The sequence below is a fragment of the Vigna unguiculata genome, chromosome 11, assembly GCF_004118075.2.
Source record: "Vigna unguiculata cultivar IT97K-499-35 chromosome 11, ASM411807v1, whole genome shotgun sequence".
In the NCBI taxonomy this organism is placed as follows: domain Eukaryota; kingdom Viridiplantae; phylum Streptophyta; class Magnoliopsida; order Fabales; family Fabaceae; genus Vigna; species Vigna unguiculata.
The window spans coordinates 1,906,732-1,978,820 of NC_040289.1; the positions used below are offsets into that span (position 1 = coordinate 1,906,732).

General features: G+C 32.6%; 6 protein-coding genes and 1 non-coding gene across 9 annotated transcripts; 6 read left to right on the plus strand and 1 right to left on the minus strand.

Moving 5' to 3' along the window:
- Positions 1–6,168: 6,168 nt before the first annotated feature.
- LOC114169398 lies at positions 6,169–13,165 on the minus strand. Its single transcript, XM_028054540.1, has 6 exons — positions 13,162–13,165; positions 12,847–12,914; positions 10,114–11,571; positions 9,752–9,867; positions 7,282–8,866; positions 6,169–6,777 (listed from the first exon to the last, which is right to left on the minus strand). The coding sequence occupies exons 1-6, from the start codon at positions 13,163–13,165 to the stop codon at positions 6,169–6,171; spliced, it is 3,840 nt and encodes a 1,279-aa protein (XP_027910341.1).
- Positions 10,940–11,046, plus strand: LOC114170902. Its single transcript, XR_003601256.1, has one exon. It is a non-coding gene; the product is annotated as a small nucleolar RNA R71 (small nucleolar RNA).
- A 4,300-nt stretch (positions 13,166–17,465) lies between the features above and the next one.
- LOC114169893 (putative disease resistance RPP13-like protein 1) lies at positions 17,466–21,545 on the plus strand. The gene has a single exon (XM_028055275.1). The coding sequence runs from the start codon at positions 17,682–17,684 to the stop codon at positions 21,240–21,242; it is 3,561 nt and encodes a 1,186-aa protein (XP_027911076.1). The 5' UTR covers positions 17,466–17,681; the 3' UTR covers positions 21,243–21,545.
- Positions 21,546–27,211: 5,666 nt separating this feature from the next.
- Positions 27,212–31,191, plus strand: LOC114168686 (protein LNK3-like). 2 transcript variants are annotated; one of them, XM_028053590.1, is made up of 8 exons: positions 27,213–27,541; positions 28,005–28,399; positions 28,599–28,629; positions 28,807–28,892; positions 28,983–29,059; positions 29,771–29,887; positions 30,140–30,279; positions 30,648–31,191. In XM_028053590.1, exons 2-8 carry the CDS (start codon positions 28,015–28,017, stop codon positions 30,880–30,882), a joined length of 1,071 nt encoding a protein of 356 aa, XP_027909391.1. In that variant the 5' UTR covers positions 27,213–27,541; positions 28,005–28,014; the 3' UTR covers positions 30,883–31,191. The 2 variants fall into 2 exon arrangements, with proteins under 2 accessions (XP_027909392.1, XP_027909391.1); XM_028053591.1 differs by lacking the exon at positions 28,599–28,629 and having other exon boundaries at positions 27,212–27,541; positions 28,005–28,391; positions 30,648–30,925.
- A 10,428-nt stretch (positions 31,192–41,619) lies between these two features.
- LOC114168147 (protein MIZU-KUSSEI 1) lies at positions 41,620–42,560 on the plus strand. Its single transcript, XM_028052880.1, has one exon. It carries the CDS (start codon positions 41,684–41,686, stop codon positions 42,470–42,472), a length of 789 nt encoding a protein of 262 aa, XP_027908681.1. The 5' UTR covers positions 41,620–41,683; the 3' UTR covers positions 42,473–42,560.
- A 7,861-nt stretch (positions 42,561–50,421) lies between these two features.
- Positions 50,422–58,543, plus strand: LOC114168621 (methyltransferase-like protein 17, mitochondrial). 2 transcript variants are annotated; one of them, XM_028053508.1, is made up of 14 exons: positions 50,422–50,554; positions 50,972–51,185; positions 51,411–51,597; positions 51,705–51,970; positions 52,705–52,778; positions 52,884–52,978; positions 55,152–55,249; positions 56,002–56,085; positions 56,303–56,383; positions 56,515–56,598; positions 56,731–56,826; positions 56,965–57,044; positions 57,588–57,676; positions 57,845–58,543. In XM_028053508.1, the coding sequence occupies exons 3-14, from the start codon at positions 51,462–51,464 to the stop codon at positions 58,231–58,233; spliced, it is 1,572 nt and encodes a 523-aa protein (XP_027909309.1). In that variant the 5' UTR covers positions 50,422–50,554; positions 50,972–51,185; positions 51,411–51,461; the 3' UTR covers positions 58,234–58,543. The 2 variants fall into 2 exon arrangements, with proteins under 2 accessions (XP_027909309.1, XP_027909308.1); XM_028053507.1 differs by lacking the exon at positions 50,972–51,185.
- Positions 58,544–68,533: 9,990 nt separating this feature from the next.
- Positions 68,534–69,559, plus strand: LOC114168623 (cytosolic sulfotransferase 15-like). The gene has a single exon (XM_028053509.1). The coding sequence runs from the start codon at positions 68,540–68,542 to the stop codon at positions 69,521–69,523; it is 984 nt and encodes a 327-aa protein (XP_027909310.1). The 5' UTR covers positions 68,534–68,539; the 3' UTR covers positions 69,524–69,559.
- Positions 69,560–72,089: the final 2,530 nt, after the last annotated feature.

The following is a 72,089-nucleotide window of genomic DNA, read 5'->3' on the forward strand; positions in this document are numbered from 1 at the left end:
ACAAATATTACTATATTATTTTACCTAACTTAAAAATATATATATTTCTTTATTTAAAACCACTTATTCTTAATTTAAACGAAAAACAAAAAAAAGTTCCAGTTCAGAAATCGATTTCCCGGTATTCATGCAACAATCATAAATTCCCAGTGATGGCAGTCTTAGTGTGTTGTTGTAGTGGTAGTGTCATATGTCATTATCAGTGCCTTGTCATTGACTTAGTCTCAATTTGGTCCTTATATTTATTATTTTAGTCTTAATTTAGTCCCTGTATTTGTTATGACTTAATCTCAATTTAGTCCAAATTTTTGTTAAGAATGAATTGATTTCGTCTCTCTCGAAATTGATAGAAAATTTATTTTTTTTATAAATGTTATACTGACAATGACATATGACACTACCACTACAACAAATATAGAGACCAAATTGAGAATGAGTCAATAATGTGGCACTGACAGTGACACATGGCACTACCACTACCACATCACACTAACAATGCCATGTCGTACAATATTGTTTTTACATGTGGCAAAAAAAATCTAAAAAAATTATAAAGAAAATAGAAAAAAACCACGAACTGGCATGTGACATATATTTAGCGTTGTTAGCATAGTACTAACGGAAAAGACCTAATTGTTAGACATTTTCAAAAATAGGCACCCAATTAAGACGAGTCAAAATATGAGGATCAAATTAAGATTTTTGAACAAAAATGAGGACCAACCGACGGTTTAAACCTATTTCTTGTCACATCATGAAGCACAACAAGCATTTATATACTCCATGGGGTACATGGTACACGTATCAAAAAAGATGTACCAAAAAAGAGAGAAAAGTACTAAGATATGTTTAAGGGTGTCAAAATGGGTCAGTCCGATCAATTAAGCCCATCTCGTGTCTGATCCACCAAAATTGGTTCGGGCTTGGCCAAACCAACATCAAAAAGTGGGTTGGAAGATTAATGATTTGAAGTAAGAGTGTCGAACCCACGAGGAACGGATTCAGTTAAAATAACTAATTATCTCGATCAGCATATATACACAGAGATTTTAATTTGATTTGACATTAACTTTTGCACAAAATTAATACAGTAAAAGCGGAAAAGTTTAGAAAGATATAGTAAAAGAAACTGGGATTGAATTTCATCTATCTCCCTTGTCTGTAATCTGGATGAATATAATATATAACATCTGAAAAGACCAATATTGATGCACACTCAAAAATCATTTATACCGATCCCTCGCGTATAAAATTCATAAGATTAATTTCCTGAATATTGATTCCTCACATATTCAACAAACTATCCAGCATTACGATCGAGTGTTAAAAGCAATTGATATATTGAGATCTATTCCTAGCATCACAGTATATCAAGTATCATTGTTCAAATCAGATTTTAAGAAATACTTTCCAGTCAGATCTAAAAATCAAAATCAAAACATCTATTGATCAGATAGAAGTAAGCATTAAGAGTAGAACAATAATACCAATACTGAATAAAACAGAAATGCTATATATAAATATCACCAGATTACATCCAAGTTCGAGTAGATTACATTCAATCCCACGGAGAAGATTAGCCACTCATGGTAGCCAACATAATCCTATGAGCTAAGAAGAATAAGAAGAAAATGAGAACTGTGGTGCTCCTCTGGTATCAACTCTGCAGCACGGACCTTTTCTCTCCCAAAATTCCAAGCTGATTTCAGTTCTGAACCTCCAAAACATATATACCCACGAAGTCTCGCTCAAGCTACCAAAGTCTCGCTTGAGCGAGACAGCATTCTTCATCCCAAAGAAAGCCTCTCGCTTGGGCGAGATGTGCTGAAGCTAACATCTCGCTTAAGCGAGCAGAGTACTTCAAGCTGAAGAAAGGATCTCGCTTAGGCGAGAATGGCGGTCTCTGAACTCGCTTGGGCGAGAATGGCGGCAAAGGAGGGTCTCCACTGCACGAACTCTCGCTTAAGCGAGAGTCTGCTCGCTTGAGCGAGATTGGCGGTTGTGGTTTTGGCTTAAGCGAGATTTTGAGCGACCTTGACATCATATTTTTCCAATTTTCTTCCTTTCTCCTTCACTCTTCTTGAATTCTCTTTGATCTTTCCTGAAAAACACACAAAATAGGATCAAATGATTTCTTTAAATCAACACTTGGAAGCATGTGATTGAAACTTAGATTTAGGAAGAATCCATATGAAATGAGCACAAATTTAAAGCATAAGTGCCAGAGTTTGTTATGAATTTTTACTGAATTTTGGCACTTATCAACTCCCCCCAACCTAGCATCTTGCTTGTCCTCAAGCAAAGTAACAAAATCAACAGCCATTCAAAACTAAAACTGAAATTGGTTATGGAGAAATCATTTTCACAGTTCCTGTCCAGACAACTTTTGCATTCTAAACCACAGATTCAAAATCAGAAGCAAATGGTGAGTCCAATTATCAAACAGCAGTAGGATAAGAGTGCAGATAATTTTTCAGGAAACCTAATTGTAAGAACAAATGATTCTAACCAAGGAAATTCTCTCTTAAATCTCACAGGCATGTGTTTTTCTCATTTTTCCACTGAAATTGAACAAATCAACATTGTCAGTCATTTACAATTCAACAACAAACACACAATCAGCATGGATCTTAAGGTCTTTTCAAGGTTGTAATGAGGCTAGGCTTTCAAGAATAATGGTTTTTTTTCAAGATCACAAAAAGCACAACTTAGAAAAGAGAGCATAACTATAATTCAAACCCAATTCTACTCTCCATTCCTCATAATTCAGACCTCAATACACCAAGTTTCTCTTTCATTCATAATTCACTCTTATCTCTTTTTTTTTTTTTTTTTTTTTTTTTTGAATAAAACATATACATTCCTACACAATACTAGAGAGTGAATTATGATACTCAGCCCTTTTCTTCCTTAAGTACAATTCTACCAACCAATTACCCTTACAGTTGAAAAATACACCTATGCTCTCTATCCCTAAGTGTGCAAAGGGAAAGGATAATAATTCAAGTTAAGGTTAAGGTGCATAATTCAAACAATTAGGCTCAAATGAGCTATCAACAAAGGATGATTATTTACAGGTTGGCTATTTGGCACTGAGTTATAATTTCAACAAAATTGCCTTAATCATTTCCATGCTTTAAATGTGATGTTATTAAATGAAAACTCAAGCAATATCAATTTGTCAACAAACAGTGGAAACACTCAAACTGTTTAAGGATTCACACACTCACTGGGTTTTCTGGTTTATTTCCTTGGTATCTCACTTGTTGTTACAACTGATTATCTTGACTAACTATGCAGCACTAATATCCTAATTCTGTTTAATTATGAATTCAACCAAAATTTCCCTTTTTCAACTCTGTGTTCAGTTCTCTCAGTTGTTCAAGACTCAGGATACTTACTGAAATCAGATTTCTTTTTAACCAATTTTCTCAAGAAAGATTTTCAAATTGATTTCCAAAAAGTTTTAGCTGTCTCTAAGTATTATAACAAAATACTAAGCCAAAAAGTAAAATTAAACAGTTAAATAACTAGAAATTATAACAAACAACTAAAGCAAAATAGTAGTAATTACATAAATACTGCAGAATACTAAAATAAAAAGACAATGAAACCGTATTTATAGAGTTCGAAGGGTGGAATGATGATGTGGATCAATCTCCTCCAAAATCAATCTCATCCTCAATGTTTGCTCCATCTGCGTCAGCAGCTCCTGATGGTCCCTCACCTGCAACAGGTCCACCTCCCCCTGGGAAAATAGGACTGTCCCCAGGCCACTGTAGATAAGTGAAAAAATCTGGTGGAGTCATGCCTGGGTATGGTCCGCGGACGTTGTGATAGAGGTACTCCTGAAGGTGGAGTTGTCCTCTATGAATGGAAGCATTTTGCTGGTGAGTGTGCTCCATCTGCAACCTCAGATATCTCATCTGCTCAAGCAACTCATTATTCATGTTGAGTTGAGGTTGCTGTGTGGGCCCTGTCTGCTGTTCTTCCATTGCTGGTTGTTCTTCAGCTGGTTGATCTTCAGCTTGTTGGTCCATCTGGGGCTCTTCTTGCTGCTCCAAGTCCTCTGGATGAGTACAATAATGTTCAATGAATTTCTTGGTAATTGATGGTCTTATCTTCTCAGTTAGTTCTACCTCCACCCCTTGTTCCTGGCAAAGAGCTGTGATTAAGGCCGGAAAACCCAAAGCACCTTTGGCCTTGTCATTCCTACTGTTGACTTCGTATCTCACAAATTTGTGGATCTCTTCAGATATAATTGTTGCGATGTCAACAGTGAGATCCTCCCTCATTATGCAATAAAGGAGATGACATCTAGGCACGTTCAAGTCTGACACGTGGCCAATGGGCACTATGTTGGCAAGTAAAAATGTGGTCCAGACTTGGGCCAAGGTCTTCATATCCCCTCTTAGAATTCTGAGAGGATTTCCAGTGGGTCCGACCTGATAGGATCGATTTGCAGCGCATATAAGGAGGGCCACTTCATTTTCGTCATAAGGTTCATGACTCCTCCTTCTTGTTGTGAAGTCACAGCGTTGCCCTGGTTGTAAAGGTAGTGGGTTACCAAGAAACTCACTGATGGCTGCTCTATCATAGTTTATCCACCTCCCCCTAACTTTAGATCTTTTTTCACCAGGATTGTCCTCAGAGTAAGCATTTGCATAAAATTCCCTGACAATTTCTGGGTCAAATTTGGGAAGCGGGTCAGCCAACTTCATCCAGTTTCTCCTGATAAGGCCATTCAAGAAAGGATCATATTCATCTGGAAGTAGAACCACCTTTCTTTCCTTGATAAAGACCCAGTTCTTTATCTTTTCATACCGTTCTTCTCGTTCGGAGTCCCTAAAACGGTTGATTATTGGCCTTTCAGGAGAAGAGCTACTTTCACGTCTTCTCCTCTTTCCTTTGCTAGGTTCAATGACAGGATGTTTAGTTGTTGTCTTCGTTCTAGCCATTGACCTGCAAGTATAAGAATTAACCCACCAAAACATGACCAATTCAGTTTTTACAACATAAATGACCAACCAAAACGAAATTAAGTCACACATTTTATCAAACAGCTTGAATGCACTCTTAAAATATGAAATTTTTGAACCAATTCGTGCATAAACAACCCACATTATTCTGCTCCAGCATCAATTCATAATAAAACTCACAATATAGCACAAAATGCAGCAAACAGAACATGGGCACTCTCCTAGGGTTTAGAGCATGCAAAACCGTGACCATGCTTAGTAAAAATGTAGAGAATGAGAAATAGAACTTACCTTGAAGTGAAATTAGCAGAAGGAGACGAAAATTTTGAGTTTAAAATGCAAAGAATTGAGTGGGTGAATGGCGCGCTCAAGCTGAGGAGGGGAAAATTCTGGGCGAGCAAGGGTTTGGGGAAAGAAAAGTGAGTGAATTCTGCCCCTGAACCTCACTTAAACACGAATTCTCGCTTAAGCGAGCTATTCTCGCTTAAGCGAGATGAGCGTGAGAGGAAAAAAAAAATAAAAAATAAAAAGTCTCGCCCAGGCGAGGCTTTGTCGCTCAAATCACCCCTGGTGCAGGGCAATCTCGCCCAAGCGAGCGGATACTCGCTTAAGCGAGTATATCAGAAAAACTGGGTGGCTCAGGTTCTGCATATCTCGCCCAAGCGAGACATGTTTAGCTTGGGCGAGATTTTGTGCAGTTTTGGAAAATTCTGATTTTGCCACTTCTCAAATTTTTGCTCAACTTTCACACACTCAATTCATGATCCTTTCAATCCAATTAAATCATAAACACACACCAAACCATACTTCAATCAATTCTTTATCATTCCAAAAGGTTTCACATCAACAAACTCAAAATCAAGCTTTTAAACTTAAATTTCACAATTTGGCCAAAATAAGGCAATTTTTAGCATTTGATGATCTCAATTCTGGCACCAAAATTCATTCCCATGCTTAACATACCAGTTTTGTTTGAAAACAACCAAAATTGCATGGTTTGCCTTATTGAGATGATTGGATGCTAAAATTCACCTTTTTACACACAAACATAGAACTTTAAATACAAACACATACTTACATACACAAACATATTTAATCACACAAGATAAAGTGCAAAAACATAAATAAAACACTGGGTTGCCTCCCAGGAAGCGCTTGTTTAACGTCACGAGCTTGACGCCTGTTTCATTTAAGGTTCATCAAGTTGAATGATTGTGGCGAGCTTATCAATCTCACCACCAAGATAGGGCTTCAACCTTTGCCCGTTTACAACCCAGCTCCTTTTGGATTCAGGATCCTCTAGTTCAATGGCTCCATAAGGTCTCACATTTTTGACAAGAAATGGTCCTGACCACTTTGATTTTAGCTTTCCAGGGAATAGTCTCAACCTGGAATTGAATAATAACACTGATTGACCAGGATAAAATTCTCTTTTGAGAATTTTCTTGTCATGATAAGCTTTCATCTTTTCCTTGTAGAGCTTAGAGGACTCATAAGCGCTGAGTCTCATTTCTTCCAATTCTTGCAGCTGTAGTTTTCTCTTTTCTCCTGCTGTCTTTGAATCAAAATTCAAGAATTTCAAGGCCCAGAATGCCTTGTGTTCCAATTCAACCGGTAAGTGACATGACTTACCATATACCAGCTGAAATGGGGATAAACCTGTGGGAGATTTATAAGCAGTTCTGTATGCCCAGAGTGCATCATCCAACTTCATTGACCAATCTTTTCTTGAAGATGCCACAGTCTTCTCAAGAATACGCTTGATTTCCCTGTTTGACACCTCCGCTTGTCCATTGGTCTGTGGATGATAAGGTGATGCAATTTTATGCCGCACTCCATAATGTTCCAAACATTTCTGAAGTTGAGCATTGCAAAAGTGTGAACCACCATCACTAATCAACACTCTTGGAGTACCAAACCTGCAAAAGATGTTCCGCTTGAGAAATTTGATTACAGTTTTGGCATCAGCCTTAGGAGCTGCTACTGCTTCAACCCACTTCGTCACATAATCAACTGCCACCAAAATGTATTCATTTGAGAAAGAAGATGGCAGTGGTCCCACAAAATCGATTCCCCAACAATCAAAAGCCTCAACCTCTAAAATGATATTCAGTGGCATTTCATGTCTTTTTGAAATTCCCCCTATTCTCTGACAGCTATTGCAGTGTTGCACATATCTGTGTGCGTCTTTGAATAAGGTGGGCCAATAAAATCCAGACTGGAGGACTTTTGCAGCTGTCCTCTCTCCATTAAAATGCCCTCCATATGGGGAACTATGACAGTGCCACAGAATGCTCTTTGCCTCATCATTGGATACACATCTTCTCAACAAATGATCAGCCCCAATTTTGAACAAATGAGGATCATCCCACACATATTGGTGTGCATCTCTCAGGAATTTCCTCTTCTGGTGCCAATTAAGATCTTCAGGTATAACCCCTGCAGCTTTGAAATTTGCCATGTCAGCAAACCATGGCCTTTCTTGCACCATCATTAATTTTTCATCAGGAAACTCCTCCTGCACCTCTGATTGAGTGTTGGTCACCTCAGTATTCACCAATCTAGACAAATGATCAGCTACAAAGTTTTCACTTCCCTTTTTGTCCTTGATCACCAAATCAAATTCCTGCAACAATAAGATCCATCTAATTAATCTTGGTTTTGAATCAGATTTGGTTAACAAATATTTAATTGCAGCATGATCAGTATATACAGTGACAGATGAACCAATCAAATATGCTCTAAATTTTTCCAATGCATAAACTATAGCTAGCAATTCCTTTTCAGTTGTTGCATAATTAATTTGAGCTTCATTAAGGACTTTGCTAGCATAGTGTATAGCATGAAAAACTTTGGATTTTCTCTGTCCTAAAACTGCTCCTATGGCATAGTCACTTGCATCGCACATTAATTCAAAGCCTAAATTCCAATCAGGAGCAATTATCACAGGAGCTGTAACCAATTTCTGTTTTAGCAATTCAAATGCATGCAAACATTCAACATCAAAATTAAAAGGTGTATCCTTGTTAAGCAGATTGCTGAGTGGTTTGGCAATTCTGGAGAAATCTTTGATAAATCGTCTGTAGAACCCAGCATGGCCTAGAAAACTCCTGATACCCTTCACATTTTTGGGTGGTGGAAGCTTTTCAATGATCTCCACTTTAGCTTTATCAACTTCAATACCTTTAGCAGAGATTTTGTGGCCCAGCACCACACCTTCAGTTACCATAAAATGGCATTTTTCCCAATTCAACACAAGATTAGTATCAACACACCGCTTCAGTACAGTGTTTAAATTTTCCAGGCATTGATCAAATGAAGCCCCAAATACAGAGAAGTCATCCATAAAGACTTCTATGCATTTTTCCACCAAGTCCGAGAAAATTGCAAGCATGCATCGTTGAAAGGTTGCTGGTGCGTTACACAATCCAAACGGCATTTTCCTGTAAGCAAACACACCAAAAGGACAAGTAAAAGCAGTTTTTTCTTGGTCTTCTGGATCCACTGCAATTTGATTATAACCAGAATATCCATCCAGAAAACAATAGAAAGCTTGCCCTGCTAACCTTTCTAGCATTTGATCCATGAAAGGTAAAGGAAAATGATCTTTCCTAGTGGCCTGATTTAATTTTCTATAATCTATACACATTCTCCAACCTGTGACTGTTCTAGTAGGAATTAATTCATTTTTATCATTACAAATAACAGTCATACCTCCTTTTTTTGGAACTACCTGGACCGGGCTGACCCAGGCACTGTCGGAGATTGGATAGATCATACCTGCATCAAGTAACTTCATTACTTCTTTCTTGACCACCTCTTTCATGGTTGGATTCAATCGCCGCTGAGGTTGTGCTACAGGCTTGTAGTCTTGTTCCATATGAATTCTGTGCATACAGTAGGATGGACTAATTCCTTTAAGATCAGATAAAGTCCAACCTATTGCACCCTCGTTGGCTTTAAGAACTGAAATCAGCTTTTCTTCTTCAGAAGCCGTTAAAGCACTACTGATCACTACTGGTTTGTTACCTCCATCTGCAAGAAAAACATATTTTAAATGAGGAGGTAATACCTTTAACTCCAGCTTCTGACTTTCAGTTCTATCTTCTTGCTGCAATTTCTCAGGTTGTGTATCATTTGATTCAATTTCTTTTGCTGAATTCAGATGTGCGAGATATTCATCAACTTCCTTTTCTTCATCTTCCTCCAGATCGTCACAAGCACCAATCAAAGCTTTTTCTAATGGGCTTGCCTTTGCTAATTGCTTCCTGGATGTTAGAAAAAGTTCATCTATCACATCCATCCTGAAGCATTGTTGCTTGTCCTTCGGGTGCTGCATTGCTTCAAATACATTAAAGTTGACTTCATCATCTTGCACTCTGACCTTTAATTTGCCATCATCAACGTCAATAATGACCTTGGCCGTCTTCATGAAAGGTCTTCCCAGTATTAGAGGAACTTCAGTGTCTTCCTCAATATCCATTACTACAAAATCAACTGGGAACATGAATTTGTCAACCTTAACCAAGACATCCTCTGCCACACCATAGGGATACTTCATGGATCTGTCAGCTAGCTGTAATGTCATTCGTGTAGGCCTCACTTCCAGATCTCCTATTCTCTTTAGCATAGATAAAGGCATCAGATTTATACTGGCACCCAGATCAAGCAATGCCTTTCCCACTGGTAATGTCCCGATTGTAACTGGAATAGTGAAGCTCCCAGGGTCTTTAGATTTCTGAGGTAATGATTTCTGAATTATAGCACTGCACCCTGCTTCCAGCTCCACTGTCTCTTCAGAAAATTTTCTCTTTTTTGTTAGGAGCTCTTTCATGAATTTTGCATATGTTGGCATCTGCTCCATAGCTTCCACAAAAGGAATGTTAATCTGCAGTCGCTTGAAAATGTCCATGAATCTTGCGAACTGCCTTTCCTTGTCTTTTTTGGAGGGATTTTGAGGGTATGGTAGGCTCTTCAACTGAGGCACCTGTTTCTCGCCCTTCTCCCTCTTTTTCTCCTCACTTTTATTTTTTTCTTCTATTTCTGCTCTCTTATTTACAAACTCACTTTTATTTTGTTCTTCCTCTCCCCCACACTCATTTTTTTCATTCTCTCTCTCTTTTTCCTCCAACACCTCCTCCTCTACACCCAGGTTGTCTCCAATCCCTCTTCCCACAACTTTACCACTTCGGGTGGTAATAGATTTACAATGCTCCTTGGGATTAGTCTGTGTGTTGGCTGAAAATTGATTTGTCTGCTGATCTGATAATTGTTTCGCCAACTGTCCAACCTGTGTTTCGAGATTTCTGATTGAAGCTTCTGTATTCTTCTGATTAGTCAAAGAAGCTTGCATAAACTTTTCCAAAGTATCCTCCAGTTTAGATGTTCTGTCATGCACCGAAGGATAGTGTTGTTGTTGTTGTTGATAAGGAGGTTGTCTGTTTGAAGGACCAGCGTCTTGCTTCCATCCAAAATTCTGATTTGGATTGTTTCTCCACCCCTGTGAAAAGTTGTTATTATTGGAAAAATTACCTGGTCTTCCTTGGTTGCTCACATATTGAACTTCTCCTTGTGAGTTATTCTGATAAGAACAATGACCATTTGGATGATCTCCTCCACAAAAATCGCATCTCATGGGTTGTTGACTGGGAGAAGATTGCACAACTTGCAACTGCTCCGGCAATTTAGACATCTGCTTCGTCAGTGCTTCAATTTGTTGAGTCAGAATCTTATTCTGAGCTAAGATTGCATCTGTAGTACTAAGATCAAGCACTCCCTTCCTCTGAACAGTTTGCCTATTATGCTGAGCTTGATGATCTGTGGATGCCAATGCCTCAATTATTCTTGTTGCTTGCTCCGCATCTACACTCATCATTGTTCCACCTGCTGCTGCATCTAATATCATCTTGGTGTCAGGCCTCAGACCATTACAGAATATGTTCAACTGAGCAATATCCTCAAATCCGTGATTTGGGCATTTCCTCAATAAGGAATTGAACCGCTCCCAAGCTTCACAGAATGGCTCATCTGGTCCTTGCCTAAACGTTGAAATGTCAGCTTTGACTTTGATGTAACGAGATGGTGGAAAGAATCTGTTCAAGAATTTCTCCTCAACATCCTTCCAGCTATTCAAACTCTGATTTGGATGTGACTTAAGCCATTCCCTTGCTTTACCTGCCAAAGAAAAAGGAAACAAACGCATGTATACATGCTCAAGATCTCCTTCTTGAAAGCCCATGGTTCCTATCAATTCATAGAATGTAGAAAGGTGAGTGTATGGATCTTCATTATCCATTCCAGTGAATTGATGAGAACTGATCAAGCTGAGGAAAGCTGGCTTCATCTCCAGAGTTTTAGTGGTGGATGGTATTGCTATGCTAGAAAAATATCTCGGCCCTTGTTGCATAGCATAGTCTCCAAGTGTCTTCCTGGGTGGAGCTGGTCTTTGATTCTCCATGTTTTCTGATTGAGATGTGATGGAAGTACTGGAAGATTCTTCCCTTGTCTTTCCTTGCTTCTTTTTGCTTTTGCCTCTGTTCCTCCTAGCTGTCTTTTCTATCTCCGGGTCAAATGCTAATCGATCTTCAGGAACCTGACCTCTTAAGAGCATAAATCAAACAGCTCAAGCAAAGATTAGTACAAGGGGAAAATTTAATAAGCTATCTAATAAAGAAAAATATACACAAAGCTGGTTGAGATAACTAGAAATTTCAAAAGAACACCGGTCCCCGGCAACGGCGCCAAAAATACTTGTTGTTCTCTTGGCAAGCGTACCAAAAAGTCAACTGTAGTATAATGATTTGAAGTAAGAGTGTCGAACCCACGAGGAACGGATTCAGTTAAAATAACTAATTATCTCGATCAGCATATATACACAGAGATTTTAATTTGATTTGACATTAACTTTTGCACAAAATTAATACAGTAAAAGCGGAAAAGTTTAGAAAGATATAGTAAAAGAAACTGGGATTGAATTTCATCTATCTCCCTTGTCTGTAATCTGGATGAATATAATATATAACATCTGAAAAGACCAATATTGATGCACACTCAAAAATCATTTATACCGATCCCTCGCGTATAAAATTCATAAGATTAATTTCCTGAATATTGATTCCTCACATATTCAACAAACTATCCAGCATTACGATCGAGTGTTAAAAGCAATTGATATATTGAGATCTATTCCTAGCATCACAGTATATCAAGTATCATTGTTCAAATCAGATTTTAAGAAATACTTTCCAGTCAGATCTAAAAATCAAAATCAAAACATCTATTGATCAGATAGAAGTAAGCATTAAGAGTAGAACAATAATACCAATACTGAATAAAACAGAAATGCTATATATAAATATCACCAGATTACATCCAAGTTCGAGTAGATTACATTCAATCCCACGGAGAAGATTAGCCACTCATGGTAGCCAACATAATCCTATGAGCTAAGAAGAATAAGAAGAAAATGAGAACTGTGGTGCTCCTCTGGTATCAACTCTGCAGCACGGACCTTTTCTCTCCCAAAATTCCAAGCTGATTTCAGTTCTGAACCTCCAAAACATATATACCCACGAAGTCTCGCTCAAGCTACCAAAGTCTCGCTTGAGCGAGACAGCATTCTTCATCCCAAAGAAAGCCTCTCGCTTGGGCGAGATGTGCTGAAGCTAACATCTCGCTTAAGCGAGCAGAGTACTTCAAGCTGAAGAAAGGATCTCGCTTAGGCGAGAATGGCGGTCTCTGAACTCGCTTGGGCGAGAATGGCGGCAAAGGAGGGTCTCCACTGCACGAACTCTCGCTTAAGCGAGAGTCTGCTCGCTTGAGCGAGATTGGCGGTTGTGGTTTTGGCTTAAGCGAGATTTTGAGCGACCTTGACATCATATTTTTCCAATTTTCTTCCTTTCTCCTTCACTCTTCTTGAATTCTCTTTGATCTTTCCTGAAAAACACACAAAATAGGATCAAATGATTTCTTTAAATCAACACTTGGAAGCATGTGATTGAAACTTAGATTTAGGAAGAATCCATATGAAATGAGCACAAATTTAAAGCATAAGTGCCAGAGTTTGTTATGAATCTTTACTGAATTTTGGCACTTATCAAAGATTGAACTCATCCTTTCACTAGACGGGTTGGCAGGCTCTGGCGAGATGACCCATCATTTCTTCATCCCCTCATCGGCTCACCCATCTCTATCATTGTTTCCTTCTTCATCCCCTCACTCATCTTCTTCGTCACTTTCTTTTTCCTAATCATAATCAACCTTTGTTTTCTCAATCATATCCCCACTCTCGCACACACAAAACAAACAAAGGCACGAGATTTGCAAAATTAGGGCAACTAGAATTCAAAATATGCAAAAATCCCAATTTCCAAAAATCATGGCAACCATAATTCCCAATCCCTAAAATTAGGGCCACCAGAAATCCCAATCAGGGCCAGTATGAGTTACCTTGTTGTTGTGAAGACTCCTCTCCTGATCTCACATGGTGGTGGTGGCTCGTGTAGTGGAGGTCGCTAGCGTGATGGTCGCTCGATGGTGGTGGTCACTTGCGGCGTGGTGGTCTCTCTCGATATCATGGTGGCTCATGAGTGGTGGTGGTGGTGGCGGCTTGCAAGAGGTGTTTGTTTTGTGTGGTTCTGGCTAAAGAAAAAGAATATTGAGTTTTTGTTTTGTGTTGTTCTACGAAATGAACGAAAAGACCCCAAAAAGAACCGAATAAGACGAAATTGTGAAATAAACAGAGACAAAAAGTAAACGGGTCTTTAAAGGAAAAACAAGCTTTTAAGTTAAAATAGGTTGGCGGGTTAGTCCGACATGTGGCTTAGTAGGTTGGCAGGCTTAGTGGGACAAGTTTAGTAGGTTGACGAGTTTAAATATACAACCCAACCCGCATTTTTTCTGACCTTCTTTGACATATTAAGATACACTAAGTTACGTAATTGTTATATAAAAATAATTATAAATTAATTTTTATATAAACTAATTTTAACTAGAAAAAATTGTTTTTTTTTTTACTTTTTTCTTCAAGATACTTACATATAACTATTCTAAACAAAAGGATACTATTTTCAAAGTTGCAGTAATTCCATCAACAACCACTTAATGGACAATTACGATTGAGAAAAAAATGTTATCCAACTGAATCTCAAGCAAGCATACGGTTGGATTGGATTGGATAAGTAAATAATGTTGGATAAATAAAATTGAATAACTTGGATAATTACGATTGAAATTGTAAGGCCCCATTTTTCCTGCCCCTAAGTGGGCCTAAGGGTTGACCCAATGTATATAAACCCTGCTATGTTGCCCTAATCCCATCTCACATTCACTCTTTCAGAAACCAGCCGCCATCCCTCACTACCTCTCACGAAAAGCTCTGCTAGGGTTTACCCTAAGGTCCCCCTCCTTCAAGCTCAAACTCAGTCCTACTCACGTGAGTCGTCCCTTGACTCATGCTTCTGTTTTCATGGTCTATGTTACTGTTATTGTTAGGGTTTAGTAATAACCCGCCTCCTTTCTTCTGTTTTACCGTCCGTTCCAGCTGCTGACCACCCTAAGGACAGTTTGGTTTCCTGTGTGCGTGTTGGAGCGTTCCGCTAACTTGATTTCCAGGTACGGGAAGTTAGGGTTTCAGTCTTTTGGTGTTGTCTTGGTTGTTCTTGAGTGAGTTACTGATTGCATGAATAAATCCTTCGTTTTGGTGTGATTAAATGCTTTGTATGCTTGGTTGGTTCGTTATACATGGCTGTTACAGTGGGGAACAGTGGCGAGACCTGTTAATCTCGCCCAAGCGAGTCAATCTCGCCTAGGCGAGATGAAACAGGGAGCTAGCCTAGGGCCTCTGCACGAAAAGTCGCCCAGGCGACTCGCTCAACTTTTGAGCGAGCAGGCAACTCGCCCAGGCGAGAGGGATCTCGCTTAAGCGAGATCCCGCGTTGCTCATGCTCCTGCTTTTGTGCTCTCGCCTAGGCGAGGGGGAGGCTCGCCTGAGCGAGCATGTCTCGCCTGAGCGAGACCCCTCAGCCTGAGCGAGATGTTGGGCGAGACAGTGCTGTGATTCGGATGTTTGATGTTCCCGAGTGATCCATGTTGGTTGAGTATGATTGTGTGATGATGAATATGTATATAATGGAGCATGAAGTATAGTTTTGGCATGATTCATGAATTGTGGATGAATGGGTTGGTATGAGACTTAGCATGTGAAATGAATGTGTGGTTTGAGATTAAAGGGACATGGTATTGACATGAGATGAGACCCTAGACTCATGGGACGGTGATGATCAGAGGTATGGATTCAAAAGGTGATGCGTATGAGGAATAAATCTCATGGATGAGTATGGAATTGTAAACATGCTTTTTGATGTTCTCTTAATGTTGTTTTATGAATGTTAGTCCGTGTCAGCGTGTAATTCCTTGGGGTCTCTAGGTGAGACCTATGGGGTCGCGCTTCAGTGGTCGAGACGTAATTCCATGGCCCCTGTTAGTGGGTGCCCGTGGTGGTGCCCCATCTGTATAACTAGGTAAGGATTCAAGGTAAGGACTGCATCCTGACACTCTAAGGGGCCAGTTAGTCTCACTTAGAGCAGACTGACTCCTGTGGTGAGAGTAGCAGGAGGCCTGAAATTCATTAAGGGCTAACCTTGTGGTGAGAGAGATTTGATTCATCGTAACACTTGTAACACATAGCTCGGAGATGAGCAGCTCAGAGTCGAGCAGGGGTATTCACCACAAGTGCGAGCGTCCGCTGAATCCGACTAAGTTATACGTATCCGGATGAGTCGAGTCGAGTCGTAGTGTATTGAATGAAGAGTCATAACATGTCTGGTTGCTATGTGGATATGAGATGATGAAAATATATTTGATTGCATGATGAATATGTTGTTGGCTCTAGCTTACCCGTTTCGTTGCATGGTTGTGTTGTATGTGGCTGTTTTCCTTGCGATGATCATCAACTTGGTTGATGGGAGCAGATGGGCGAGGATCTCATGGTCAACAAGCGAATGGTGATTCCGCTGCTTAGCCATCTGGGCTGGAGTTTTCCTTGTGTTTTATTTAGGGTTATGGCCCATGTATCTCTTTCTGTATTTCTACGCTACACTCTATGTTGTATTCGTATTCAGCTTTCCTTTGGCATCGTGGTGTGCCCGAGTTTTGTCGGGGTGGTGTTAAAGACCCCAGGACTACGCTACTGTACTTATATTGTGTGACGTCTTCCTTTAATTTCGCTTAATAATTAAATGGGACGTTACAGAAATCGGATAACAAATTTGAGTTTTACAGACATTAGACTCATCCTAAATTTATATTTTAATATTTATTAATTTGTAAGTAAATTTTAAATTTAATTTTTAATATGATACTATTTTGTTAAAATTCAATAATAAGTTATATAAAATTATAATATATTGTAATAATTATTATTAAAATTATACATATCACTATTTTTATATTAAAGATTAATTATATTTATGTCATTTATTCAAAATAAAAATGATTTTGTATTAAAATTTAATTTAATATAAATTTGCCATTCAAAAAATTCAACCCAATTAACCCAAAATCCAAAAATCTAAATAGTTAATCAATATATTAAATAATCGGATATGAATTTAAAAAATATTAAATTCAAATTATACTACATTGATCAAGTTGAATTCGAATCTGATCCAACCAACTTCATCGTTATAAACAACAATTTGGCGTGCATCATTAAAGTACTTTTCAGAAAATAATAATAAATAAATTTAATATTTGCTTGGACTATAACAATGTATAAGGGATTTTTTTTATGTTCACTTTTTATTTTTTAATTTTATCCTTAATTATTATTTTAAAAATTATTTATTTTATAATTATTTTTTTTAACTGTTTTTCTATTCTTTTTTATTTTAACCCTTATTCCAAAAATTTTATTTAATAATTATTTTATTTAATAATTATTTTAAAATTTATTATATATATTTTAAAAATAAATATTATTAATTTTATAAAAATTAAAAAATACGGATAAAATGTATTTAAATAATTTATATTTGCTTAAAAACAAAAAAGTCACACAAGTTTAATAAATTGAGAAAAAAAAATCGAGGGATTAATAATATGCCTTGAACTTTTTATCCCATTTTTATTTCATTTTTAATTTCTTTATTTTTTCTCATTACATCATTGTCATTACATCACTTTTTCTTTCTCTCTCTTTTATTATTGTTATCTTTCATTCATTTACAACTATTTTCTCTTTCTTATCTTTTCTATCTCATTTCTTAGCTTTCCTTATTATTATTATTATTACTATTGGTCCCATTATTCTCTGTAATGATCAATTATATATTATATATGTCTCTTTTTCTTCTTTCCACCCGATTCACTCGAAGACATGAGTATGGAGTGTGATTCATTTACTACTCTTGTACCTAATAATTGACTAGTCTTGGAAAATATGAGAAAAGTTCTGAACCTTGACGATATCACAACCACTCATTCGTTCATAGTAATGGAGTACAGCTTGTGAATAACAGAGCTGTCGGAAGACTCAATACTCTTTAATGGTTGTTGACGAGCCATCAAGGAAAAACGTTCACCAACCTTAATTCAAAAATTACCTTATTAATATTATTTCCATTGCACTTCACCGAATCACACCCATAAGCTTCACTTCAAATCTCACATTTTCATTTATCCACTCTCTTCCCTATTCTTATCATGGCAGCAGAAATGGTTACCGGTGTTCTTGTTTCCACTTTTCTCGGGAGGACTATTGACACTTTGGCTTCTCGTCTTTTCGACATATTTCACCAAAAAAAGCACAAGAAGCAACTCCGCAACTTGAAGATGAAGCTCCTTGCCATTGATGTTGTGGCTTTTGATGCAGAACAAAAGCAGTTCACAGATTCATGCGTCAGAGATTGGCTTCTCAGGGCCAAAGATGTTGTGATTGATGCAGAGGATCTCTTGGATGAGTTAGATTATGAACTCTCCAAAAGCCAAGTGGAAGCTGAGTCTCAGAGTGCTGCTAAGAAGGTGTGGAGTTCCCTCAATTCTTCTTTTCTCATTGAAAATGAAATTGAATCCAGAATGGCACAAGTCATTGAGGACCTAGATGATCTTGCAGACGAAAGCAATATTCTAGGTTTGAAAAAGGGTGGTGGTGTTGAGGTTGGATCAGGATCAAGCAGTAAATTAACATATTCATCTTTGCCAAATGAAAGTGATATCTGTGGCAGAGATGATGACAAAGAATCTATCTTTAAGTGGCTCACATCGGACACTCACAACAACCTATCTATACTTTCTATTGTGGGCATGGGTGGGTTGGGTAAGACCTCTCTTGCCCAACATGTATTCAATGACCCAAGGCTTGAAGGTAAATTTGATATTAATGTTTGGGTCAGTGTTCCACAAGAGTTTGATGTTCTCAAAGTATCAAGAGCAATTCTTGACACAATAGCCAGTTCAACTGATCATAGTATACCGAAGGAAGTAATTCAGAAAAGATTGAAAGAAAACCTTATGGGAAAGAAATTTCTTCTCGTTTTGGATGATGTTTGGAACGAAAACTCATCTAAATGGGAAGATGTGCAAAAGCCCCTTGTTTTCGGAGGCCAAGGCAGTAGGATTCTTGTCACTGCACGGGGTGAGAAGGTTGCTGATTCCATGCGATCGGAAAAGTACCGCCTGGAGGTATTAAAAGAAGATTATTGTTGGGAATTGTTCGCAAAGCATGCATTCCAAGGTGCTAATCCTCAACAAGACCCAGACTTCGTGGAGATTGCTAAGAAAATAGTTAAAAAATGTGATGGGCTTCCTTTAGCGTTGAAAACAATGGGAAGTTTATTACACAATAAATCATTCCTGTGGGAATGGGAAAACATTATGAGAAGTGATATATGGGATCTTTCAGAAAATGAAAGTGGTATACTCCCTGCTTTAAAATTGAGCTATCTTCACCTTCCTTCTCATCTGAAGAAATGCTTTGCATTTTGTGCCTTACTTCCCAAAGGTTATCAGTTTGACAAGGATATTTTAATTCAATGGTGGATGGCTCAAAATTTTCTAGAAAGCCATGTACAGATAAAGAGTCCTATAGAAGTTGGTGAACAATATTTCAATGATCTATTATCTTGGTCCTTCTTTCAACAGTCAAGTAACCAAGACGAAGAGCGCTTTATCATGCATGACCTTCTAAATGATTTGGCCAAATACGTTTGTAAGGACGTCTGCATCAGGATAGGAGTTGATGAACCAGAAGGTATATCCAAAACAACCCGTCATTGTTCATTTTTATCCTCTGAATTATATTTTGATGGGTTTGGGAGTTCAATTGATACTCAAAAGTTGCATACATTTACGCGAACAGATCCAAACTCGGGTTGGATTTGGTATTGCAAGATGTCCATAGATGACTTGTTCTCCAGATTTAAGTTGATACGTATCTTATCTTTGAATCATTATCTTAACCTTACGGAGGTGCCTGAATCTATAGGAAATCTTAAGCATCTTCGTTCATTAGATCTATCCTGCACTAATATAGAAGAGCTACCTGACTCAATGAGTTTACTCTACAAGTTGCAAATACTGAAGCTGAACAAGTGTCGTAGATTAAAGCAGTTTCCCTCATGTTTACATAAACTTCAAAATTTGCGTTGCCTTGAATTAGTAGGTATTGGAGTGGAAAATGTGGCAGCACATTTGGGAAAACTGAAGAATGTTCAAGTATCGATGAGTTCGTTTCATGTTGAGAAAAGTAAGGAAATGAATATTCAGCGATTAGGACAATTCAATCTTTATGGAAGTCTAACAATTGATGATCTGCAAAATATTGAGAATCCCTCTGATGCATTAGAAGCAGATTTGAAGAGCAAACCACACCTTATGGGCCTACATTTAGAATGGAATTTCATTGGTAGCTCCTCTGTTGATTCAACAAAAGCTGAGGATATAATTGAGAATCTACGACCTTCAAAATACTTGAAGAAATTGTCAATAAGGAACTACATTGGTAAACAATTTCCAAATTGGTTACTCCACAATTCATTACCGAACCTGGTGTCCTTAGTGTTGGATGATTGTAGATCTTGCGAACGTTTACCTCCGCTTGGGCTTTTGCCATTTCTCAAGGAATTGCGTATTTATAGACTTGATGGGATAGTGAGTATTGATGCTGATTTTCATGGGAACAACTCTTCTTCGTTTAAATCCCTTCAAACATTGTGGTTCTCTGATATGAGGCAATGGGAAAAGTGGGATTGCCAAGATGTGACAGGTGCTTTTCCACGTTTAGAAGATTTTTGGATAAAAAATTGTCCTAAGCTAAAAGCATACCTGCCAAAGTTTGTTGCTTTAAAATACCTATATGTCTCTAACTGTGAACAACTTGAAGCTTTGATTGTCAGTGCGATAGAATTACTTCTACAAGACTGTGGAAAGCTGCAGTTGGACTGCTCTACAATGGAAAAGCTCACAATGGATGGGCACGACATGGCAGCATCATCGGTGGCAATGGTTGGACATATGCTATTCAACACTTCTCTTGAAGACTTGTCCATTTGTTCAACTCTGGAGACAATAAGTGATGATTGTGTCTCTCTAAGGATCTTTCCACTTGATTTCTTCCCAACACTCAAGAGGCTTGAACTCAGTGGATTTCCTAATCTACAGATGATTTCACAGGATCACGTTCACAATCATCTCCAGGATCTGACAATTGAAAAGTGTCCTAAATTTGAATCATTGCCAGCAAACATGCATATGCTGCTTCCATCTCTCGTTGGGCTACACATAGAAGACTGTCCGACACTTGAGTCGTTCCCTGATGGAGGTTTGCCATCAAATCTAAATTACATCAGACTCGGGAATTGCTTTAGACTTGTTGGCTTACTAAAGGGAGCTTTGGGAGACAGTTCTTCTTTGGAAAGCTTGGGGATATCAACACCAGATGCAGAATGTTTTCTTGATGGAGGTTTGCTTCCAACATCCCTTACTGAACTACAATTTCTTGAGTGTCAAAATTTAGAAAAGCTGGACTATAAGGGTCTCTTACAACTCTCATCTCTTAGAAGACTGTATCTTCTAGACTGCCCCAACCTCCAACGCTTACCAGAGGAGGGCCTTCCTAAATCAATTTCTTCTCTTCATATAATTGATTGTCCTTTACTGAAACAGCGTTGCCAAGAAGGAGGCGAAGACTGGGAAAAAGTTGCTCACATTCGAAACCTATATATATGTTCTAGAAAGAATCTATATAAGATAGAGTTATTGAAATAGAGTTATTGAAATGTAAAGAAACTTCTAAAGTATTGGAGTTGGAGAAAAGCTTAGGATAGAAAGAAAAATCAAGAATATTTAATTATGTAGAGAAATCTAGAAGGATTTGCATTAGTTCTAGCTAGGAGTTTTTAGAATAATCTATGAGACTATAAATACCCATGTATCCTACCATTTTAAAACATCAAGAACAACTAACACAACATCCAATACAACTACTCTCAACTACAAATACATTTCTCCAATTACTACTTTCACACTTTACTATCTACACATTTTCTCTATCCCTTCAACTATCCCTTTCACGACCTTGAATTACTATCAATATTAGTGATGTTGTTTTATTTTGTTTTACACTTCCATGGAATTGTTTTTAAATTCAACACTATAATTATTAAGCCTCTATCTCTTTATTGATGATTAGGTTTAGAACAAATTCTGGTATAGCAAATGTATTTACTTAAAATCTGGCTATCAGTTTTATTTTAAGCACTCAATTAAATTAGGGGATATAAAATGCAACATTGGTAAAGCTTAAATAAATAAGTTTCTTAATACTATTTTTGTAAATGAAATGCATAATAAATTATTAAATAAATTAATTCCTTGAAAAGTATATTTGTTTGTATTTTATGCAATAATGGTAAAGCTTAAATAAATTTTAAGTTTTCTAATATTATTTTTGTAAATGAAATGCATAATAAATTATTAAATAAATTAACTCTTGAAAAAGTATATTTGTTTGTATTCTGTCTTTAATATTATATAGTTTCTTTTGACTACGTACTTTTGAAATATTTTGCTTGTTTAATCCTTTAACTTATTTCTATCATAACCATCTATGTTTTTTTTTTCTTATAAAATTGCGTATATTGCCAAAACAAATAATAGAAGTGATTTAATGTATGTGATTGTTCAAGAATCTAGATTTTGTGAAACCTGTTCATCCGAACTTAAACATGCAAAATAGAACTGATCTAGATAACACAAGAAATACAAATAAAAATATTAATTTATTAAATATGTACTTTAAAAAAGTAGTTGTTTAAAGTAAAACAACAAGACGTGTTAAACCTAAATTTTATTACTCTGAACCACCTTCTTCTCACATTTTATTTTTCTGATTTTCTGTTTTACAGCAATAATTTCTATTATCAATATCCACGGATGAAATAGAACTCCAATGAATTATATATGTAGCTTGTATTTAGGAGAATTTAGGAGAAGATTAAGCACCTGATTTTTGTGAGCAAACCCACCAGACACATAAACCAGAACATAAAAAGTCGAAAATTTGAAGCTTTAAATGAAGTGAGACATTTTTGTCATCCAAAACTTGAATCTCAAATAAGAGATACCTTTCTAGATCATTGACAATTATAATAACAAAAAATGGAACTTTATAGTACTGTTGGGCCATTAACAATTATAATCTATTTGGATCAAGCTTTTGCCGCTACTATTTCCTGCATCCTACAATTACTAGTTGCATCCCCACAATAATACGAAAAGACTCAAATAACCTTCACCACTGCATAACATTTTGCTCCGCCACTGCTGCGAGTTCCACCATCACTGACACTGCAGAAAAAGAAGAAGAGGGGAAGAGTGTTATAGAGGAAGAAGAGAACACGCGGAAAAAAAAAAAAAAACTTTCGGAAAGCATTTTTAGAATGTATTTTATATATTCTTATAAAAAGTCTTTTCAGAACACATTTTGTAGAAAACTTATTTTGGAAATATATTATATGTATTCTAAATTTTGTTTACGAAATCTTAATCCAAAATACTTTCGAATATTTTTTCCCTCCTTTTAAATCCTTCCAAATCTATTTTATTTTTTCATATTGTTAATAGAGGGATTGAATCCACAATATTTTCCTCTATTATTTCTTCTTGATCATTAATTTACCTTATCACTCCATACGTCTTCCACATGCATTCAAAAAATCTAATTTCGAAAATTTTGTTCTAAAAGTCTGATTTAAAAAATTTATTCTGAAAATTTCATTTCAAAAGTCTTATTTTGGAAAGAATTTTTTCATAATGTATATTCTAAAAGTCACTTTTTCATATGATAAAATGGTCATTTTCAAATTTGTGAGGTGAACAAAGAAATTCTAGGAGTGTAAGAAGTAGAAGCCAATATTTGATTCAATTATTTTCGTTACTTTGGATTATATGCCCTTATCTTACTATCAGACTTATGTTTCCTGCACGCACCCCATCATTACTAAATGTGCTCCTATACTAAAAAACCTAAATTATTCCCCTACCATACTGTTAACATCATTTGCTATAAAGGAAGAAAAAGAGAAAAAAATGAGTTGTGGAAAAATACTTCTTTTGAAATACATTTCATGTGTTCCACAAAACTGATCCTAGAAAATTCATTCCAAAAAGTATTATATACATTTTGGAAAGTTTATTATGAAAAGCTTGTTCCATAATGCACCTCACATGTTTCTAAAATCTCATTCTGGAAATCCAAAAGTTTTATTTAAAAAATTTCATTCTAGAAATCATATTCTGAAGACTTTATATTGCTCCTTTTGAAAGACTTCTAAAACATGTAATTTGAAAATCAATACTAAAAAATATATCATTTTAAATATTAAGGAGTGTGGGAAGAAATTGTGGTGATGGAGAAGGAGAACACCATGTTTAAGGTCATTCGGGTCTATAAACAAACTCCAAGACAAAATTAAACACATAATATTTAGTTTCAAAAATTCTTACTTTCTCAAACAAACCACATAAATGTTAAGACAAATAATTAACTATTTCAGCAAGCTTCATTCATGGAATATTAATAATCAGATAGAAAATAAAAAGAGGATGGACAACTCAAGAAATCAAAATTAAATTATTAAAAATATTTAAGTTAAAGAAATCACCAATAACTATAGTTTATATCATGATAAAATGCAGAGAGGCCATAAAAGAATCAAAATTTTCAAACTCTTTAGATACAATCAAGGAAAATTCAGTCATCTTTTTGCGAAATCAGAGAATAATTCTCAAGGTCTCTTAATATATATTTTTCATAAAAGAAAAATATTTTGAATTTTTATTTTAAAAATATTTAAAATTAGAGATAAAATTATTATTGAAAAAATGATAAAAAATGTAGTTTAAATTTCAAACTCTAAACCTTAGATCCTAATTTTTACAAAATCCGGAAGAGGTCATAAAGAGAGGTTATATATTTAAAACGATAATATTAGTACAAAAAAAGTGTTCAAAAATAAAGATTCTTTAAACCACAATAAGTTGTTTGCTAATTCTACTAACTTTGTTAATTATCTTTTCTAAATTGTTTTAAGAAGATATTTTCAAAAAATAAATAAATCAAACCATAAGATGGTAATCTTTAAACCATTTAACCATTATTGTCTTCCGAATATTTCAAAATTATTTTAATAATATTTATAGGAAAAAGAAATAGAAACATAATTATATTGTAAAACAGTAATGTGTGTGCAGTTATTTTTAAAAGATAAATTGTTTGTTTTCATTCTTTCTTTTCTTTTTATTTTACATCTAAAGTAATAATAGTTTGAGATTTAAGATATATTATTGTAGTATATAAAAGGAGTATCTATGTATATTCTTGTAAATATAACTGTGTTTATTTATTTTTATATCACTTATTTTAAATGAGAATCTAGAAGAGTCTAGTACTTGAGCATTAACAATTTAATGAATAGAATAGAGTATACTAAACATGTTTTTTTTCCAAAATTTGACCCAACAAAGAGTTAGTTATATCCATTCATAGCACATGGGTTGCATAATTTCCATTTGCAAATTATTTATGACTCAATTAACACCATCATCACCACTTTGTATATGTAAACCTAAAAAAAGGCCAAAACTATTGGTGCAACAGAAAAATAAATTGGATATGTTGTGGATGACTTTGTTAGGTTTGGAAAACATGAAAAACATGTTAAATATAAAAGTAGTATATCCATTTTTTTTTTCATCATTCTAAATTAGTAAACAAATTAAAAAGAAAAAGATCATAAGTATTTATGCACATGTGCGTATTAGGTGAATGTTTGGATTAACTTGAGGAAAATTATTTGAATAATAGATTAACTTCATAAAATAATGTTTGAATAGTTAGGTAAGGTGATTTTAAGATAATATGTTTTGTTTAGTTGTCTAAACAAATAGTTTTTAAAATCAAATTATGGAAAAGAGTTTAAATTTATTTATAGTCATTGAATTTGTATTTAATATAATTAATTATTTGGAATAAAATAAATAAAAGAAAAAGATAGAAAATTAGGTAAACTTCGTCTATAAAATCCATTTTTCTAAACTGTAACCATAAAAGAACAATTTTTATCACTTATCTAACTATTTAAAAGAATAAGAAAAAAAATACTTATATTTCTCTCACAAAGAATTAAAGCTTTTTTCCTCAAAGTTAATCCCACTCTAAACTCCGTACTATATACTATATTGAGTTTAAATAAAGTCTTAATTTTTTTTTAAATACATACATAAATATTTAAATATTGTCGTTAGGTTTCATCCGTGAATCAAAGAGTACTTTCTGGTACTAGAAGAATTTCTAACCTATTATTACACCTAAAGTTGTACAATTCTAAGTTTTTACACCTAAAATTTCATGTATGTTATATTTGTTTACTTTATTTTTCTCATGTTACTAATTATATCTATTCTTTTTTTTCCTTACCTTATCTTATAAAGTATGGAAAAGAATGAAAAGAAAACTTATACAATTTTAAAACGATAATAATATTTTAAATTTTTTTGTCACTTTTAATTTATTATTCTCATCACCTTTATAATTTTTATTTTAATTTTTTTAATGACAGAATATTATAATTTAAGAATATTATAATTTAAAAGTGATTGAAATAATAAATTAATAATAAATAAAAAATGAGAAACATTTTAAAATTAATTTGTGTTTACGTATTAATTAAATATTGATATCTACGTGTCACTTTAAGAAACAACCTTAGTCACTTACACGTTTTTCGATACAGGAATTTTGCTCGTTAAAGTAGTTAAACGCCTCTTCAAAGTAGTTAATATTACAAGTATTTTCATTCAACTTATATTAGTAAATGATATTACCATACCTAATAACAATAGATATTCAATTGATTAATGAAAAAATTTGAGAAATTAAAGAAAAGAAACAAAATTTGTGAAGAAAAAAAACTATAATGTGGTAAAGGGCATGTTCAGAATGTTATAATTTTTTTAGGAGTGATCATTGTTTCAATGATTCAGTAAATTCACACCACTGTCAATTAAACTAGTTAACATTTTTCACTAAATTAGATTTAACATTAGCCAAACCAATAAAATCTACGGTTATTAGTTGAAACATGGAATTTTGATTTATAAATTCAATAAACCCAAATCAAATTAATTATAAATTTTTCATAAATAATTGTTGTGCATAAAATGTTATGGTACAATAGTTTATTCATTTTTATATTTTTTACAAAATATGTTATTTACATATTTTTAATAACAAGATAATTGTAAGCTTTTGCATAATACTTCTATCTCAACATAAAAAAAACACATTTCTTTAGGAAGAAATCCAATTAATCTGAACTGAAGTTATTGTTTTTTCATTGAATTGATTTAGTTCTGATTGTAAAAATAAAATAAAAAATTGGCTTAAACTTTATTTCACCTCAAATACATAAAATTTATTTTCAACTCTAACTTTTACATGAATAAATTGGTGAAGGGCATGTTCAGAATGTGATCTTTAAGGCATCTACCAGGATTTTGCTCTAAACTTGGGGTCTACTTTTGAGGCCACCACTGCCACATGCTCAAATCTCAAATGCTGAAATGGGACCTGCCCAATAAGGTTTCAGTTTTAGATGGAGAACTTTAGGCCACAAATCTCGGCACCAAAACATTCTCAGCCACAAACACATAAAAGGTCTCTTTCTTTTTTCCTTTTTGTTTGTTCACAACTGTCTCTCTGAAGATTAACACAATATGGAACTTCATCTCGCTATATATTAAGCCTTTCTTACAACTGTGTCAAAATGAAACTTGTCACTTGACCACTCAAAACCACACCCTTCAGAACCGAAAATTTTCTGTGAACCCAGCAAAAACCTCTTGCCAAGTTCTGTTTTGTTTGTCACTGAAAATTCTGTGAACCCCTACTAAACCTCTTACCAAGTTTTTGTTTTGTTTGTCACTGAGTACTGTGATCTCCAACTGGGTTGGTTTGTTTTCATCAATCAGAAGTTTGGTTCTCTCACTTCATAAACCATTGAAAGGTATGTTCTTTTCAACCCCTCTTTGGATTATTATATGTGAAAAAGTTCTGTTGATGAATTTAAGGAAATTCAACAGTTTAGAGGAAGTTTTTTCTGTTTTTCTCTTTTCATTTTCTGTGAGGGTGTCAAAGATATATGGTGATTAGTGTTAGTTTCATCAAGATTATAACTTTCGCAGGTTCTTTTTGTTTTTTACAACATTTTAAAGGGTTAAATGAAGTGGGGTTTCATTCTTTGATAAGGATAGGGAAGGGAAAGGAATGGGGATTTTATTTATAATTGAAGGTAAACTCATTGAATGAAGGGAATACAATTTCATACCTAATTTTTGTTTGGTTGAATGAAGTTCTCCTTTTGTGTTGATCAAAAAGCTTGTTTATCTGAGTCAATAAATTCAGCATATTTCCATTTGAAAAGGGCATCTTTTACTTGCTAATCTTCAAACATTTTGAACATTATACAGACTATTTGGCATGGATTGGTACTATGGATGTGAAAATAGTGAATTTGTTTTACCAAAAGATCAAGAAGATTTACTGGAAAGGTATTCTTCACCAGGGCGCTGGTCAGAATGGGGAATAAAAGCACCTGAATGCTTTAATTCAACTCAGGAGGAGTATTTGAGCAAGAACACAGATGCAACAGAGGTAGAATTCAATTTCATTGATAAAAGTTTCGAAGATGAAATTGAATTTGACCCTTATCTACAAGACAAAGATCAATCTAGCAGCTCAAGTGTGTGTGGAGGATTGTCTGAGCAATTTCAACAAACAGGACTCTCGTGTGATCATCAGTCCAAATACGAACTTCAAGACCTATCGACTTTCGAACATGTGGATGACATTTTCTTGTACAAGCGTAACTTCTGGGACTAAGATTCTTGGTTTTATGCCTGTATGATAATGAAATCATGTAGCATCTCAAACATGCTTGCACTGTAGCAAGTCCAGTACAAAATGAATTTCTCTGTGGTGTTTTTTCATTGCAAATTTCACCATATTTATGATAATGATTAGAGCCAGTACAGACTAACACAATCATACTTATTTGTTCCCAGAACTCTATAAGAATGAACCTGTTATAGCATGGTAAGGGCTCTATTTTCTTTAATAATTCTATAATGAAAATTCTTTTTTTACTTTTCCATTACATTTGTAACTCAACACTGACATTCAATATTCACTTGCTTACCATAAGCATCAAGTTGTTCCAATTAATGTGACCATATTTTGTCTGACAGTCTTCATATGTTTCACATAATGCAGGGATTCTGTACTTGAAGATTTTCCCTGTGTTGAAAACCTTCACAAATCTTTCCTTTATCCTGAGAACCAAAGCAGCAACACCAACGGTGATCAATACATTTTAATGTGTGAACAAGTAATTAAAAAATATCTATGATATGGATGTGCAAGTTACTAATTAGTTATTTCTATATCAGGTGTAGTGCAGAAAGATGTTGCAGCTTCAGGGTTTGTTCCTTGCAACTCTGACTCTAAGGATTGCCAGGATATAGAGGTAATAATTACCTTTGGTTTTGTACTTGAATAGTGTTTCCGAATCATAAATTTGTAGTCAGTGAAGAACTTGCAACCATATCAAAATTGTCATGTATGTGCTGTGAAACTCATTTCTTATGCAGTAACATGTATTACATACAACAAACTACAATTGCTATGGACAAAATTTGGATACAGTTTTCCAAGTTTTGTTGCCCTTGTTCTCTAGTCAGAACTGAAGTTCACTTAGGCATTCTGCATAATCCTTTAATTCATATTTTTACTACACTAATATTGATGTAAACTCTATTTCTGATTTGAGAAAGTACCAGCAGAATTTAGGAAGTGTATGTAAATTTTGACCAATGTTAACTTCTGTATTGTGGAGATACTTTTATGTTTACAAACTTTGCTGTAGTTTTAAGTATTGCTTCTCAAATTTTTTTCTCTAGCAGAAACCATGTTATCCAATAACTTCTTTTGTTTAATCTTAACAAGTTGACATCATGGAAAGGCAGAAAAAATGAGAAGTAAGTATACCTGTAGTGTACTAGTATTTCATGTATGTGTAGTATTTTGTGGAGATATAAAGTAAGTCATGATTGGACATATCATTTAAACTAACAGAACTAATTTGCATACAAATTCTAATTGCAAAGTTCCTTTTAGGTTCTTGTTTGAAGGGTTACTGTACTGTGTAATGTAATCTATTTTTTTTTTTCTCTTGAAGGCACGTGCAATCAAAATCTTGGACCCTTTTGAGCAGTCTAATGGAGACAAGATCATGCCTGAGCAGTTATCCCTTGAGGAATTCACACTGCAGGGCTTTGAGATGTTAATTGCACAGGTATGTGACAGAGAACTGAAGTTACTGGCATGACTAAATGCAATAATAAGAAATGCTACTAACACACTATTTTTCAACATACTCTATTATTGCTTGGAGTCTATGTTCCAAACTAAATAATGCAATCTCATTCCCTATCTAGTGAGACTTATAGATTTCACTCAATAACAAAGACTGTGATGAAAAAAGTGTATTACTAGCATTTATCATGCAATATACTTGTTGGTAACTTTTTCTCCCTGTCATGATTAGTTAACAGAGAAAACTCGAATCTGCTTCCGAGATGCCCTGTTTCGCCTTGCCAAAAATACAAAACATGTAGTAGAGGATTTGGATGGAGACCTTAACATGCATCAAGAAATGCCACACTCAGTTTGCAATGAAACAATGAGGTACATGATATACATATGTTGCAAGCCTGTTATGTTCTTTTTTGATACTGAAACTGTAACTCTTTGTTGATTTGGATGATAGCATAAACTTCTGCTTGGTTTGTTTGGCCTGAAACTACTCATCACAAATTGCACTATAACTCCTTCTATACTTCTTTTTTGGCATGAAATATGGTTTTACCATTGTTTAAAAGTATGTTCTGCATATTCTAGTCAAGTTTTTTCATAATAATTCATTATTCCGTAACTCTTTGTGAGACACTGAGTATTGGTGGTGTTAAACACAACACAAGTCCACATAATAGTATACAGTTCTGGCTTTTCTCTAAATACTTAAAAGATGAAAACCCTTGGTTGAAATGTTGCAGGTCTGTGGACAAAAAACCAATGGAATCAGAGACCAACATTGTTGACAGAGCTGTTGCAAACCTCATGTTCAACAAGATGGAAATCAACATACTAGATATTCCTTTTACAACACTAGTTAACATGAAGCGGGAAGTTACTGGAAGTAGAGTTCTTCAAGAACAAAGCTCAAAAGCCTTGGATGTAACACAAAAATCTCATTCTCCTCACCCAGAAAAGTTACCTGCACATGCTTAGGTTCCATTCCAAGGATGAACTAGTAAAGCAGAGAATCATATATTGCCAATGAAGATCCTACTTAGAAGTCATTCATGCCTGAGTTTAGTTAAATGATGTTTTTGTAGCTGCTTCCTAGTACCTAAACCAAAAAAAAACAAAGTAGAAAAACTAATTTCCTGTAATTAAGCAACCCCTTAAAGTGGCAAGGAATTTTGACTAGTTTTGGCTTCTGAGATCTCTATGTACATATGCTTTTGCACTTACATTATTTGTGTTCTGCAGCTTCTATCAATGGCTGAATGTACCCATCAGCTCAATTTTGATTTTGATTGGAATGTATGATTGAACTGATCAACTAGGAAGAAGCAAAGATGGGGTCAGTTCAGGATTCTCAGGTGTTGAACCCTAAAGTATTTTTCTTGGAGTGAAAATGATTGAATTGATGAAGCAGAAGAACAAATGCATTCATTGCTCTTTTATTCATTTTATATTTTGTACCAACTTAGCAATGGAGTTGAAATAATTAGTAATGCCCCAAGAAAGTATTGGTATATTCTGTAATATGACTTTGTTCTTCTTGAGAAATGGTTGAAAAAAATGGAAGAAAATGCTTGCAAAGTAAATGGAAGATGTAACATGTCTAACATATTAGAAAGGATTTGTGGGTATCCACTAAGGGACTAATTTCATAGTTTAATAATAAGGGAAATTTACCTTTTTATATTTATTTATGTTTACATTGACTTCAAGAAATGCTCAATTTCGTGTTCTTTTCTTAGGGGGATAAAATTATTGTATGCTAAAAGGTCTGAGGAAAGAAAAAAATAATGGGAAACAATATCATTTCTTTTTCTTCTTAAATAAACTTGATTTCAAAAGGTTGACTTTTGTATATCTTTCATTACTTGTGAGTTCAGACTTGAGATACTTTGGAAAATTTTAATAAATTAAAAAAAATATATATTTTAACCTGTCTTTTTTTATCTATTTTTAATTCGGTACTTTAATCATCATTAAATCATCTATTTTGTTTTCAGATTATTTTTTAATTTGCCGTTTAATTTATTCCATGTTAAATTGTCAATGAAAACTCAAAATATTAATAATTTAAGGGCTTTTAGTTATTTTGATCTTAATATATATAACCATTAATGGCCAATATTTTCAATTCTAATAAATTAAACACAACTACCGTTGCATGCAAAACTCAATATATCTGACGTTTAGGTAGATTAATGTCTGACATTATGAAAAATTATTTAGGACATGTTTGGTATAATTAAGATTGCTTTTGTTTTGAGATGTTTTTCTGCGGAAAATAGAGTTTCTTTTTAACAATAAGGATTTCCAAAACAAAACTTAAAATCAATTGATCCTCACAAATAAATTCTTGAATACTATTCCTTGTGATTAAGATTACAAAATAATGCATACTAAAACTATATACTTGCACCAATAAAAGGAAAACATTTAAAAGTTATTTAAGTACTTCTTTATCCATCTATTGTTATGGATATCATATTACCTTGTAATGCATACTAAAAATACTTGCACCAATAAAAGGAAATATTTAAAAGTTATTTAAGTACTTCTTTTATCCATCTAATTGTTAGAGAAAGTGTTTTCTAGTTAATTTGCATAATTTTATTTTTCTAAAAACGTGATAAATTTATTCACTTATAATATGGAAAAAATTTACATGATAAATTTCGATAGATAACCAAACCTTTATTATCCAAAATTTAATCATCTAGTTTGTGTGACTTTATTTCACCACACATTATCAATATTTTCAATTAATTTCATTTTTTTAATATAAAATTAGAAATTCAGCCCCCTCACTTTAACTTGAATTTTCAACACCAGATCGAAGAATTTTTATTTAAAAAGAAAAAAAAAGGGAAAGTAAGATCGCGCAATACACTGAAAATGTTCTGGTGCGGCCACGTGTATTCAACTATGTCTAAACTTGCGCATAAAATTTTGGAAACTCTAAACTCGGATTTGATTATTAGAGGCACTTACGTCAAGCTTCAGAATTTATTTTTTTATCAGTACTATTATTAATTAATTAAAATAAAAAAAAAAGTATTAAAGAATTAAAAATGGAAAACTTTATGCTTTCTCAATTCTTAGTCTATAATGCTATCAAATAATTATTTTTATTATATTTTAGAATATTATTATCCCAAATTTCAATACACTCTAGCAATATTCTCGTAAAACACGTGCGTTTCATAAATTCTTGATTCTTCAGAGTAATATATATATATATATATATATATATATATATATATATATATATATATATATATATATATATATATATATTCTTAGTGCTCCAGAAATCTTCACAATTTTTAGAGGAAGGTTAATATTTTAGGTTTAATTAATCGTAAGGTACCCAGTTTAGTACTAGAGTGTCAAATTGGTACCCACTTTTAAAAAAGTGTCAATTGCATCCCAACTTTTGAAAATTGCTTCAATTAGGTCCCTTTCAGACAGAGTTGACTAACGCCGTTAGTCAACGTGCCACGTGTCAATCTGTGGTTTTTTTGATTTTTTTTTAAAAAAAATTTAATTTTTTTTTTAATTTTTAAATTTTTTTTTCAATTTTTTTTAAAAAAAAATTTAAAATGCCACGTGTCAAGTCCCTATGTGTGCCACGTGGCATTGTCAGTGCCACGTGGCATTGTAATGCCATGTGTCAGTGTCACTATCAGATGCCATTGTGATGATTTCGATTTAGTCCCTATTTATGTTTTTTCGTTTCAATTTAGTACCTACTTATGTGTATTTGATTCAATTTTGACCTAATAATTTTTAATAATTAAAATATTTTTTAATAAAATTAAAAGTAATTAAGTATAAAAGTTTAAAAAAAATTAAGTATTTGATATTTATATTAAAATTTAGTGGTAAAAGTCATTTTGGCACTTATAAATTGCATAACATTCATACAAATAATAAATTTGGTCTGAAATTGAGAGAAACATTATAAATATTAGTACTTAATTTTGTAAAAATATTTATACTTAATTATTTTTAATCTTATAAAAAATGGATTACAAAAATATTTTAATTATTAAAAAAAAATTGGGACAAAATTGAATCAGATACACATACTTAGGTACTAAATTGAAACAAAAAGACATATGTGGGGACCAAATCGAAATCAAAACAATGACATCTAATAGTGACACTGACACGTGGCATTACAACGCCACGTGGCACTGACAATGCCACGTGGCACACACAGGGACTTGACACGTGGCATTTTTAATTTTTTTTTAAAAAAAAATTTAAAAAAAAATTTAAAAATTAGAAAAAAAATTAAAATTTTTTTTAAAAAAAATCAAAAAAACCACAGATTGACACGTGGCACGTTGACTAACGGCGTTAGTCAACTCTGTCTGAAAGGGACCTAATTGAAGCAATTTTCAAAAGTTGGGATGCAATTGACACTTTTTTAAAATGTATGCATAAATAAAAATTTTCAATTTTTAAGAAAAAAAAATGTATGCATAAATAAAAATTTTATTATTTAGGTTTAATTATGCCTTTGGTCCCCATTTTGGAGTCAAAATCTCAAAATGGTACCTAAATTTTTAAAAGTCTCAAAATGGTCCCCTTTTTTGTTGAAACGTCTCACGTTTGCCCTTCCCGTTAAGTCAAGGTTGACGCCGTTAGAGGGAGTGCCACGTGTCAGTTCCTCAATTTTTTGAATTTTTTTATTAATTTTTTTGAATTTTTTTTTTATTTTTAATTTTTTTTTGAATTTTTTTTAAAAAATCAAAAAATTGCCACGTGTCAAGCTGTCATCGTGCCACGTGGCAGTGACAGTGACACGTGTCAATATTACGCCACGTGTCATTTTGTTAGTCTCAATTTGGTCCCTTTATTTTAATTTGTCTCAATTTAGTTCCATTTTTTTGTAAAAATGAGCAATTTTGTCCCCCTTCAAATTGAAACAAAATTTAATTTTATATAAATGTTATACCAATATTTTTATTAAATTTGATATTTTTATTCAAATTGATATTTTTATTATATATTTTTAACATAGCTAAGTTTAGTTAAAATTATGTTTCACATTCAACTTTACTTAAAATTGTTTTCAAATTTTAAATTTATGTGTTTTATTGTAACATGAACTAGGTAATTTATGATTTTTTTTTCTATTAACATTATTTTCTATTAACAACTTTTAAACCATTTTAAATAAAGTTCAATGTAAAATATTAATTAAATGAACTTAATTTGGTTAAAAATATTTACTTGAAATATCAATTTTGATGGAAATATTTGTGTACATTTATACAGAAATTAAATTTGATCTCAATTTGGAGAGGGACAAAATTGCTCCATTTTTACAAAAATTGGGACTAAATTGAGACAAATTAAAATAAAGGGACCAAATTGAGACTAAGAAAATGACACGTGACGTAATACTGACACGTGTCACTGTCACTGCCACGTGGCACGATGACAGCTTGACACGTGGCAATTTTTAAATTTTTTTAAAAAAAATCAAAAAAAAAAATTAAAAATAAAAAAAATTAATAAAAAAATTAATAAAAAAATTCAAAAAATCGAGGAACTGACACGTGGCACTCCCTCTAACGGCGTCAACGTTGACTTAACGGCAAGGGCAAACGTGAGACGTTTTAACAAAAAAGGGGACCATTTTGAGACTTTTAAACATTTGGGTACCATTTTGAGATTTTGACTCCAAAATGGGGATCAAAGGCATAATTAAACCTATTATTTAAAACACTACTTAACCATTTTAATTTTAATTTTAACTAAATATTTTTAAGTTTAAAATTAAAAATCAACTTTTACACTCTCGTGTAATCGTCATCATATATTATAAATTAAATTTCTCTAGTTTTAATAAACTTAGTATTTAAATAAAAAATAAACTCTCGCTAAATTTAAATTAAATATTTTTAAATTTAAAATGCCGAAATCAACTCCCACCTTCTCTCATCTAATCAAGTTCACATTAACATTAATAAAAAAATATAATATACAATAAATTATTGAAATGGTTTTTATTTTTAATTAAATTTTCTACTTGAAATAATTTTATTTAAAAAAAATACTTTTTTTTTTATAGATAAGCCTATCATCACGAGGTGGGATTTGTTTTTACGAAAATGGTATTTTGACTCTAAATTTTTAACTCATTTTTTACACCGGTGACGTTTCTCACTAACTAACGTTATGTCCAATTTTCCTTTTGTTTTTTTCTTTTGCAGCAGCACGTGTGGGAGAAAGGATGGAAAAGTGAAAGTGGCAGTGGAAGAAAGACGAAACCCAAAGGGACGAAACACCAACTGCAGAAAGACCAACCCACTTCAACCCATTTCAATTCACTTTATCCAACATAGAAACAGGGCATTAGGGATCTCTTCCCGATGACGAGACAGAACCGCGACTTCAGAGTGTGTGAGAATCACTACCTCGCAAGTGATGCAACGACTTCAACCAACAGAAAAGCATGAAGTTAGGTTTGAGTTGTCTACGGCGATGAATGGTTTATGAGTGGGCTTTGTTGGATATGAGAAGAAAAGGAACCCAAATTAGTTTCATAGGTTTAGGATTGTTGTTAACTTGATAACATGTACAAATTGTTAGGGATGTTGTATGATTAAAAGACTTATGCATTAACCATATTCTGGTATGGCATAGTGATGCATGTATGATCTTGTTTATTCAGTTTCTATTTCCAAAATTGTTGTCTATGTACGATATTGGTAATATGCAGGTGTACAAGTAGTTATGTGTTGAGTAAAAGACTTCTACATTAACCAATCACGGTTGTTACAGATGTGGGGAGCCATGTGGTAATAAGTGGGGAGTTATCGTTTGGTTTTTGCACGTTTGTCAAACATATGTTATAAACACAAACATTATTATAAGTACAAAAAATGGAGGATACAATTTACATAGGACTCAATTTGATGAAGGAAATTGTGGATTGGATTTATGTTTAACAAAAACAAAATCAACAACCACCTCTATAACAAGTTTGAGGATTTATGTAATAATAAATGGGTAGTGGCGTTGTGTTTTTTGAACTCGTCAAAAACAACTCTTATGAAGACATACATTATGTGTATGTTAAGTGAACAATAGAATTGACATGTGAGTGATTACAAACAGGACAATGGTGGACTTCTTTGATGTTTAAAGGAAAAATAAAATTGATCACAATTGTTACAGATGTGGGGATCCATGTGGTAATAAGTGGGGAGTTCTGGTTTGATTTTTGCACGCTGTTCAAACAGATGTTATAAACACAAACATTATTATAAGTACAAAAAATAGAGGATACAATTTACATGGGACTCAATTTGACGAAGGAAATTGTGGATTAGATTGATGTTTAACAGAAACAAAATCAACAACCACCTCTGTATATGTCACTAAAATGCCACTCCCCATAAGCACAACGTCACTCCCCACTTATCATCATATAAATCCCCAAACCTGTGACAGAGGTGGTTGTTGATTTTGTTTTTGTTAAACATCAATCTAATCCACAAATTTCCTTCATCAAATTGAGTCTCACGTAAATCGTATTCTCCATTTTTTGTACTTATAATAATGTTTGTGTTTATAACATCTGTTTGACAAGCGTGCAAAAACCAAACCACAACTCCTCATTTATTACTACATGGATCCCCACATCTGTAACAATCGTGATCAATTTTATTTTTCTTTTAAACATCAAAGAAATCCACCATTTTCTTGTTTGTAATCACTCACATATCAATTCTATTGTTCACTTAACATACACATAGTAATGTATGTCTTCATAAGAGTTGTTTTTCACGCGTTCAAAAAACAAAACGCCACTCCCCATTTATTATTACGTAAATCCCCAAACTTGTTACAGAAGTGGTTGTTGATTTTGTTTTTGTTAAACATCAATCTAATCCACAATTTCCTTCATCAAATTGAGTCTCATGTAAATTGTATCCTCCATTTTTTGTACCTATAATAATGTTTGTGTTTATAACATCTGTCTGACAAACGTGCAAAAACCAAACAACAACTCCCCACTTATTATCACATGGATCCCCACATCTGTAACAACTGTGATTGGTTAATGTAGAAGTCTTTTACTCAACACATAACTACTTGTACACCTTCATATTACCAATATCGTACATAAACAACAATTTGGGAAATAAGAACTAAATAAACAAGATCATACATGCATCACTATGCCATACCAGAATATGGTTAATGTATAAGTCTTTTAATCATACAACATCCCTAACAATTTGTACATGTTATCAAGTTAACAACAATCCTAAACCTATGAAACTAATTTGGGTTCCTTTTCTTCCCATATCCAAAAAAGCCCACTCTGTTGGGAATAGTCCAAGTGTGAGTCAAAAGTCCCACATTGGATATAAAAGACAAAGTTGAACACTATATAAGAATAAAGACCCATAACAACATTGTCTTAAGGTTTTGGTGTAAAAAGTGGTGTCTAAGGTCTTATATGTGTAAGACTAATGTCATATAACCATATGGAACCACAATCTCTCAATAACCATGACCATAACTATAACTATAACCCATATCATATATAAAAAATATAAACCCATCACACTCATAAACCACCCATCGCCATAGACAACTCAAACCTAACTCCGTGCTTTTCTATTGGTTGAAGTCGTTGCATCACTCGCGAGGTAGTGATTCTCACGCACTCTGAAGTCACGGTTATGTCTCGTCGTCGAGAAGAGATCCTTAATGCCCTATTTCTATGTTGGGTAAAGTGGATTGAAATGGGTTGAAGTGGGTTGGTCTTTCTCCGTTTGGTGTTTCATCCCTTTGGGTTTCGTCTTTCTTGATCCAATCCACTTTTGCTCCAATCCAATCCATTTATAATCCATTTTATTAAAAATCTAATCCATTTAAAATCCATTTAATGGATTTGGATTTTAATCTAATTTACATTTTATATATCTTATGGATTGGATATCCATTTTATAAATCAAGATTTTTAAATATGGATAATCCAAAAAGTCCAATCCAAATTTTCAATTTAAATTTTTAGTTGGGTTAGACTAAAGGTTAAGATGGACTATGCTAAATTCAAACTTGGACGGGCCTTGCTCGACGACCTATACGGATCAGGCAGACCCGACAATCATAAGAGGTTGGGCGGGCCTAAAGATATGAACGAGCTAGGCGGGCCTGACAAACCGAATGAGTCAATCAGGCCCAATGACCTGATGAGCCAGGTGGGCTCGAAGACCTAAACGGGCCAAACGGGCCCGAAAACCAAAACAGGCTAGGCAGGCTCGAAGATCCAAACGGGCCAAGCGGGCTCGAAGACCCGAATGGACCAAGCGGGCTCGATGACCCGAATGGGTCAAGCGAGCTCGAAGAACCGAACGGGTCAGGTAGGCCCGAAGACCCGAACGGGTCAAGCGAGCCCGATGACCCGAACGAGTCAGGCAGGCTCGAAGAATCGAACAGGTAAGGCGGGCCCGAAGACCCGAACGGGTCAGGCAGACTCGAAGACCCGAAAGGGTCACACGGACCTGAAAACCCGAACGAACCAGGCAGAACCAATGACGAAAATAGGTCAGGCAGCCCAAATACCCGAACGGGTCAGGCAGGCCCAAAAACCCGGACAGGCCCGACGACCCGAACGGGCCTGAAGACACAAATGCGCCAAACGACCTGGATGGGCCCGACGATCCAGACGGGCCCAACGACCCGGATGGGTCTGACGACCTACATGGGCCTTACGACTCGGATGGACACGACGACACGAACGAGCCGGACGACCCTGATCGGCTCGACGATCCGGACGGACCTGACGACTTGGACGACCCCGACGGGCCCGACGACCTAGACGAGCCTGACGACCTACACGGGCCTTATGACCCAGATGGCACGATGACACGAACGGGCGCGTCGACCCAGACGGGCCCTACGACCCAGACGGGCTCGACATCCCGGACGAACCCTACGATCCGAACGGGCCGACGACCCAGAAATGTCCGACGACCCGGATGGGCCCGACGACTTAGACGAGCCTGATGACCTTGACGTACCCGACAACCCAGACGGGCCCCAGGACTCGAACGTGCCCGACTACCCGATTGGGCCCGACTATATGGACGGGTCCGTCCGGGTCGTTGGGCCCATTCGGGTCGTCCGGCTCGTTCGTGTCGTCGAGCCTGTTTGTGTTTTCGAGCCCATTCTGGTTGTTGAGCTCATTCGGGTCGTCGGACCTGTCTGGGTCGTCCGGATCGTCGGTCCCATCCGAGTCATCCGGACCTTAATGATACAAGTTTTAAGAAATTCAATTTAAATTTGTTTTATTAAAAATGGATTCTGGATTTTGAACTTTATCCAAATATTTGGATTGGATTTAAATCTTGATCCAAATATTTGGATTTGGATTTTAAAAAAATCCAAACTACTTTTGCTAAAAAAATGGATTTGGGTCAAAAATCTAATCCAATTATTTGGATCTAAAATGGATGTGGATTGGATCATTAAAAATCCGATCCATGCCCACCCCTACTAAAATCAATAATGTAAATTATCACGTGAGGTTATGTATCATGTGATCAGAATATATTTTCCCAGAAAAAAAAAAGACATAAATATTGAGTGAATACTTCTTTTTAACAACTATGAGATCAATGGGATCGAAATATGTTAGAAAATTAAACTCAAACACTAAGAAAGAAATATATAAAAATGGACTCACCTTATAAATAGTTTTATATTATTGTTCAATAATAAGTTATTACATATGACAAGTTTGTCAACTGGTGACTTTAATTTTGTTTGAATTAGACCTAAAATTAAAAAAAAGGAAATAAAGAGAAAATAATAGGAAGAAAAACTAATAAAAATAATGTATCGTTCATATAGATACAAATAGAAAAAATTTAGTTAAAAAAATATTTTCAATTGTTTGGATGGGTGACAAAGAAAGCAAAAATAAATATCTAAAGTTAATTATTTTCTTTTAACACGAGTGATTGAAAAAAACACTTAGTTAAAAGAAAGAAATAGAGAAAATTATAAAAGGTAACAAGTGATATAAAAAAAAGATTAAAAACTGTTTCTACCAATAAATCTAACTCAAATTACTCTATGCAAAGCACAAAGTTGATTATTGCTTTGGTGCGATAATAATTAATTTTGACAAGAACTAAGTTTTTTTAGATTTAAATATCTTTTTAATGTATTTTAAAATATAAAAAATGAGTAATAATCGATGTATTTCGAAAGCGAGGAAGAAAAAAAATTAAGAAAAAAAAATTAGTAGGAATCCAAATTCTATATTTAAGCAATTATTTCGGTAAATCAGTGAGCTTGCAACTAGTTATTCCAGTTGGATAAAAAAACCAGAAAATCAAAAACCATTAAAAAACTAAAAGTAAAACTTCTGAAAATCCAGAAGAGATTTAACCAAACACGACATCAATTTTACCTATTTTTAATCCCATTGTTCAACAATCCAAACCAATTCATTACCCGCTCTCAATTATCTTCAGAAACTAACACGTAACTGAATAGTTAAACATAAAAGCTGACACAAAAATGAAAAAGATAAGAAGTGTTTTCAAATCTTCATATAAATGAACAGCCACCAAACACCAACGTGCACCCCACAATGATGTTTTCTTCGTATACATCAAAACACCTTCTACATAAGCGCCCAAAACGCAACAGATTCACCAAACCTTCATCCTTAATTTTCTCAAACCAAACAACAAAAGTTTCCTCTGTTACTGATTCCATTCTCTTCCCAGAAACATCAATGACATCACTGTTATCATCACCCTTGTCAATACCATCACCATTGTCAATACCATCACCACCTCCACCTCCACCGCCATTGTTATCCAATGAAGCAACCATGGAAAAACCCTCCCTCCCACTTCGAATGACCATCTCACTTCAACCGGCAAACACCAAGAGCAAACGCGATTCCAAGTCCAACAAGCTCTATCGAAGGTTCCGATCGGTTTTCCGATCTCTTCCGATCATCGCGCCGTCGTGCAAGATGCCAACAGTTATGAGGAGCCGTGGCAGCGAGGTATACATCCATGGCGGCACAAGGATCACCGGAACCCTATTCGGGCACCGGAAAGCTAGGGTAAACCTTGCATTCCAGACAAACCCTAATTGTGAACCGTTCCTGCTCTTGGAGCTGGCTATCCCCACAGGGAAATTGCTCCAAGAAATGGGAACGGGGCTAAATAGGATAGCGTTAGAGTGTGAGAGACGCGCTCACAACAGCGAGAAGATTAGGATCATTGATGAACCCATTTGGACATTGTTTTGCAATGGGAAGAAAACGGGTTATGGGGTGAAGAGAGAAGCCACAGATGATGACTTGAACGTGATGCAGTTGTTGCATGCAGTGTCTGTGGCTGTTGGTGTTCTTCCCAATGAGATTTCGGATCCTCATGATGGTGAACTCTTATACACGAGGGCCAATTTTGAACGAGTGATTGGGTCTAAAGACTCTGAGACTTATTACATGATGATGCCTGATGGAAATGATAACGGGCCTGAACTTAGTCTCTTCTTCGTTAGGGTTTAATATGTGGTGGCATCATGGCATGTCAGAAAAAGGATGAATCTTTTAGATTATGTGTAAAGGTTTCAAATTGTAGTTACAGTTATAAATGCCACTTTGAATTGATATGATCCTTAGTTTTGAGATTTGTTTCGGGTGTAGCTTTGAATGTTCACTAAAACAATTTTGTTTATGTTAATATTTCGATGTACTAAAACAATTGATAACTAAAACAAGTGTTCTTGATGAATTTGCTTTCGTTACATAACGTGACGAGGTTTATTGGTTTCGTAAAATATTTTTGTATAGTTTCACTTTTCATTAATTATTAATTCGTTAGAGTGAATATGTGAGAAGATTTGATATAATCTTACGTGTAGAGGGGATGACGTGAAGAAGACCAATATGATCGTGGCTACAATAAATTCCTTTATGTTATTTTTTTTCTTTTTCCCTCTAACTTCCTCCACCAGTCACCACCTTCCACCACCATTTTTTCTTTTCTTCCTCTCTTCTCTACCATCTCCAAATTTGTATCACAACATTTCTCACAAGAAAGAGGTGTTAACAAAGAGAGGATCTCTGTCTGGAGAGAAGAATCAAATGAGACAATTAGATATGTCTAATAGAAGATTGATAGAAGAGAAGACTTTACAACACATTTTGGTGTTTGCAGCAGCAACAACGTTTATGATAACATCATTAATTTGATGCGAGTTGTTCAATGCACTCACTTTTTCATCAAATTTTGGGTTGATCACTGCTTGAAACCTGAGAACCAATCATTCTTATTTTTTCTCCAAAATCACTTCCACAGTTTCAATTCTTCATTTTCCAATGCTCAAAATCCAAACACTATGATCCAAGACAATTACAAGCATCTCACAAGGTTGTCTACCAATATTTTCCAACATCTTCCATTTGGAAATTTAGAGGAAATTCTCTCATTTTTTACCCATCAAAGTCACAAAACAACAATGCATTCTAGTTTAGAGTTTCACCCATATGAGTCGTACATTCTTGTCCGGAAAAGATTTTACTAAACGAGGGGGATGGTGAAGATATCGAAAAGGGTGGTGTAAGGATGATGGAAGGTGGAGGAAGAAGGAAGAAAAAACCTCATAAAAGAACACTTAAAAACTTGCGCGCACTACAAGAATGCGCGATTTTAGCGTCGAAATTATGGCGTCGGATCAGTGTAGGACGCAAAATACGACGGTCAGACCCACGCAAAATCGACGATAACCAAAAAGTTATTTAGAAACAAAAATTATCTCTTCATAGAAATTTGAAAAAAATATTAATTTTAGATTCTCGTCGGTTTGGCCGACGCAAATCAACCAATAAGTTGCGTCGGATGGCCCACGCATAACAAATTAAATTGTTTGTGTCGGCTGGCCCACGCATATACTACTGAGATAAAAAAAATTAAACTTTAGGTTAAAGTATAGGGGGAAAACATCAGATTTCACTTTTCCCCCTTCCCCCTTCCGCTTTCCCCTTCCTCGAGTCAGCCTCGACATTTCCCTCCTTCTCTGTGGCGTGCGTTTTCTTCCATGAGTGACGAAACTCCATCGAGGCAAGTGGGAGACAAGAACAATACTCCAATGAGGCTAGCTTCTTCAAAGACGCCACCTGCTGCGAGGAGGCGAGGTTCTGTTACGATGCGAGCTGCTCTCACAAGACGAATGTTGTGACGAGCGTGGAAGTTTGGGCGAGAAAGGGTGTGCCGACGAGCTTCGTCGCAGATTTAGGGATTTTCGTAAGCGCGGTTTACGGATTTTTGTTCGAACCCAACAGATTTTTGAAGCATCCAGGTTAGTGATTGTATTCTTGTTGATTGAACTTCACTACATTGTTGATTGAATCCCTATTGATTGAGTAATTTTTTGGTTATGAGATCCAAATTAGGTTTTTAGAATAAGCTTTTTAGGTGGACTTGTCTTCTGTGGATTTTAGACTTGTAGATTTTTGTGCGACTGTAATTTGATCTAATTAAAGTCACAATTTACTTAATTTTGTGTTTGCAATTTCGCTTCTAAATGATTCAAATGATATCCTGAATTATTGTTTGAAATGTGTCTGGATGTAGGTTTTGGTATTGTTGGATGCAGATTTTGCGATGTGACTGGAAATAAACATTTGCGTGGGCTAAGCCCACGCCAACAATTATAAGGGAAATTGTTTGCGTCGGCTAAACCCACGCAAAGCCCTCTATTTTAGATATTTTATTTCAATCATTCGTGGGCTTGGCCTACGCATAGGGAATCATTCGTGGGCTTAGCCCACGCAAAATTTGGAAAAATTTTCAGGTGTTCGTGGGCTTGACCCACGCATACGAACTTATTATTTTATTTCTTATGTGTTTTCGTCGGTTGAGCCGACGATAAACAAGCAGCAAATGTTCGTCCGCATTTGGCCGACTCAAACGAGTTTTGCATCCAGGAGATGGGCGTGGTCCATGTTACCGTCGCTGGACCGATGAGATCATGCTCTTTTCGTTGGTTTTGCACTAGTAACGTCCGATTTTGGCCGACGAAAAAAGCCTACATTCTTGTAGTGGCGGGATCATCTTTCAAACAATGTTAGTATCAATTAAAAAAGAATAATCACATTGAATCTTTTTAATTAAAATGATAACTGAATTGGGGACAAAATTAAAATTAATAATGAATTTAAAATTTTTAGAATTTTTGAATTTTTATAGAGTTTACTGACATATTTTAAAATTTTTATTACTATCGAATATTTTTATGATAATAAATTTGTTAGTAATTTAGATGATTATTATCATCGATAATGAATTCATCAATAAGGAGAAGAATGAATTCTCGCCATTTAGATGTTGTACTGATCTGTTAGTAAAATAGATGTCAAAATTCTCGCCATTTGTTTTGGATCAAATTCTTGTCAAATCCAATGAGATGTGTTATTAAATACAATTGAGAAGAAGAATAAGAAGGAGGAGGAGGAAGAGTAGAAGAAATCAAAGGACAAGGGAGCAAAGAAGAAGAATAAGGAGGAGAAGAAAAAAGAACTAAATTGCATAATTACTAATGAATTATGGTTATCAGTAAGGGTTAAATATGTTTTTGATCCTTTAACTTTCAGTGAATTTTGGAATTAGTTCATTTCAAGATTTTGAACCAATTTAGTCATTAATCTTTCGAAATACTTGAATTTAGTCCTTTTAATCAAATTTTGTTAAGTTTATTTGACATTTCAAGCGCATTCCATAATAGTATTTGACTTAACATTAAAGTAAAATCATATAAACAACTCAAATACAACTCTGAAATGTGTACGAAACATAAAATAATTGTTATCAATTTTTTGCCTATTGGTAATTCCATTTTTTGTGTAGTGTGTGGACTTCCTTTGAACCTTAATTGAGCTTTGATTTCGGCTTGAATATTCAGTTAAGAACCCCAAATACATAGTTAAAATTTGTCCAAGATATGAAGGGAGAAGAAGACTTGAAGCAAGAAGTCCCTCATCACCTAGAATGCGCTAAAAATAGTGTAATTTAGGCATTCCAAAGCTAGGGAAGGGTTACACTGAATTCCTCCTTGTTTCGGCCAGAACTCAATCTTGTTTTTAAGTGAAACACTAAAGAGAGGTTAGTGTAGAGTTCAACTCCCGCATCAAAGGGATAAGGTTCTTTCATGGTAAAATGGCAAGGACATTGTTTGTCTCGGAGGATGTGTGCCTAATTCACCTTGTGCAACCATACTTAAGTCCATTTCTACCTTGTTTTTGAGTCTCACATTCCATAGGATAAGAAGAGCAAGAGGATTATACACTTACCTTACTAAAAGCATCTTGAAATTGAATAAGAATTGATGTTATTTTGCTATCTTCTTGTTCTTTCAATGTCAAACTATGCGAGTATTCTCATAATGAAATCTTCTCCAAGAAACCTTTCCTCGAATGAGGAACCCAAAGTTTTAGATTCTCTTAAGAAAATTAAAAAAAGTGTAACTTTTTTCAAGTTTTTCACGGTTCAAAAATGTTTCCATCAAAATATATATATGAGGATAATCCTCACCTTACATGTCAATTTTGATGTACACACTTTGAATCTAAGACAATAATATATGATTCGAAAGACTTTGTAAGAAATATTGACTATCTAAACAATTAGAAATTTTAATTTGAAATGAATCTCGAAGGACAACTTAAATCTTCGACTGATGTGTTCAGTCTAACAAATTTTACAAGACAATGAACTTAAAGTTGCATCTAACGCATTTAGAGAAGTTCGTAGCCAAACAATCTGCATTCGGGAAACTAACACTTGCTTGTGGGATTCATAGCGTGGTTACGCAAATTACACTAATGAGATGAAGCCTTCATGGAACACGCCACACAATAGAATAATTATGTGAATAAACATATGTTTAGTTTGTCTGAAGTATTTGATGGCAATTCCAGGACTATAGACTCACGTCCATTTCCTCAAATGATTAATTCACCAAATAAGAACGAAGTCAAAAAATTCTCTTACCTTTAATTACTCTTTATGAAATGATGAATTTAATGCAAATAATAAAGTAGTGGAATTTATATTTAATCTCATAAAACTTGTTGTAAGATGATATTTATTCATACTTATATTATAATTAATTTTATCTCTAGTAAATATGTCTTCAACAAACCCTTTCCCACATTGATGATTGAACATTTGGAGTGAAAATTGATATTGGTGGCACAAAACCCAATACCTTCACCACAAAAAAAAGTGAATATTTATGACGGTTAAAATTACAAGTTTTAACGGTTAAAAACCGTCACAAATAAAATTTATGACGGTTTAAAAAATCGTCAGAATTACGCATGTCAAAAACAGTTTTTGACAAGCAAAAATTAACTGTTGGTATTGTTGTTAAAAAAGAAAAAAAGGAAATTACTAGCAGTTAAAAACCGCTACAAAATGTTCTTTTATTTTAATGTTAAGTATGTTTTTAGTGCTAGAACTTTGACCTAAAATTGTAATTTGTTCCTATCCGAAACTTCAATACATTTTGGTCCTTAAACTTTAAAAATTAATGAATATAGTTCTTTTAATTTAATTACGTTATCTTTTTTTTAAGGTGTCGAACATATTTCTTAGTAGATATTGAACCGGGAATGTGTAAAATAGTGTAAACAACTTCAACAGTAACATGAAAAGCATTCAACATGTCAAAAAAGTTAACATAATTAGGTTAAAATGTTATTCATTCATTTCTAAAGGTTAGGAACCACCAAAGTGTATTAGTTTCAGATTTAGGGACGAATTTCAATTTTGGGTCAAAGTTCAAGAACTAAAAACATACTTAACCCTTTATTTGATGATATTTTGACGGTTAAAAACCGTCACAAAATTTATCATATTTTGACAGTCCAAAACCCCTACAAAATATATCATATTTTAATGGTTAAAAATCACTACAAAATATATCGTATTTTGACGGTTAAAAACTACTACAAAATATATTATTCTTTGACAGTTAAAAACCGTAAAAAAAATATCATATTTTTACAATTAAAAACCATAAAAAATGCTTAAAATATTTTTAAATTGTTTTAATATTCTAAAAGTATTTAGTAATTGTTTTTCATTCATATGTTAACTGATATTTCAATTATCAATTTTATTTAAAATTATTTTTTATTTACTTACTTTTTACAGAAAATACTCTACTTTGCCAAGTCCTATTATTTTTATTTACTTATTTATTAAATTATTAAATATATTTGAAAGTCTTTACACATGGCTATGGTCAATGAAAGTAGGATGAACAACATGCTCTTTACAAATATTTACATGCCTAATAAAAGAGATTATGTTATCTTTTATTCATAAAAAGTGATCAAGATTTTTCATTAACTCTACCAGTAACTACACCAAACAACAATAAATGGCAGTGCCGACAACAAATGATGGAAAACCTAAAGCTCTATGAGATTAATTTCCTACATAATCAACATTGACAACATAAGGAAAATGTTACAAAGTTGCTAAAGATTCAGAGAAAGACACAAACACCACACCATTACAAATTGGGGCAAAGTTGAACCGGAAATTGAGAGAAGCATCGATCATGAAGAGGAACCAATTAGAGCTCATAAGGATGGTATTTAGAAGAAAAAAGAATCATAACTGAACCTCCAATATTTTTGCTTCGACGTTGAAGGTGACTTTCGCTTATGGCTATCACTTTCGCTTCGACATTGAAGGTGGCTTCTTTTAACATTTATCAGATCCAAAAATGTTGCAAAGGAGTTTTGGCAACGAGTTAGAAATTATACAATGGATAAAACTTTAAGAAAGGGAGAAAGGAGAAGTGTAAAAAAACATTCAAAATATTAAAAAAATTGTTGCTGTTTAAATTTTTTTACACAAATTAAAAAAATTAAATATTTTCTGACAGTTTAATATAACCGTAAAAAATAAATCGCTATTAAAAAATAATTTGTTTGTACTGCTTCCTATGACAGAGTCTAATACAATCTTAAAATAGTAAAATTTAAATTTAACTTAGGGTCTTGCTGACCAGTGTCCTAAGAGTATTGGTTAAGGATAATTAATACATATTGAAATCCACAAAAAGTTCATAGTTAATCGTAATATTTAATAAAATTTGACACAATCATAATCAATGTAGTATTATTTTATTTAAAAGACAAGAATACCCATAAATATTGTTAATAGTTAATTGTTATAATATTTTATTTAATGTTTACTAGTAAAAGTTAAATAATAATTAAGTAATAAAATAATTATATTATAATATAATTAAAAATTAAAATATAATTAAACATAAAAAAATTTAAAGTACCAGAAAAAAGAAAAAAAATAGTATTAAACATCTAAAAAATTTACAAAAATAAAAATAAAAATTAAAGTATCAATTTGAGATTTAATTGAGTTTTCAAAATGTTTTTTTTAGAATTTTTAAAGGATATTTTTGTGTTTATAAAATTAGTTGTGTGTATTTATATTATTTTAATTAATATAATTAATTATTTCAATTTTTAATGTAAAATGACAAAATCAATGTGTATTTATTATTCCTTAACGAGTGTCCATAAAATTAATTTATGACATGAAATTTATACCTACTTATATACTATATTTTAACTTTATCTTTAATTAATCTTGTCTCTATCACAAAAAAATATTCTAAAAAATAATTTATTTATTCTAAAAAGTAATTAAATTATTAAAAAAATAATTAATTTTTTTTTATAAATCAATCGTGATAGTAAAAAAAAAGGTTTTGATTTTAAGGGTCATTTTTTTCAAGAAATGAAATAGGGTCAATAATCAAGATGAATTCGGATAAAAAATCTTTATGTTTTTGTTATATTATTTTGAAATAGTTTTGATAAATTTGTTTTCAGATGTTATAATATCTTTTATAATTGAAAAAAATAAAATAAAAATTAAAGCATTATTCAACCTCTTTTGCAATGAGAGTTGTTAATTAAACTTTTCTTAATTGATTTCTTTGCTTCTTATTTTTGTTCTAATTTTTTAAATTGTATTTGCTGCATCTATAAAGCCTGTGGAAAACACTATATTTTTTTTTTATAACTTCTTGTTAATTGCTTTTGATTTTGGTTGAAATTATCATTTCTTTTGTCGTAATATTTATTTAAATGATAGAACAATTAAATATAAAAGAGTTTATAGGTAAAAAACAAAAAAAAAACTATTTCACTTTACACAAACTAAAAATATACGACAAATACAAAGAACATTATTTTGAATTTTATATTTTTTAAATTTATTAAAAATTACAAAAAATTAATAATTTCGTATTTAATAATTACGAGTAAAACACGTACGTCACGTACATTTTTTTTTATGATAAAAGTTATTATATGATAAAAAATTAAAAATATAAACATAATTTCATAATTGAACGTTACATTATGTATGAAATAAATGTTAATAACTTTGTTATAGTAGTTATACATTTATCCGTAATAATAATGAAAAAAGGAAAGGAGAAAACAACGGGGTTTACGAGGGGTTTTTCATCGTAGTTCCTTCATCTCTTCCGCCACACCCAGCGGCACCACAAACCTTTACTTCCATCCACACACAAAGCTAAGGTAATTGTTTTTCTCTTCTGGGATTTAATATAATTGGTTACTCAAATCTTCATTCGCTTAGTTTCAATTGGGTTCTAAGAGAAACTAAAAATTTCGATGCTTTGAACAAGTGAAATACCAGCAAAACTAAATCTCTTCCTTAAGTCTTGAATCCATAGTATACCAGTGGTTAGCCGCTCGCCCTTTTCATATTAGACACGCACCTACATTTCTCCATGGTGCTGCGAAATTATGTTAAAAAGAAAGAACGAGTTGATTAAGTTTTGCTCATAAGCTGTTTGGTAAAATTTGTGACTGAAGATTTTGTTGATATTTTGCTTAAGTATGGTGCTGAAAATGTTCAGGTTTAGGCTCTGATTCCATTTCTCTTCTATACAGCACGTGTTCTAAATCTCTATAGTTACTTGCTTGATGTAGGGACTACACAGTGTAACTAGAGGATTAAACCCGTATAGTTACTTGGTGGATGTTGTCCTCGCATCTCTTTTGGTGGCTGTTGATCTATTTAGGATCTATTGTCAAGTAAAGTTAGATTATAAGTTGCACCAAGTTCTATTTTAGGAATTTCACTTTTATATAGAGTTGAAAAATTTGAAACATCTGAAGAGAATGATGAAAATGAGCTTCTCAGGTGAGAGAACAGATTGGGCTTATGAATATTTGTTTCTAGAATTCCATTCTTCCTTAGAAAAGATGGAAATCAAATGAAAAGAATTGGCATGAACAAATATTATGATTTTGATTCTGTCTTGTTTGTTTGGATTTCATTTTAGTGATGCTCGGATGAGATTTTTTTCTTTAATTTTTGTTTCTGTTTATTAAATTTGTTGCTAACTTCCTAAGTTCACACTAATAGAGGAACGTGATTGCTTGGACCACAAAGAGGTTTGCTAAATCCTGGGTCAGCATGGCTACCCAGGCAATAGCTGAAACTGCACAAAAAATTGTCAACCCTGAAGCCCTTCGCTATGCAGCCAAACAATCACAGCGCTGCCTTGTTATTCCTGTCCGTCTCCGTCGTGCCATTAAAAAATACCTTCAAGGTCCTCTATTTTCTTGGTGTTTATTTTCTCTTCATATGTGCAATATATATCTTTGTATTTGCACATTTGTGTGATTGCAAGTGTTCATGTTGGTCTTGGGATTGCAGAGCAGGATGAGCCATATATGAAGAGGAAAGTCTTGAGACTGTCTCAATCATTTAATCAAATCAAGGATGTCAATCTACAGTTGGCAAGCACCACAGCAAAGAAGATAGTTGAAGACCCTTTAAAGTCTCTCGAACAATCAAAACGTTGGAAAATTACGAGCTCTTATGGGGACATTGGTCTCATGTATAGAGATGATGAGACAATTGCTTATGTGGCTTCTAGAATGCCTGCTGTCTACTCTGCTTGTTACAGAGTACTTAAAGAGGTAGAATATCAAGGAAAAAATATAAAGAAAAAACAAGAAATAATTTACCATTAAATAATTGTTGTTAAAAGTTATCATAACCAGGTGAAGTGGATTTTGGGTTACTTGTTTTATGTTAATCTTTTCCTTTGTAAATAAATGGACGAAGCTTGTTAGGATGAAAACAGAAAGGAAAAAAAATGAGTGAACAATGGTTTTGAGTACATCCATGAACATGATATATAAGGAGGAAACATCAGGATACTGATGAAAGTGTTTCTTAAAGGGAAGGGGTTGTTTAGGTTGATACAAATGAAAGGATTAGTGATAAATGTAATCTTTATGAGACTGGTTCAGATGAGGGCAGTTTTGCATATCTGAAGCAAGAACTATAGGAAAAAAGTTTATGTCTAAACTTAACCGATTCAGGTGAATTCAACACGATGGAGTGAATAAATGATTAGATTCCTTAATATGTGGGATTAGCATGTCTTCTTATTCAGTTTGCTCCCTTTTTTTCTCCACTTAATTTCCAAAATGTATGACGTAGGTTGAGAATCTGTTATGTTATTTAATTTTTTTTTGAAATTATGGATCATGTGGTATATGACAATTGTGATGGTTGTGAATCATACATTTCCTTGACTTATATTTTCAATTTTAACTTTTTATTTTAACGAATACTGCATAGAAGGCCTTCCAGTCTTAAATAAAATGTTGGCTTGAAGTTAATCTCAACAAAATTTCTTTTTTAGGTTCGCAGAAGGCTTCCTGGTTTCTCCCCATCTAAGGTATTAGATTTTGGTGCCGGGACTGGTTCAGCTTTCTGGTAATATATTTTTGAACTTTGTTCTGGTGAATGGTTAACTTTGATAATATGAATGTTTATGATGTTATTGAACTTTTTTGTTGCCTTTCAAATCTTATGATGTAGGGCACTACAAGAAGTTTGGCCAAAATCTTTGGAGAAAGTTAATTTAATAGAACCATCGCAATCAATGCAGCGTGCAGGTCGGAGCCTTATACAAGGTAAATGGTGGTAAACTTCTTTAAAAGTGGTAGACTTATTGCTTTCAATTTGAGAATAAAGCTTATTAAGTTTTAGGAGGAGTCTGGAAGAGCAACAGCTCTACTTTAAATGTACATTTAAATTTTTTTTTTTCAAATCATGGAAAAGAACATAATTGCATTTTTAGCTTATTGTTTTTTGACTACCTAATTCCTTGTCATTCGACATAAATCTTAAACAAGCTAGAATACTATTATTGAATTTTTTGTAGATTAAGTGATTATTTTCTTATCTTTTTCATATTCGAATGCATTCTTGGATGAGTAATTAGATCATGTTATACTGGAAATATAATTGTCAGGTTGGGGGTGCATCACATGCTAGAAATGTTAAATGCACAATAGTGCACACACGGTCTTTGACTATTTTCAACTTTGAGAGTTGGTACTTTTGGCAAACTTCTTTATTCAGCACGTAAAAGTTTGAATATTTTATTAGACTTGATTAGAAGTTCAGTAGTCTTTATATTCAATGAACTTGAGATCAATAATTTCAAGATTGCAGAAACAAATCCTATTCTTCCAAACTTACTATAAAAGGGAAGAGAAAATTATGTACTTAAGGACAGTAAGAGTTATTTCATTGTATATATAAAGGCTATGTTTCAGATGCTGCTACTGTGGTATTTGTATTGTGTATGATCTCTCATGTGCACGGAAGGAAATAAACAGCTGTTTCATGGTATATATAAAATTTATGTCTTATATAGAATTTTGATTGATAGATTAGGATCCCTCTTGTTAAAAGTTATGGGGTTTTCACATATAACATTGAGTCATGTAACTGAGAGAGTGATTTAAGTGGGGGCTTGGGAAGCCATTTTTCAAGAATTAGGGATCTTTAACCAGTACCACCTAACAAGTGATAGAACTGCTGCCAGTTTGACCAGCTTTTCTTTTTGCTGAAAAGTTATCCCTTAAAACCTTCATAGCTCAATAATTGATGATGATTTCAACTTCAAGCAGTTGTTAGAGGAAGTAATGCTAATCTTACTAAAAGCATGCTGTATTTTCTCCTCTAAAGGTGAATATAATTGAAAAGGGAGATTTGAAAACGAAAAAGAAAAATTGTTAGGTAGGGATGACAAATGAACCTGTTCTCATGGATATTGTCTAAACTTGTTGTGATTTTGACAAGGAATCCTCGTATTGACTAAGTACGAGTATGAATATGGGTGATACTCGAGTTTTTTAATTAGGTATAGAGATGGGGATGAGTATGTATATATTCGTCCTGCTCCCATACCCATTCCAGTACTTGTCTCCGTCCTCATACTCGTTCTCATTTTAAATTACTAAAATACCTTTAGTTTATTAGGTAACCTAAAAAAACTTTATTAATTTTTCTTTAGTTCTTAGTTTCGTAACTTATTTCTAGAGGACACATTTGATTATTTTTACTCTTTTCTATAATTATTTGACCTTTATCCAAATGCTATTTGACACTCTCATTTGAGATTTATGCAATCATTATTTCTTTCTTGATTTTGACATTGGAAAAAAGAAAATGTGTATCCTTTGATATTGAGTCCTTGATAATATCATGTTTCCTTTGTTGTGATTTTTATTTTTTGTAAAAAATTATTTAATTAATATTTGGAATAGTAAGAAGGCAGGTATGGGTATACCCGAAACCTGATGAGGATGGAAATGGAGCAAAACCTTTATACCTGTTGAGTATAGGGACTGGGAAGGAGATAAAATTTTTACTTAGAGGATGAGGATGAGAAAGTGAAACTTGAACCTGCCACACTCCATTGCCATCCTATTGTAAGGGAGAGTTTTTCTATTTCTAGGAGAAAATTATTAGTTAAATTAGAAGACCTTAAAATTTGTGAAAGAAATAGTCTAAGTTGTCTTCCTATGTTGGGTTCATCATTATGAATGAAATTGATATACTTCATTCTTGTAATGGGTGCCTAAGTCATTCCAGTCAATGCTGAATCAGTCCTTACCATTAACTGTGTGTTCCAGGATTTCTCCCTTATAGAATCTATGCAAGTGTTGAATTATATGGTGAATTTTCTTCTTTAAGATTGATATTAGAAATCTTTCCCTTTCTGAACTTCCCGAGAAAAGGTAAACTGTTCAATAGTTGCTGACGTTGAATTTTTTTCTGCTTTTGGTTATATAGGTCTCAAGAATTTGCCACTTATTCATAGCTATGATAGCATTCAATCACTTTCTAAAAGTCTTGGTAAATCAGACAGAGGGCATGACCTTGTAATTGCTGTAAGTTTATTCTTTTGGATTTTTACATTTAATAGAAGCATGTCATCCACTTTTTAACTTATTTGTGCCATTAAGAGATGAAAATAAGCCAACTTTATTAATGGATCTGGAAAAGCATGAAATTATTTCAAGGATAAAATGTAGTGGACTTCAGTAATAAAATTAAATCTCGTTGGATTTGTTTAGGTGGTCTGCTTTACCTGAGGGCTAGTGTGCTAAAATAAAATTATTCTTGTAGAAAAGAATTGCATGTGTTATATATTGTGAATAAAAATCAATAATTGTCTTAAGTATCTTACCACATCATGTTTGCTGCCAAAAACTAAAACTAAAGAACATTGTATAATCCATCTATAACTTACCTACATTGAATATTATTAGTTTATGCATATCGTGTTATATGCTTGAAATTCTGATTGGCGTGCAGCTGTGTTAGATGGATTTGAAGATGTAATAGTTTACTTAACTAATTCATTGAACATAGAAGACAATCGGCTCTTCATGTATGCTTCATATCTTCAGATTTCAGCTGTTTTTCCTTTTCATTCAATTTTTACATTTTGGTTCAAAGAAATTAAATTGTTCAGCCCTTTAGTTTATTGCTTTATTGTACAACCCAATTTGCATTTCTTGTAATGTTGGAAGGGTAATGTTTTATTGAATTTTCTCTTCAAATACGTCGCATATAAAATATTTGTATATGTTTTTGTAAATTGATGCTAATTGCTAGCAATCTGTTTTATTGGCTGAAGTCTTATGTTCTTGGAGAGATTCCATCAATAAAGGATCGAATAACCATAGTTCGCCAACTTTGGGATCTAACAAGTGATCTTCTGGTATGGTTTCTTGATAATACTTTTATTGTTATGTGAAAGAGAGTCTATAAATAATGTTACTTATTAACTTGGTGTTGTTTTAGCATTTAAGTTAAGTAAAACAAAATAATTATAGCGGAATGATGGGAGACCCTTCAAATTCATAATATTTTTTTGTTTAATTCTTTTGAATCTTATATCTAATGTTATCTCCATTTGTGAATTTTAATTCTTGTAGGTCTTGGTTGAACCAGGAACACCTCATGGATCTAATATTATTGCTCAGATGAGATCTCACATATTATGGATGGAAGAAAGAGTAAATTTACTACTTTTGTGAAAAAAGTGAACCATAATAAATAATCTTACTATTCTGTATTTAGGCATCATAGTTGCCTTTTTTCTTCTATATTTTATTCTTACTAAGCATGAAATTTGCCGTTTTTGTAGAAATATCGTAAAGCATCTCATAAGAATAATGAAATTTCTAAAGATTTGATCACTCAGAAGTCTGGTGCGTTCGTGGTTGCACCTGTAAGTATATTACATTTTTACTCAACATCTTTTACAATTATTTTAGTTTTACAGCTCATTTTTCTTCAATTTCTGCCTGCCCCATTCTTATCCTTTTTTTTTTCTCTTTTCTGGTAAATCTTCTGCATGCAGTGTCCTCATGATGGAATTTGTCCGCTGGTAAAATCTGGAAAATATTGTCATTTTGTTCAACGCTTAGAGAGGACATCATCGCAACGTGCCTACAAGGTTTCTTCGTAATTCATGTTTTACTTTCTGTACTGGAAGTAATTATGCTTTTTCTTACATTCCTACTTGCACCTTTTCCTGTGATTTCAATAAGGATTAACATAAGCAATTTATTGCTGTTAAATTTCATCGTTACAGCGTTCAAAGGGTGATCCTTTACGTGGTTTTGAAGATGAGAAATTTTCCTATGTTGTTTTTAGACGTGGACCAAGGCCAAGGCAAGTGTTTTAATTAAATCTTTCATTCTTCAATTAAATCAATGTAGATACTAAATAGAATAGAAAAAAATAATTTAATTAGAATGTACTGACAATGTAAAACTTTTTAATACTATCATGAATCATCTGATCATGGATTGTCATGTGTGGTAGTAAGCTTGATAACTTTCGTAATAAATTACTTTAAAAGATTTAGGATAATTTCTAATTAGTTAATAGTATAAAAATCTTTATGTTAACAATATGTCAAATTTAAACTCTTGATAAAAAGATTGCTGATATCTTTCTTTCATGAAAATATAACAAGGCAATGGACATGATCTCTTGTTGACATGTATCTCTTAATATTCTCTACGTAATTTTTGTTTTGATTTCATTCTTTTGATATGGATATTTCTTATGGTCACAACGCAATTTCTACTACAGAAGGAACATTTTCTAATCCTTCCTACCCTGATTTTTGAATGGGATAAATCCATATCTTTGAGACATAAATGCTTTATCCTTTATAACTCTGTTCCTTTTCCCCATCCCTTACACCAGGGAACCTTGGCCCCTTGACGGTGTGGAATTTGAGACTCTGAAGGAGCAGCATGCAAAAAGAAAACCAGAGGATCTTGAAATTGACTATGGTACAAGTCTGCCTTTATGCTAACTTTTTGCTAGAATACTTTGAAACAAAACATATGGTATGATTTGTCAGTAGTGAACAAGCTTCCTTTCCATGGGGTATACAGAAAAGGGTTTTGGAGATTGTGAACTAATGTATTTTGATTATTATTTATTTGTCACTTTTTCAGAGGACTGGTTGAAGTTGCAACAAGCTGATGATACTCTTCATGAAGTAGCTGATGCAGCAGATGATTTGGAAACTGGTGACACTTCTTGTGAAGCAGTTAAGGCTGTACGTTATGATTCTGATGCTGTGGAAACTGATGGTGATGATGATAGTGACAATGACTACGAAAGGAGAGAAGAGAGAGACAGTGCTGATTTTGGAGGTGGCTGGGGCAGGATTATCTTCATGCCTGTCAGAAGGGGTAGACAGGTGACAATGAATGTGTGCAGATCCACCAAAAAGGATGCTTCAGAGGGTTCATATGATCGTATTGTCGTCACAAAGAGCACGAACCCTACCTTGCATCATCAGGCCAAAAGATCTATCTGGGGTGACCTGTGGCCCTTTTGAAGCAAAATAATGTTTGATGTTAATTTATTTTGTCATTTCATGTTCCTGACTCATTTACCAATTACCAATATGTAAGGGTTATGCCTTTAAATTTCACAGAAAACAATAACAAGTTCACATTATAGATGGAGTTTTGCATGTAGCTTTTAGCACCAGAAGTCAATTAAAGAGTGAAAGTCATACCCACTTGTTTGACAATTTTTTTTTTCTTTTTTACATTTGATTGAATATTAAAGAGGTCTAAACTGTGTGAATTGTATTATGATTTTCTTAAGTGAGTTTACGAGCAGTTTAGTAATTTATACAATAATTAAAGCTCCTCTATTGTTACTTCATGCAAAAAGTCTGACTTTATTTTACTGAAGAAGGTCCAAGATGGAACAGAGGTGTCAAATGGATTTTGCTGATTATCTTATTGACACTAAATTATGTTGAGTAAATGTTCTATTGAAAGCTTTGTTAAATGATCTAAAAGAACACCAGAAAACCGTCTAGTAAAAATCATCTAATAGTGTTAAATGATAATATCTTCTAATTGAAAGTAACAGAACACCTCTTAAAGACTAGGGCTGGGCAAAATAAACCAAACTGCACTGCACTACCAAAAACTGCACTGAACTAAAAAACTGTTCGCATGAACTGCACTGAACTGGAAAATAATTCAGATGAACTGAACTGAACTGTTATTCTTAAAAATAAACTGGACTGAACTGCACTGAACTGCACTGCACTATAATATAAATTGAACTGAACTATTATAAACTGAATTGTTTTATGAACTGCACTACGTCAGAACTAAACTGCACTATTTTTGGACTGAACTACACTAATTTTTAACTTAACTACACTGTTTTTGAACCATTTTTGAACTGAATTGCATTGATTTTGAATAAACTTCACTCCTTTTGAACTGAATTGTACTATTTTTGATCCGGATTGCATTGATTTTGAATTGAATTGCACTATTTTTGAACTGAATTACATTATTTTGAATCGAATTGCACTAATTACATATGATTGTACTACGCAATAATAATCTAAAGTTTATAATTTGAAAATGCTTAGAAAATAATACTTGAAATATACATCATACTTCAATACACCAATTAACATTTTTATAATTTTTTTATTTATATTAAAGTTTTTCGTAACTTAAAATGTAATTAAAATATTAAAATTAATATAATAAATATAAATATTGGTATTAACTTATTTTTTATATTTTAAAATCTTATGTAATATTACTTTTTAGTTTTACAATGTTTATTATGTTGCGTAAAATTTTTTAAAAGGATTTATTTTAGAAAATTTTCAAAATTAATATTTTTTTAACATTTGTATTCATTAATATTTGTGTGAAAAATGTTATAGAAATTTTATGAAGTTCTAAAATTAATATTTTAAGAATTTTTTAAAATAAATTCTCTTTAAAAAAGTTGATGCCACATAATAAATATTTTAAAACTAAAAAATAATATTACATAAGATTTTAAAATAAAAAATACGTTAGTACCAATATTTATATTTATTATACTAATTTCAATATTTAATTTACAAAAAACTTTAATATAAATAAAAAATTATAAAAATGTTAGCTGTCACAGAATTTAATTTTTAAAAATAACTTCTGTAAAATCATAACATAAAAATAACATTACATAATAAAATTCATTCAAAATAAAATAAGATATTGAATTAATTTATAATTTTTTTTAATAAATTAATTATAAAGATTTTATATTTTTCTCAAAGAAAGAGTAAAGAAAAAAATTAAGACAAAATAAAATAAATATTTCAATATGATAGAGAAAGAATAGAAGGTAAGATATAAAATACATAAGTCTAATTCTTATCCTAATACTAATATTTTATTTGAGGTATTTTACTCTTTCAATCTATTATAGTTCAATAGTTAACTTAGTTAACTTAGTTAACTTAACATAAGTTTAGTTTCTTAAAACTGAACTATTTTATAGTACAGTTCAATTATTATTATGAATAATTTAGTATATTTTAGTTTAATATAGTACAATTAACTATAGTTTAGTATAGTTTAGTAAATTATGCCCAGCCCTACTAAAGACAATCTAATAATAGTTTTAAAACTAGTCAAATCGTCTAATACGTTTTGACGTAATTCTCTTAAAGACTATATTCTTTGACAAAATTTATTTTGATAAAGTTTTGTTTTCAAATTACACCAAATTTTTTTCTTTCCTTTTCAAGTCACACCAAACTTTTCTTTATCTAATAAAGTGCTGTCATGTTCACATTACGAAAAGTTTGTCAAAAAAAACTGTCAAAAAATAATTTTCCATATTATAAAGAACTATAATACTTTCACAATTTTATTTTAACAGATTTTGACAAAGTTACATCAAACTTTTCTCTTTCCTTTTTACGTTATACCAATTTTTTTTTATCCAATGAAGTGCTGACAAGTCGATATTATCAAATTTATCAATCAAAAAATAATTTTCTATATCGTAAAAAATTATAATACTAAACTTTTTTTTATAAGTGAAAAACAAAAATTCTAGAAATTGGTTAAGAAATTTCCTCGTTCAAAATTTAAACACCCTTTCGACAAATTATCACCCTAAGATACTCCATTAATGAAAGACAGATAATCATTTACTGTTAATGATTTTTGTACCGTGCATTCATTTTGATAAATTCAAATCTTCATATTTAACTATTTTTAAGAATAACTCATTTGTAGCTGGAGAACATAATTTTAATTTAAATATGTATATATTTTTGGTGGCAAGAGAGTCACTTAGGTTAACCAAACCCAGACCAACAACTTCGTATGCAGATACCTTTCATATTTCAAAACTAAAACAGGTCTGTTTAAAAAAAAAAAATACAAAAAGTGTGAGCCAATGCACAACAACTTCGCCTATACAGTAACTTTAATATTTCAAAACTAAAACAGGCTTGTGGTAAAAAAAAGAAAACAGTAAAACAGGTTTGTGTTACCGGAAAAACAGTGCCACTGCATGCCTATCATTGTCTGATTGTCTGAAATAATCTAAATACAAAACATGCATGTTGCACAGATATATACATATTTATTTGGTTCATTTAATGAACTTGGACCACACTAATCACAGCTATAAAAGTTGTGTTACCCAAAAGTCAGTGTGTGCCCCACTGCATGTTTATCACTTTCTGCACTTATTTAAACCAAAAACATGCATGTTGCACGCATACACACATATTTAATTGGTTCATAGTGTTTATTTTCAAGGATTAATTTAACATAATAAATTGAGTAATGAATTTAAGGGTTAAAAAGAAATGGTTATGCTAACCGGTTAGAGGAACTTAAATAAATGTTGACGTAATCATTATAAATATTATTTTATTTTATTTAACAAAAAAAGTCATAAATAATATAGTTTTAATTAATAATTTATTTAATGTACACTTATAAAAAGTTAAAAAATAACTAAATAATTAAATTTGAATATTACTAAAAACTAAAATATAATTAAATATAAAAATTAATAATCTGAAGGAGTGATACAAGATATTATGAAGAAAGGGAGAATTTTTGACATGAAAATACAATATTTTCATCACAGAAAAATTTGAAAAAGATTATAAATTTTAAAGATATATATATATATTTTCTTTTGCGAAAATTAAAGACCGTACCTTTTAAATGTTTCAAGCTTTCACTAAGAGACTCTTCAAGTATTAGAGAGAAATTTTTTCTTAGATGTTAGTAAAGTTTTTAGAAATTTTAAAGTATTTATTTTGTGTGAGAGATATTGTTTATAATTTTTAAATTTTTTAAAATTTATTTAATGTGATGAATAAAAAAGTATTTTAATAAAAAATTTAAAATAAAATAAAATGTAATTATTATTGTTATTAATATTGATATTAATATTATCAAGATGCTTATAATAATAATAATAATATTATCATTAATATAATAATAATAATAACAATTATTATTATTAATTTTTTTCAATAGCATAGTAAAAAGCATAAAAACATATTAGTTGTATGAGTATATATATAAAGTAGAAGACATTTATCATGACATGTCTTTCTTTCTTAATTTATTGAGAACGACGGAATGAAAGCTTGAACCAAACACCTATCTAGTTCACTCTCAACTCTATTTTCACAGACAATACAACCCATCACTTTTTTTTTTTAATTCCAATAAAAATAATATTAATTGTAACATTAAAACTGTTGAAAAAAAGTAATAGTAATTATAAAAATTATTATTTAACGTTCTTGATAATTAATAATAATAATAATAATATCATAATTATTAGAAGAATGTTAACCGGTGTCTTCTAACTTCTTTATAATCTTTTACGATATTCATGTTAACTTAACAAAATCTCTTATATTAAAAAAATATAAAATATTTTAATATATCAAATTATTAATTTTAAAGACATAAAGTTAGTAATATAAAAAATTTAATTACCTAAATTTTTGAGTGAAACACAAGAAATATTTATTGCTGTTTAGTAGAGACCTTAAAAATTCTAAAATATTTATTTTGTTCATAGAGATATTATTTAGAAATTTCAAAGGGTATTTTTGTCTTTATAAAATCTGTTATATGAATTTATATTATTTTAATTAATGGAGTTAATTATTTCAATTTTTAATGCAAAAATAATGAAATAAAATATCATTAATTATACGTTAACCAATGTCCACTGGTTAGCCGGACCTAACAAAAAAATAAATTATGTTTTACGTTCCTCATAAATTAACTAGTGATGTGACATTTAAATAGATGACGGTGGTTACACTAGCACAAAAATAGCTTATAACGTCATTCACTCCATGTCTGACCACGAAAAATCTAACGTTAAAAATGATCAATGGCGTTTTGTAATTAGAATGGCAGAAATTGACGTCAGCTAGTCCTTCCCCAGACGTTGAGTTCAAAATTGACGTCAGCCTGTTGCAGATTATTCGTTGAATGATGTTAGCCTTCAAAATTAGAAGTCAAATGATGTTAGCGATTCCCGCTTGGACGTTAAATAACATTGGGGCCCTCAATATCCGACGTGCAAGAACATCAGGCCCCCAATATCCAACTTCGAATTGCTTTATTCAACTTAAACAAAAAACACGAACCCTTTTTTGTTGCACTGTTCGTTGACACTCCTTCTTCTATAAGCACACAACAACGTAGGCGAAGTTTCAACCACCAAGAAAGGTGTTTTTTTATTTCATTTAACTCAAATGGAAGTTGATTGACTACCTTGGTTCACATATTTTAGCTTTTTCACCGATTGTTTTGTCCAAATTTCGCTGTGAAGCTCCTCCTCCGATGCGGTGACGTCTAGCAGCGATGACGACTTGGAATGCAGTGTCTAGTTTCTGTGAAACCAAATCCAACCTGAACTGCGTGGGGGCGTGGTAGAGGGAACCCGAAGCAGAAGGCGAAGTCGTTGTTTGCTTGCGATGGTTTTGTTGAGTAGAAAAGGGAGATATTGAAGAGGGCGAAGAAGAAGGAACGACAACGGAGTTTCACCACTTTTGGGTGTCCTGTTTTGGTGATGTGAACCAATAAGGGTTCTAGGTGTTGTAAACCAATAAGGATTTCAAACTATCAGAAGCCTATCGTAGCGCTTCTGGATGTATTCACTGTCGCTTAAGGGATGTCGAGTTCCCTACAACCGACGTTAAAGGACATCGAGATTTAGTCCCGACGCCAATTTTAATGTCACCCGATATGACGTTGGAGTTCAGACAGATGTTAAAAGCCATTTTTTGTGTTAATGTTATTATCTTGTAATGTCACCTTCTTGAATTGTCACTACATATAATTTTATATGGTTTTATAGTTTTATTAATAATTTAATACTTTTATGAATAATATCATACTTTAATAGCTTTATAATTTAATAGTTTTATAGTTTAATAGTTTTATAATTTTATAGTTTAATAATAGTTTCATAAACATCACATGCATATGATAGGTAAGTTTTCATACCTTATTTACTAAGGGCTCATGGCAGTTGTTGATATCGAGTTATAAACTTGTCATTTATATATACCTGTCATTTGTATTGTTTCTTTTGATGCATAGGGCTCATGAATTACCCATTTGATAATAGGACAAAAGAAACTCAAAGCTTGCTTGAGGGGTGGGAACACCCGTTTAAAGAAACTATCTTAGCTCGGCTAAGAAGTAAAGTTAATTAGGCCACAAATTATTGGGCAGCTAGAGATGGGCGTGCAATTTAGCAAAAAGAGAGAAACTTACCTAAAGATGATATGAGATAAAGTAAAGGCCCGACCCAATACTAAAAGATTGTAGACGATTTATGACAATCTTTCATCCCAATAAGCTAATGACTCAATGTTAGAGGGTTGTGTTACCGTTGATCGTTCAGGGCTCGACCCGATAATCAAAGATGGATATTAAATGTCCAAAAGTTGACTTAAAGTTTATGGGCCCATGAATTGGGCCTAAATTCATCCTATATTTAGTTTAAATTTTATTATTGAAAGGGGATAACTTATGTGTGGTTACTATCTTTGTAATCTTTTGTTATTAGCTTTATATTCTTTTGTTTTTATCCTTGTAAGTGAAATATTCCTTGAATTTTGGGAATAAGAACGATTTGTAATTATGTTTACCTATAAATAAAATGCTAACTCCCACGGTCAAGGGATAAAACTATTTTGTCCGGAAAGCTCTCTACTTCACTTCAGGTCAAGAGGGTTCTTCGTATTTGTCTTCAGTAAAAGACACCATTTTTTGCCAAAACACTTCCTTTACTTGTTCTCGGATGAAATGAAAATGCATATCAATGTGCTTGCTCCTTTCATAATTAATTGGGTTCTTCACTATCTTGGTTGTCGATTTGTTATTAACTAGGTTCATGTCAATAAGTCAGGCTCCTTTAAGCGATTGAACAATTCCCCTGCCACTTGACACCAATATCTTCATCCATCGCACGTTGCCAATTCTTATCTTGCACTTCTTTTGCAACTCTCATATCCTTCTCAGCTTGCAACTGTTCTTGCAATCTTGAAACATCTTATTCAAGTTTCAAGAGCGCCGCTTATGCAAAGTTTGTTTCCTTTTCTCTAGACTTGCTTGTAAAATTCCACTACCTATAACATTGTTTTGAATTTTAGTTGCAAATCACCTTTTGTAATCTTTAACCACTAAGTAGCAAGTTCCTCTTCTCCAAAAGAAACAATTGATTCCACTAATGGTGTCTTTCTTGGTTTTCTCCTTACCTTCTCTTTCTCCTTCTTCTCAAGTTCCTCTCTTTTATTCTCGACCTCCTTCCTCAGCATGCTTCCCTATCCTCTTTGACACATGCTCCACCAACTTCTTTGCCTCAAACACCCCTTCATGCTCACCACTAAACTCTTTAGATCTTCTTCCTAAATATCAAACTTTAGGAATTTTTCCCTAAAGATCTTTAAATCCAACTTGTACATCTAGTTTTTCTTCATTTCAATTTGGCAATCAACTATCCTAGCTTATCCTTCAAATATAGTAATTGGTCTTTCATGAGTATCGAGTACTTTTCTCTTCAAGTATCTCTTCTAATGATGATGGGAAAATATTTTTAGCTCTTATATCGATTGTTGGATCGAGTGCTTAACACAAACTAAAAAGTTTAGTTCGTAGTGTTAAAACAAATATGACCAATATCCTCAAAACTAAGAGGGGAGTGAATTGGTTATGTTCGAAAATCCTTCTTTCTGAATTTGGTTAGTGATTTTCAAAAACGTTTAAAACTATTAACATGGTGTATGTGATGTTTATGATTTGGATTCTTTATACAATATCAAGAATAATGAAGGAAAGATTAAGAACACAAAACACAGAAGTTTATACTAGTTCGATTCTAACGAATCTATATCCAGTTTCAATCTAGAAACCTTAGCTAGAGATTTTCGCTAGAATATCAAAAGTAATATTACAAGAATTTACCTAAGCAATATCTACACACATGATACTCTAGAAACTTGAATACACTTCAATTGTAACAAACCTCGATTTTGTCGTAGACAAGCCTAAACTTGAATAATAAAAACTCTATGTCTAACAATTTTTACCATTAAGTTCGCATTAATGAATAATATTTTGATGCTTTGAATGACCAATGCTCACATCTATGTCTAGCATTGAAATCCATTAGTTGTTCTATCTTAATCAGGTTTCCCAAACTACCTTTTAGAATAGTAGGTACTCCCACATGTGCAACATATCTAGACTATACAGTTAAAAAAAGACTAAAACATAAGAGATTATGGAAAATAATTATATTAAATGGTAAATTCACAAAGAATTAAGAATACATTACGCTAAACCCTGTGAATAAGGGAGTTAACTACTCCTCAACATTCTGAATACTAGAATAATGATGAAGATGAATGCCTCCAGCGTTAAGAACATGCATCTACTTTCTTCCTTTTTAGGTCAAATATCATTCTCCCCAAAAGAATTATTTTTTCCTCTCTCCCCTAAAAGAGGGTTGTCCCCAAAATGGTGTTGCTTTCCTAGAAGGATTGTTGTTTTTGACATCTGTCAAACTCCTTATTTATAGATTTTCAAATTGGACTAGTCCTACAACTTTGTACTTAATTTTGTATGTGAGTGACCAACTTTATCAATATCTCCTCTTACCGGTAATTTTGATAATCAAATTATGTTGATATTAATTTCTTTAATATTTTTATTTATTTGCAATTTACACTGTTTGTTGTAGTATATATTAAGTATGTAAACCAGATACTTAAATAAAATCTAAAATATCTAAAAAGATAATAATAAAATAATTATAAAAGATAAAAATAAACAAAAAATAAAACTTGAAAATATCAATTATTAGTTTACGTTTTCCAGAAATCACGTAAGAAATGTTCCAAGAGGCTTCGATCTACCTTGCACAGTGTTTATAAAAATGAATTGTGTAGTTAGAAATCAGAATTTTGAATTTTTAAAGTAAAAATCAGTTTTTGACAAATTTAATCGATTACATTAATGAGGTGATGGATTAAATTTTATTTTCCAAAAAATACTAAATTTTTCTAGAATAATCAATTATATTACTGTTCTAATCGATTAATTTTACAGAAAATGATATTTCTTAGTTAATATACTATCTAATTGATTGGATTATTTTTCTAATTGATTATTTTGTCCGTTAAGTAAGTTATTATTAAAATATGCACATATTTTGTGCCATTTTGATTCATAAACTATTAACCTCGATTCTAACTTGATTATATCGATTCTAATGATATTTTGACTTGACAACATTTCTAAACTATACTCTAAGCCTAATATTCTAACACACAGACATTCTTTGCACCTCGATTTGTATGTGAATGAAAGAATATTTATTTAAAATTTTTATATTTTAAAAGACTACGATTATAAATTCGAGATACTAAACCACTTTAAATAAAAACTTGAGTTAAAATTTAAATAATGAAGAAATATCACTAGTTAAGCCTATATTCCTTGAAATTATTATCTTTTCTAAAAATACCAATATTAGCATGAATTACTAAACTATTTAATTAAAATTGAATTTAAAATTTAATGAAAAAATATCACTAGTTTAGCCTACATTACTTATAATTAGTTTTTGAAAGTCAATGCTACTCAAAGTTGATCTTTAGAAGTTAAAGAAAATGAATTAGGACAAATTGATATCTTTTTTTTTTTTTTATGGTGATTGGAGTATGATAATATAAAAATCATAAGTGGCATTTCTCTCTCCTCTTTTTTTTAACGTATAAAAAGTTAAATATGATTTTAGTTGTTTAAATTTTAATGAAGTTTAGAATTGGTCTTTCTTTGAAACTTTGGTGTTTTTTTAAAATTTTTTATCAATCTAGTCCATCATCTTTAGAAATGTGTAAATTTAGTTTTTTTAACTAAATTTTATTAAGTTTATCTGACATTTTAAGAATATTTCATGATAATATTTAAATTGTTTTCGTTGTCGATCCATTAAAGAACTTAATTTTTATTTTAATATTTTTTTTTCTACTATACATGTAATGTTGGTGACAACAATGTCATGTAGGTTACGCAAACCCAGACCATCAGCTTCGGATGCAGATAACTTTAATATATAAAAACTAAAGCATGTTTGTGTTACCAAAAAAAATGCAGTGTCTGCACAACTGCATGCTTATCCTTGTCTGCACTTGTCTAAACATAAACACACATTTATTTGGTTAATTTAATGAACTTGGATTACTGATCACTGCTATATAAGCTATGTCTTGATCCAATTCTACTCACAAGTCACTTCATATTCTAGCTACTCCAATGGCTTTGGCAAGTGACAAACAAGCAAATGAAGAGATTAATGAGCTAATGCTCTCCCTTCCCAAGGAGATGGGTTTGAATGCAGGTCCCTATCTCCATCTATTTCAAGATTTTTGGTGTCCATCATTTTATTTTCAAGGAGTGATCAACTTTCAAAAACATTTTCATGCAAAAGACAGTGATGTTTTTGTTGCCAGCTTTCCAAAATCAGGTACCACCTGGTTGAAAGCCCTTACTTTTCTCATTTTAAACCATCAACGTTTTCCTTCTTTTGAGAACCATCCATTACTTTCTTCCAATCCTCATGAACTTGTGTCTTCCCTTGAATTCATCTTCTCTCATGATTTGCATGACCAAATTCTTAACCTCTCCAACATGAGTGAGCCAAGACTTTTTTCTACTCACTTACCATTCTCTTCATTACCTAAAACAATGACAGAGTCCAAGTGCAAGATCATTTATATATGCAGAAATCCATTTGATACTTTTGTTTCAGCATGGGAATTTTCTACTAAAATAAAGTCAGTGTTTTCACCTGCATTAACATTTGAGGAAGCGTTTGAAAAGTATTGCAATGGGATAGCTGGGTTTGGTCCATGGTGGAGTCATATGTTAGGTTATTGGAATGAGAGCATAACTAAACCAGACAAGGTTTTGTTCTTAAAGTATGAAGATCTTAAAGAGGATGCAGTGTTTCATGTGAAAAGAATTGTAGAGTTTTTGGACTCTCCTATCGCTCAAGAAGGAGAGAGCAGCGCAGTGATTGAAAACATAATCAATCTATGCAGATTTGAGAAGATGAAGGATTTGGAAGTGAATAAATCAGGATATATACACAATATTGCAGAGAAGAACAACTTCTTTCGGAAGGGTAAAATAGGAGATTGGAAAAATTACTTTTCTCCTTCTATGGTAGAAAAGCTTTCCAAAATCATTGAAGAAAAGTTAAGTGGATCAGGTCTATCATTTAAAGTGCATTCCTAGATTTTAATTAAAGATGTGACTGCGTTATGTTTTATGTGTGGAACATTGATGTTGGGATCTTTGCTTTTGCTGAATAAGGTTGTGTTTTTATGCTTTTTGATGAATAAAGAATATGTTTATCTAACTTCCAATTTCCTGTCTCTTACTATCCTTTCAATCATCACTCTAGTTTTGTATTAAGAGTTTGCTCACTTTTAAATGTTACACCTTCTTTTACATGGTCCCAATATAAAAAGAGAAGAAAAAACTTTTCCGTTATTTATTGCATACCTTTAACTTGGGTTTCGACCAGTATTAATCATTTTACACACAGCTTCTTACATTAATCAGAAACCATGTGAAGATAACATCATAATTTTAAATTGAAGAGGGCTAGGTGGAACGATGAAAGAAATGGACGTCATACATAATTAAAAACATTTTAAACTAGGACTAAGATCAAGTGATGTTCTTTTATTAGCAAAAACAAATATAATTAAATGGGTAAATAGATTGTTCCAACCAGTCATAAGAATAGTCAAAAAGAAAAAGAAAAACTCTATTAATACATAGAATTGGGAAAAAAACGCAATTCACAGAAAAATCATTAATTGAGTATCAAGACATCTCTTTTGTTGAATTTTCTTAGGGAGGATACGTAAAACAATTAAAGATCTTTGGAATTTAGGATTCTCACACGATAAAATATAATAAAGCACTAATCTTGATCTATTGGAGATCATGTGAATATGTGTTCTTTAATTTGTATTCTTTTGTGTGCTCTTTAACTACCATTTCCTAATCTATCTCTTTGCCTTACTTTTCTCTTCTCACATTCATGATAGGTTATTATGAAAAAAACCTTATGGTAAGAGACATTTTTATTTTAATCAGCACAAAAAAATATATTGAATAGGGACAATTGGGTTGTCCCAACCCATACATAACGTAATATATACAAAAAGAAAGACAAATGACAACAATATACCATTCCTTCTGTAAATGATGCTGCAAAAAAAAAAAACATTATCATGACAACAATCTCATTGAAGATTAAGTTTTACATTATAGTTCCTTTTCTATAACAATACCAAAAACATCTATTCAAAGAGTCCTTCATGCATACTTGAATCAAACATAGTCTCAATTCTTTTCATTGTAGATTTTGTGGTCTTCAATGGATCGTCCACATAATCCTACAACCATGAAAAAAACCACAGCCAAGAATCCCACAACAAAAAACCACAACAAAAAACCATAACATCATGCAAAAACAAAACACATAAAGACACATAATGGTGACAACTCACTCATTACGCTTTTCAAAACATGCATAAGAGATCAATGGAGTTTTAGATGTTATGATTAGAGTCGCATTGATGTTATGGTAAGAGACATAACCTCAATCCCTTTTATAAACAAACGTCTATCAAGTTTTATTTTGTCTTTATCTTTATTTTATTATCACTACTCATAATAATAACGAATAAGTCTTTAAATTTTATTAAATCACAATTGAGTCCATCATAATATTTCAAATGAATCACTAATAGAATTAATTTGTCAATTAATTCATTCTAACATTCTCTCACTTGACTCATATGATGTCATAACATTATGTGATTTAATACATAAAGATAATGCGCATTAAAAGATCTTGCATAAATTGGTTCCATCATTATTCATAATTAAAGATATAGAAACAATAAGAGTCATGGCGGTCACACATTATTTGGTCGACATGATGTCTTCCATGTACTACTATATCATCCCTCTCTCTTTAATCTGACCTTAAAAATGAGAAGTCCATAATGGATTCAAACATAATGTCATTTTACAAAGCAATAACATAACATAATTTGTTTTCTTCATCATAATTTGCATGCATAAACACAGAATAAAATACAGATTTCAGAAATTTATACATTAAGGAGCATGTAGGTTAAAGTCTTACTCAATTATACCTATATAATTAAATGATAAAACTATTGATTTTAAAAAGTTAAATCATAAACCTTAAATCCTAAACTCTATAAACGTACAAAAGTTATAGTACATACAAAAATATATATTACATATACAACTTCATAGTACATACAAAATTATATATTACGTACACAATCTTATAGTATGTACAAAACAAATATTACGTGCATAACCCTAACAAAAACATATATTATGTACAATAACAAAAACATATATTATATACAAAACCCTATAATATGTCCAAAAACATATATTACATATACAACCTATAGTACATATAATTTTATACTTTTAATGTTCTATAATTTTACAGTTTAGTAGTTCTATAATTTTAATAGTTTTACAATTTTATAGTTTTGTTGTTCGAGTGTTATAGTTTAATAGTTTTATTGTTTTATATTTTTATATTTTTATTAATAGTTTTATAGTATTTATAAATTTATAGTTTTATAATTCAAAAGTTTAATAATTTAACTTTTTAATAGTTTGATAATTACATAGTTTTATAATTTTATAATTTTATCGTTTTATAGTATAATTGAACACTTTTATAGTTTTATAGTTTAATTAATAATTTAATAGTTTAATAATTTAATAGTTT

What these genes read in the sequence shown, in the direction of transcription:
- LOC114169893 (XM_028055275.1), top strand. Translation starts at nt 17,682, where the DNA reads ATGGCAGCAGAAATGGTTACCGGTGTTCTTGTTTCCACTTTTCTCGGG.
- LOC114169398 (XM_028054540.1), bottom strand. An exon ending in ACCTGGGTGTAGAGGAGGAG is followed by an intron (nt 9,868 to 10,113) that starts GTGTTGGAGGAA and finishes AAGCGACTGCAG; the next exon opens with ATTAACATTCCTTTTGTGGA. An exon ending in ACAGTGGAGCTGGAAGCAGG is followed by an intron (nt 8,867 to 9,751) that starts GTGCAGTGCTAT and finishes CTGTATGCACAG; the next exon opens with AATTCATATGGAACAAGACT.
- LOC114168686 (XM_028053590.1), top strand. Translation starts at nt 28,015, where the DNA reads ATGGATTGGTACTATGGATGTGAAAATAGTGAATTTGTTTTACCAAAA. An exon ending in TGACATTTTCTTGTACAAGC is followed by an intron (nt 28,400 to 28,598) that starts GTAACTTCTGGG and finishes ATTTGTTCCCAG; the next exon opens with AACTCTATAAGAATGAACCT. An exon ending in CCAAAGCAGCAACACCAACG is followed by an intron (nt 28,893 to 28,982) that starts GTGATCAATACA and finishes TTTCTATATCAG; the next exon opens with GTGTAGTGCAGAAAGATGTT.
- LOC114168621 (XM_028053508.1), top strand. Translation starts at nt 51,462, where the DNA reads ATGGCTACCCAGGCAATAGCTGAAACTGCACAAAAAATTGTCAACCCT. An exon ending in GTTACAGAGTACTTAAAGAG is followed by an intron (nt 51,971 to 52,704) that starts GTAGAATATCAA and finishes TTTCTTTTTTAG; the next exon opens with GTTCGCAGAAGGCTTCCTGG. An exon ending in TATTATGGATGGAAGAAAGA is followed by an intron (nt 56,384 to 56,514) that starts GTAAATTTACTA and finishes CCGTTTTTGTAG; the next exon opens with AAATATCGTAAAGCATCTCA.
- LOC114168147 (XM_028052880.1), top strand. Translation starts at nt 41,684, where the DNA reads ATGACATCACTGTTATCATCACCCTTGTCAATACCATCACCATTGTCA.
- LOC114168623 (XM_028053509.1), top strand. Translation starts at nt 68,540, where the DNA reads ATGGCTTTGGCAAGTGACAAACAAGCAAATGAAGAGATTAATGAGCTA.